At 41.1% G+C, this 72089-nt stretch overlaps 4 protein-coding genes and 1 pseudogene across 7 annotated transcripts in view; 2 read left to right on the forward strand and 3 right to left on the reverse strand.

Annotated features, from left to right (window-relative positions):
- The first annotated feature begins 5063 nt into the window (after positions 1-5063).
- On the forward strand, positions 5064-10146 carry tsr2 (TSR2 ribosome maturation factor). Its single transcript, XM_080444447.1, has 6 exons — positions 5064-5075; positions 5453-5565; positions 6184-6274; positions 6525-6616; positions 7398-7556; positions 8040-10146. The coding sequence occupies exons 2-6, from the start codon at positions 5473-5475 to the stop codon at positions 8163-8165; spliced, it is 561 nt and encodes a 186-aa protein (XP_080300573.1). The 5' UTR covers positions 5064-5075; positions 5453-5472; the 3' UTR covers positions 8166-10146.
- On the forward strand, positions 9239-12686 carry LOC308096442 (lactosylceramide 1,3-N-acetyl-beta-D-glucosaminyltransferase A-like; annotated as a pseudogene). The gene is made up of 3 exons: positions 9239-9250; positions 11248-12141; positions 12649-12686. The product of its transcript is annotated as a lactosylceramide 1,3-N-acetyl-beta-D-glucosaminyltransferase A-like (transcript).
- Positions 12687-26008: 13322 nt separating this feature from the next.
- LOC308096733 (uncharacterized protein) lies at positions 26009-30379 on the reverse strand. The gene is made up of 6 exons (XM_080444164.1): positions 30238-30379; positions 29647-29760; positions 28634-28762; positions 28077-28159; positions 27338-27538; positions 26009-26214 (listed from the first exon to the last, which is right to left on the reverse strand). The coding sequence occupies exons 2-5, from the start codon at positions 29696-29698 to the stop codon at positions 27356-27358; spliced, it is 447 nt and encodes a 148-aa protein (XP_080300290.1). The 5' UTR covers positions 29699-29760; positions 30238-30379; the 3' UTR covers positions 26009-26214; positions 27338-27355.
- A 10709-nt stretch (positions 30380-41088) lies between these two features.
- srpk3 (SRSF protein kinase 3) lies at positions 41089-67866 on the reverse strand. 3 transcript variants are annotated; one of them, XM_080443460.1, is made up of 18 exons: positions 67810-67838; positions 67581-67652; positions 65879-65996; positions 56868-58024; positions 56028-56136; positions 55751-55838; positions 55409-55496; positions 54954-55060; positions 54625-54790; positions 50551-50576; positions 47785-47877; positions 47329-47386; positions 46903-47148; positions 46375-46472; positions 44773-44880; positions 44595-44664; positions 42908-43000; positions 41089-42777 (listed from the first exon to the last, which is right to left on the reverse strand). In XM_080443460.1, the coding sequence occupies exons 2-18, from the start codon at positions 67591-67593 to the stop codon at positions 42596-42598; spliced, it is 2820 nt and encodes a 939-aa protein (XP_080299586.1). In that variant the 5' UTR covers positions 67594-67652; positions 67810-67838; the 3' UTR covers positions 41089-42595. The 3 variants fall into 3 exon arrangements, with proteins under 3 accessions (XP_080299586.1, XP_080299584.1, XP_080299585.1); XM_080443458.1 differs by lacking the exon at positions 67581-67652 and having other exon boundaries at positions 67810-67866; XM_080443459.1 differs by lacking the exon at positions 67810-67838 and having other exon boundaries at positions 67581-67772.
- Positions 67867-69460: 1594 nt separating this feature from the next.
- The window catches only part of cxxc1a (CXXC finger protein 1a), a gene marked incomplete at its 5' end in the record, with an annotated part of 12552 nt that continues 9923 nt past the window's right edge, over positions 69461-72089 (reverse strand). Inside the window, 1 exon segment of the mRNA XM_080443865.1 lies at positions 69461-70994. Within this exon segment, the coding sequence (XP_080299991.1) occupies positions 70848-70994 (147 nt within the window). The 3' untranslated portion in view covers positions 69461-70847.

Below are 72089 nucleotides of genomic sequence, written 5' to 3' on the forward strand. Positions count from 1 at the left end.
ACAGAACTCTTTGTTCAGTAGGATCCAAGACAGTGATATCCTGATGAGTTTGACTGTTGATGTGTCACCCTGTCAGGAGAGACTGATGGAGACATGGATGGACTGAGGACTGGATGAGACAACCTATTACTGTCTCCATTCACGTGATGTTCTTCTTTACAGGAGCTTTACATACCATGATGTGATCTAGATTAAAAACTGCAATTTTTGTAATGGAGAAAATATGGTGTCAAGTGAGAGTTGAGTTCTGACAATATAACGTAGATCTCAACAACAGAAGTAGTCAAACCAGCCATGTAAATTATGTTATTGAATGAAGTCCTTGGTTTTTATTGAGAAGCACATACTATCGTACCACCTTGTTCTTTAACACTGGTCCCATACAGTCATTATGGTAACAATGTCAAGAGGACACGGGAACGTCCTCTGGAGTTTGTCTTGTGATTTTAGGATTTTGGCCACCTGATGTGGAATTCCTCCTATTTTGACTACACTTTCCATGAATCCCTAACTGTTGCTTTACAAGACATTTTAGTGTTTTGGAGAAAGTGTGAGCTAAACTAACGTGCCTGGCTAGAGACAAAAAGAAAACTACATGCTCAGCTGCAGATGTTTGCAACTATAAACAACATCTTCTTAAAGCTTGCATTCAATAGGTACAATTACAGTATAAACTACATCTTCATGTACTGCTTGCATTTAGTACAATTATAAACTACAGTACATGTTGTTCATACTGTATAAGACTGCATTAAGCAGCATCTTATCACTTATTCTTATACAGTTTCTCTCCGACGCACCTGCTTAAAAAGCAATTTTCTAAGCAAGTGTTGTTTATTACTGACTTCAAATCAAATCAAATTTATTTATAGCACATTTAAAAACAACTCACATTGTACCAAAGTGCTTCACAGGTCAGAAAAACATCAAAACAGAACAGTCAGTAATAAAACAATACACAGACAAAGTACTCAGACAGTAGAAAAACATTAAGAGCAGCAAACCCTTCTGAACATCATAATAGTGCAAGTTCATCAGGGTATCCACCTGATGAACTTCTCCTGCAGTTGCTGAAAGCAATTTCCCTTTGCTATAGGGTGCACTCCAACGTAGATGATAAGTAAGCAAATTAAGTAAATGCTAATTTCTGATGCTTTTGAGTATAATTGTTGGTCTTCATGAGTCTGTCCTCAGTTAAATTTGTTTTTATTTTGTAGTTCACAATTGCAGATTTTTTGCTACTGTGTATGTTTTCATCACCATACTGGTATAATATATAGTTTGACTTGTGTATTTAAACTACTTGGCTGAATACCAGATCTATGGTTGAAATAATGATATTGTTCTTCACTTCATTCAACAGTCAAGTCAAATGTTAGGGTTTAGACACACACACACACACACACACACACACACACACACACACACACACACAGTTGAACCCACATAAAAATATCATAGAAATAAACACACACACACACACACACCCCCCCACACACACACACACACACACACACACACACACACACACACACACACACAGAGTATTTCTTCATGATGTGGTGTTTATCTGTTATAGATCCAGAATGTTCAACTGTCATATCCTGCTCAGCTCAGAAGTAAGCCATCTGACAAACACTAAAGTGTTCTGCTGACTATTGTCTGTCTATCTGATGATACAAGTAGGGACCAGGAGATATTGAAGTGTTGTGGAGGGAGATCTTTTTTTAAAATATATTAATATATTAATATATTTTTTGGGGCTTTTTCTGCCTTTATTGATTGGAAAGTAGGCTGACAGGAAATGGGGAGGGTGACACACAGCCAAGGTTGTCAGGGTCGGGAGTCGTACTAGCGACACACTGTCAAACTGGATTACCAGCATATGTGGTATATGCCTGGACCGCTAGGCCAGCGGGTGCCCCTACTCGGATTCCATCTTGTGAAGGGCTCATTGCATGGAATATGATCTCGATTAGAAATTTAAAATCTTTTTTTTTATTTTTTATCATTTCATACATTTCTGGCGAGCCTATTTCATATGATGAAGTATAAATCAGGCTTCAGTGTCCTGAGATGCATCTTTAGAAATGAGATTTGAATCAGATTTCAAACCACCTAGGAATGTGTTTAAAAAAAATGTTTAATACATTTTTTTGGGCTTTTTCTGCCTTTATTGATAGGAAAGGAGGCTGACAGGAAATGGGGAGAGAGATGAGGGGTGACGCACAGCAAAGGTCATCGGGATTGGGTGTCGAACCCGTTACACGCTGTCAAACTGGATTATCAGCATACAGTATGTGGTATGCGCCTGGACCGTCGGCCAGCGGCCCCTATGTGTGTCAAATCTGATGAGAAAAAAATCTGTTTCCATGTGTTATTTCACTTCAGACCTGATTCCAATCTTGATAGATCACAAAATCTGATCTGGGGCTGCCGGCCTGATCATAGCCATAGTGTCATTTGTTTACATGCATACAGTACGTCGTTGCAGTTGTTAGTGCAGTCCTCTCTGATCCCTTCTCCTCAAACCACCTTGCCTGTAATTGATTCTTTCTCCCGTCTGATCCTTTTTACGCCTGTCAAAATGGATCAGGTGTCAACGCACCACACACATGATCAGCAAGACCTCTTTTGATGGAAGTGTTTACAGTGTACCGATTGTGTATGCTCACGTGCGTGCGTGCGTGTGTGCTGCTATTGTACTGACAGTACTGATATGGTACTGATATAGTGCTTATATAGTACTAACATTGATATACAGTAGTACTGTATGAATACTGACATAGCACTGACATAGTACTGTAATTGTACCTTGCCAAACTAGTCAGAATGATGTTATTGTATTGTTCTCGCTTTGCACGTGCCCAGAAGAAACCTTTGTATATTATTATTGTTACTGTAAATATTGAGGGTTGTGTTTAAAGGAGACACACTTGTTATCAGAACTGCATGTATTTTATTCCCATGAAGAATGAGCCATAACAGAAACGGAGCATGCTCAGTACGATCTGTGTGTGAATTTATACAGCTCTTATATTTTCATTCAACTGTACAATACTGTATGTGTGTTTTTGACTGAGACATAGAGAGTTAATGTGTTTAACTGTTTTAATTTAGTTGTTACATTAAAACGTTACTACTGTTACATTAAAACATCATATCTGTTACATAGTACCTGTATAGCCTGGATCCAGTCCACATGAATTGGATCCATGACCACTTATTCAAATGATCATCATCAGTAGTTTAACTGTTCACATCAGTTAAACTACTGTGACTGACCAATCCGTTGGGTCAAGCAGTGACATTAGTCAAACATCTCTGAGGGGATGAGCCATGAATTGCTGAACATAATTCTCGAAAGGTTCTGCCTGCAATTCATGGGATCTGGAAGACAGGTTAACTGCTACATTACAACACGTCTAGTGACTTTTGTAGTAAATATTTGGATTATTATATGATTATGATATGATATGCTGGTTTCTCTGTGGTCTAAGAGTTTATAAAACATTTGGGTGATTGAATAGTTTGAATGTCTCTGAGCTGTTCCATCTGTCCTGTTATGTCCTGCTGTCTGCCTGATTGTCTATCAGGGCTGTTCCATCTGTTTTCTTGTCTCCTGCTGTCTCATGGCAAATGAAAATATCCATTTTTATAACCTGGCTCTCAGTAAATCACAGTAGAGGCAGATTAGTAAATTAAATCCTTTGTGTTCTGAAGACAAAACTCAGCCACAGTCTTCTGTGTGTGTGTGTGTGTGTGTGTGTGTGTGTGTGTGTGTGTGTGTGTGTGTGTGCGTGCGTGCGTGCGTGCGTGCGTGCGTGCGTGCGTGCGTGCGTGCGTGCGTGTGTGTGTGTGTGTGTGTGTGTGTGTGTGTGTGTGTGTGTGTGTGTGTGTGCGCGCGCGCACACACGCGTGTAAGTGTGCGTGTGCACGTGTCAGTGTTTGACCTATCGACCCACAGGAGTGCAGTACCAAGGATGTCAGTCAGATCCGTAGTTCAAACAAATCCACATCTGTATATCTGTCTGTCTTTGTCCATCTGTCTGTCTGTCTCTGTCTGTCTCTGTCTGTCTGTCTGTCTGTCTGTCTGTCTGTCTGTCTGTCTGTCTGTCTGTCTGTCTGTCTGACTGTCCCTTTTATGCCCATATATGGAGATCCCTGATGTTATCAATATGCTGACTGGCCTCCAAGTACTATGATAATGGGATCTGCACTATTTTACAATCACTAGGCCTATATGCCCGTTGAGAAGGATGCCTTTTTGGACTGATACTGACTGTGATACTGACATGATACTATTGACCATGATGATACTGACATGATACTATATGATACACACACACCAAGTTTGAAGTCAATCAGTTGCCCCCCCCACACACACACCACACACACACACACACACACACACACACACACACACACACACACACACACACACACACACACACACACACACACACACACACACACACACACACACACACAGAGAGAGAGAGAGAGAGAGAGAGAGAGAGAGAGAGATTCCATGCATTTATAGAAGGATCCTTACAGTGAGCTATTTTGGTTGTATGAAAAGTTTAGATGCTGTGCATTAGATATTATTCTTATATAAATTCCTATTAGTAGTAGTAGTAGTAGTAGTAGTAGTAGTAGTAGTAGTAGTAGTAGTAGTAGTGGTAGTAGTAGTAGTAGTGTAATATTAACAGCTGGATGTAGGCTATTGATGACATATTTGAACGTAAGCCTTTATGTGATTGTCAGAAAATGCTATTTAACCAACAGCAGGATTATAGTGACATCTAGGGGTAGAATTTAAACACGGCAATCTAACTGATTTTCTTGTTTTTATTTCTTTTTCTCTTTACGATGTTTCTACGATTTGAAATGAACATGATTTCCTAATGGAAATCTTATCCGTAGTGATTATAGAATATATGATTAGTACTGTATACTATGAAATAATGTAATTATCTTCGAGTTCGAGCGGGCTCTGCTCTTCGTTCGATTGCTCAGGGCTGCGTGGATCTCAGTGATCGGGAGGATGCGATATAATATGATGTCTTTCTCAGGTATGTCTTTAAACCAGTGGTTCTTAAACATTTTCATGTCATGGACCCCCAAATTAATATTTATGTATCTATTTTAGACACCCCCCCTCCCCCATCTGAAAATATTTTGTGCCAGGGTACAAGATTTGCGTTGTTAAAATATTCCAAACATATTCCACATTTCCCCCTTATTCCCCCCAAGATTGTATTTGAAAATAGCAGATCCACAAGCTCACAACGCGTTGCGATGCGACGCGTCGTGAGCTTGTAGATCTGCTATTTTCAAATAGCCGATGTATGTTTAAAGCGTTCATGTGGCCCATATCGCTTCTTTTGGGCTTGTTTTCCTTGACCTGGTTGCTTGTTTCTCTCTCAAAACCTGGCAACACTGATCTCAGTGATCCTGCTTCTACTGGCCATGACTGGATCCAACATGGAGGCTCCCAGTAAAGCACGTGAACTGTTTACAGAGGCTGTCCGAGCTGTTGTGGACAACTGGCCCGTTCTGCAGGTTGTTAACAAACTAACTCTGTTTTATCTGCTCATTTTGTTTTGCCTGTTTGTCATTGAAATGCCGCCGTGGTTTGTTTTAAAGCCACATTTACTGTGCTTGTGTTTCACAGCCAAATTGAGCCAATGCTAGTTGGCTAAGCTGTGTGTGTGTGTGTGTGTGTGTGTGTGTGTGTGTGTGTGTGTGTGTGTGTGTGTGTGTGTGTGTGTGTGTGTGTGTGTGTGTGTGTGTGTGTGTGTGTGTGTGTGTGTGTGTGTGTGTGTGTGTGTGTGTGTGTGTGTGTGTGTGTGTGTGTGTGTGTGTGTGTCGACTTAATTGCCATTGGTCATGGTTGCCAAAGCATTGAAAGTAATGTGTGTGTGTGTGTGTCGTCTGCTCCATCTCTGCCCATCCATGTGTGAGGGTGTCTGCTAAAATGAACAACTTGAAATGCTTTTTCCAGAGCTGTACCCATGTGATGCCTAACATCACCATCTCCACTATAACCTACAAATATGAAATAACAAGATGTATCAGGAATAATCCTGATGTAATTTTAAAAAAATCCAGTGTGTTGGTGTGTGTCCCCTGTTGAGTGCTGACAGTTTGTTTTGTCATATTTTGGTGATGATGTTTCAGATTGCCGTTGATAATGGGTTTGGAGGAGTGTACGGTCAGCAGAAGGCTGATTGGTTGGTGGATGTCATCCAGAAGTATTTCCATGACAACGGTAGGTAACCTACTGTGCTGTTTCTCAGCGTCTGGTCCGGGGCCCCACCAGGGGTCCAAATGGACCCTTGATGGGTCTGTATCTTGTCTCTGAGAGTGTACAAATTACATATTTACAGATTGTCTTTGTGAAAAAACACATTGGAACTTAAGTTCTTTCGTGAACATAGAACCCAGGTTACAGTTTGTTGTCATGGTATGGTAGCTAGCCAAATTAATCTGTTTTTGTACTGTGTGTGTGGTACTCCCAGCTGATCTCCAGCAGGAGGAGGTAGAGGACTTCCTGTCTGCTATGATGGACCAGGAGTTTGATACTGTTGTGGATGATGGGAGTTTGCCTCAGGTACACATCGCTGCACACATACACATAACATACATACAGTACACACAACACCCACTCACATACATACAATCATACAAGCAATCAATCAACACACACGCACACATGCACACTTGCACAGCAGTACATAGATTAGAAATGCAGTCTGTAGAAGCACTGACTCATACTGTCTAGTCCAGGGGTCTTCAACCTTTTCAGGCCAGGGACCCCCAAACTGATGGGGAGATGGAGCAGGGACCCCCTACCTCGTAGGGTATAGGGGGGGCTACCACATATATTGTATATTTATGTATACAATTGTGTTTTATATTGCCTGCTCCTATACGCACCTGCCCCAGTAGTGTGCAAAATAAAAAATCTCTACAAAATATGTATAAACATACCATGTTATTGTGCATTTTGCCTCCATTTATCTGTTTGCTATGGATTCATGTTATGTTTAAAGACAATTTGACATTTTGGGATTTTTTTTTTTTTCAAACAAAAATATTGTTAAATCAAACAACAATTTCGCGGACCCCCTGCAGTACCTCCGCGGACCCCCTGTTGAATACCTCTGGTCTAGTCACATTCATATTGTCTGCTTACTTTTTTGCTCTGTGGTATACTGTACGTATAATCAAGTGCCTTGTAGCTTTGTGATTTGTGAATGGTTGTTTTAACCTCCAACAGTTTAAGTCATTGTTTTATTCTATGATATGTGTATCTGTCAAATTAGTTTGTATATAATTATTAAAAAATTATAGACGTTTGTAGATACAATCCATTACCTGTCTCTCTGTAGGTGTCTGTCTCTCTGTGTCAGTTGTTTGCGGACTACAAGCGGGGGGCCTTGGACGTTGTGAGACAGACGCTGGACAAACTGACAGCCAAAAAGAACATCTGTGGGAGGGCAAAGGTCACGGCCCAGAAAGAGGAGAGTAGTAGTGATGAAGAGCCCGAGGTCAGTCGGTCAACTTTATTATGGTAGTTCCAGAGTGAACAACCTTCTAATATTAATCCTGTAAAGTCTTCCACATGAAATAATACAGAAAACTCTAATTATTTGAAACTGAATATGATCCAGATGTATGTATATTCTGTCAGATTTTTCTGATTCTATTCCTATTGGCAACTATAGGCTTTCCAAATTTGCAGACCCTGGGTAGCAACCCTGGCGTTGTGAGCCAGTAGAGTGTAGATCGGCTATTTTCATAATGTTTGCCTATTCCTTATATTATTTGATAATTTAGCCAATGTTTGACTATTTCTTATTGTATACTTTGTTGATTACTTTTGACGCAGTAATGGTCTTTTTTATTCTGTATTGGTTTTTTTAAGGTATTAAAAGTCCTTAAATTGTCACTTCACTGTCATCTGGGGACCCCCCCTCCCCCACCCACAGGTTGAGAACCACTGCTATAATTGACATCCTCTTCTCTTCCAGCTGATGGAATGTGAGGCCCCGCCCACGTCCTCTGTTAGCTCCACCACCGAGACCAGGTCATGTCCGCCTCCACCCCCAACGCAGGAGGAAGATGATGGATGGACGGTGGTGACGAAGAAGAAATGAGGAAGAGAAGGACAAATGGAAGACAAGAGAGGGAGAAATTAAAAGAAGAAGAGGAGGAGAATGGACAGAGGAAGACAAATACGATGAGCTCCAACAGATAAAACGTCAATTTGCTTTTTAACAGCAAGGCGTAAAAAAATTACGACTCGGTTGGAAAATGTCAATGACTGTTGCACTGCGCCAAGCACTGCTTTGTGCCGCGGCGAAAGATGGTGCCCTTTAGAGTTAAATAAACTCTACAGTGTAGGGTTTAACTTTCATATGAACGGTAATGAATCTATTTCTGTGCCAACAACAGTATAAACTTTGAAGTTTCACTACTCAGACAGTTGAGGTTGTTTGCCTCTATATGACAGTACTGTACAGACAGTAATAAACTAGGGATGCAGCAATATGGAAATTATTGGCCGATACCGATGTTTAACCCATTAAATGCGGGAAAGCATTTTTGATTTTAGCGTTGGCTATTAAAAAATAGCAGATCTACAAGCTCACAGCGCGTCACTTTGTGCCGCACTGTGAGCTTGTACATCTACTATTTTTGAAAGCTTTGAAAAATCTTAAACATTTTGAATAATTTAGATTTTGTTATTTTTTTACACAAAAGCTTCTGCTGTGCGTCCCTGGCACAAAACATTTTCAGTGGGGGGTCCGTGGCCAAATATATATCAATTTGAGTCCTTGGCACAAAAAAGTTTGAGAACCACTGATTTAGAAGGCAGCTGCAGAATCGGCCTCAGGTCTTAATGGGTTAAAATAACAATTTAGCCAATACCGATTTCTTTATTTAGTTTTTTTTGTCATTATATCCCCCTTTTGTGCCAGGGAAATCTTCATTAAGAAAAAAATACTGTTGAGAATCTGCAGCTTGGTAGACTGCAGATAACCAACGCACCAACATAGACAGTGCAAAACTGGTGCTTCCCAACAAGAGATAAATATCGGCCACTGCCATCGGTGAATGTCATTTTTATTTGCCAATACTGATATTTACCGGTACCGGTATGTGGCCGATATATCTATGCATCCCTAAGCATCTGTAGTTTGACCATTGGTTCTGGATTTTGAAATACATGACCTACACAGTAAAATCCTTATTTTTTTATTTAAACACAATGTTATTTTTTTGTGGGTTTTTTTAGGGTCTATGTTCTGATAATAATCACTGCTATTTTGTGTTTGTTCATTAAAAGGGATCTCCCCATCTCTCCAGCTCTTAAATAAATAATGTTTTTTGTTTTTAATATTAAATCGATCAATCTATATAGGTAATGTAAACGGTGAGGTACTCGCATAAGCCCCCCTAGGGTTTCTTACCTCACCGGCACAACTAATAATGTAAACGTTCCCATGGAAAGAGCTATTATGTTATGCTTATGTTTATATATAACTTGTGCAGATCAAATCAAATAAACAGAAGAAAAAAAATATTCAGGTGGGTCACCATTCACCAATTTCATCCAATCAGTATAGAGAACTCATTTATCAGCATACATACAATATCATTTTTATAGTGTTACAACTTAGTCTGCTCATTTGTTTTGTTTAATCAATTTAAATTGTTTATCCTGTGAGTTCTCTCTCCTGCTGAATGAAATTGGTATCCTTACCTGAAAATATATTTTGAGCTGGAAAGATGGGGAGACAGGGCCTATTTCACGAAAGCAGAATTAGGGGTTAAGCCTGGATTTAACACCTATCCTGGCTAAATTACGCCAGGATTAGCGATTAATCGGTTTCATGAAAGCTGAATTATCTTGCGAGATTATCTTAACCAGAGCACCCTGGATAAGTTTATCCATGACTCGATTTCACAAAAGAAAATGTACGCAATCCTACCTTAGTTACCATGGAAATGTAGCGGTGAAGTTAGCCTGGTAGGGACCAGGCTAACAGCCAAGCTTACTTAGTCAAATGCCTTGTTCAAGTTTTTCCACAGTTAATTCAACACATGTGTTTCTATATGGACTCATTTTAATGACCCTGCATTCAAATAAAATGAAATAAATACAATAAGATATAATCAATTTAATTATATTACTGAAATAGAGTGTGACCATGAATCATAATTGTTTCACAATGACTCATGTGATATGTCATTGTCACTCTGTTAACACTATAGTTCATATTGTTGTTAGATGTTTGATAATATATTACAGATTTTTTTTATATATTATAAAAAAATTGCTTATTATACATTTTACTTCCTCGTATGATTCCGGGGAGACCAAATTTCTCTTTTGGGTCTTGAGTCAAGAACCAGGCTCCCAGGGAGACATCAAATTTCTCTTTTGGGTCTTGAGTCTTGGGACTCAAGACCCAAAAGAGAAATTTGATGTCTCCCCGGGAGCCTGGGTCTCGACTCAAGACTCTTTTGGGTCTTGAGTCTTGGGACTCAAGACCCAAAAGAGAAATTTGATGTCTCCCCGGGAGCCGGGACCCAAGACTCTTGAGCTAAAAAGTTTGTGAACCACTGCCATTTAGAACAGTGGTTTTCAACCTTTTTCATGCCAAGGACCCCTAAATTGATATACATTTGGCCGCGGACCCCCATCTGAAAATGTTTTGTGCCAGGGACCCCCAGAAGCCTTACTGTGGACATGCATCCTTGAGATTTTTTACTTTGAAAGGATTTGTAGTTTTTGAAATATGTAACTTTAAGCGCCCGATGCATTGTCAATGGCAATGGACATTTAGAGGGGGAAAAGTACAAACTTTGACATGCTACTAGTCCTACATACTTACACCTAGAACCCCCATTCAAACTTTAAAATGTTAAATCTTAATGTGGACATATTTTCCTGAAAAGGAATCTTTGAAATGTTTCATAGTTTTAGAATTGTCCTGCTTTAAAAGTTCAGAGATTTATAATGGAGGCAGATGGAAGATTTCTGGACCTCAAAAACACTTTCACCTAGAAACTCCATTCATAGTTAAAAAATGCTTACTGTGGACATGCACAGGGCCGGTGCTAGGCAATTTGGCACCCTAGGCAATATTTTTCCTGGTGCCCCATTTTTCCTTGGGTTTGATTGGGTTGGCTGTGGCTGATGATCCGGACGCCTTCTCCTTCCTCGAAAAGGCCTTCACCGTCACACGCCAGGAGGCTGAGCGGTTCACTAACTTCAAGTACCTGCTGGACAAGTGTTCTGGAGAAGACATTCATCTTCTCCTCTTCATCAAAAGCGCTCCAGCAAACGGAGACCGGCGGCAGGCCATCAGGTCCACATGGGGGAACGAGGCGTACATTCGGCACTCCAAGGGACTAACGGTCAAGGTTCTGTTCGCCTTGGGAGCGCCGGCAGCGTCCAGGAGTATCTGGAGCGCGAGGACCGCCTCCACGGTGACCTGATCCAGCAGGATTTCACAGACTCGTTCCGAAACCTGACCCTGAAAGTGATCATGCAATTCCGCTGGGCACGCCAACGGTGCGCCCATGCGAACTTAGTCATGACGGCCGACGACGACACTTTCGTCCACACTCCTAACCTGGTGGACCACCTGCAGGACGCGGCCCAGAGGAAGGTCACCGACCTGTGGCTCGGCTATGTGTGGCGCGGGGCGGCGCCCGACCGAGACAGGAACAGCAAGTACTACTTGCCCTACGAAATGTACCCGTGGTCGACCTTCCCCGACTACACGGCAGGGTCTGGGTACGTGGTTTCCAGGGACGTAGTGGAGAAGATCTACCAAGCCACTCTGAGCCTTAACGCCTCCATGCACATAGACGACGTGTTCATGGGGATCTGTGCCAACAGAGTGGGCGTCACACCACAGCATCACGTCTTCTTTGCAGGGAGTGGCAAGGCGCCCTACCACCCGTGCATTTACAGGCAGATGATGAACTCGCACAGTCATTACGGCCAGGACATGTATGACCTCTGGAAGGCGGCGACGGACCCGCAGGTCCAGCAGATCGCCTCTAAGACAGACTGCAAGTTGGTGAAAAAGGCTCTCCTGTGTAGACCCAACAGGGGTGAGGGTGACACCTACCCCTGTAGAGCGACCTTTGTTGCGAACGCAACTTGGTCCCGACCAAGTGGAGCTTACTATGTAACCGTGCTCAGGTTGTGTGTGTGTGTGTGTGTCTGCGTCTCTGTGTTCATGCACTGCCTGTGTGTAGCCGCCAGAGTGCGCCAGAGTGCAGGAATTTAGACAATGCTCTGATTAAAATGCACAACATCCTGCAAAACACACACACACACACACACACACACACACACACACACGATGTCAATGTTATCTCCCCATCACGGTGAAATAACACGGATTACAAGTCCGTAAATACACAACATTTTCGAGCTGCGGTCGCTTCCAGCGTTCGCGCGTCTTACTTGTGTAGGATAGATTGTGGTTAAATGAATGAAATCAGGGGCAGTCCGGGCACTAAGGCTCTAATGTAGCCTGGATTAGCACATCGCAGGTTCGAGTCCTGTGCTGCGTGTCCCTCTCCATCTCTTTTTTTCCCATTTTTTTTCTTCAGGAGGTCCATACCGACTTCCATCCAATGAGTTCCGGTAGTAGGAGACACAAAGGAGACTCTTTGTGTCTCCTACCTCCATCTTACTATTTTTTATTTTTGTCCATGTGCTGAAGTGAACAGGGACTAAAGACCCATGAGGGAGGGTATGGGGAGAGTTGAGTTTTGTTCAAAGCGAACTGAACCATCCTTGTCCCTATATGGAAATGATTATTTTGTCATTCAGTCATAAAGTGACGTTCAGTCTACACATTAGCAGCAGCTCTGTGTTGTCTGACAATTATTCTTGCACTCATTTTATTCTCCCATATAGAACGACACAATGTAACATAGCTCTGTTTACACAATGCTGTACCCCCCTCCAACTGTATATGTTCCCCTTCTTAAAAAAGTATGCAACTGGGGGAGCATGCTTACAATATTTACTCTTAAATATACTCAATCTTAATCACCACCGTCACCTTGTACTCTACTACCCTCTAGGGGTTACACCGTTTGTCTGTTTTCTGTTTTTATGTTTTGTGTGAGGACTGCGGATGAAAATTAGCATCTTTGCTAATCCCGGTGTATTTACGTTCATGTGACGTTCATTAATATGCTCTGTCCTGTCTAAATAAACAAATAAAGTAAAGTAAAGTAAAGATCATTCGACCCGGTAAAAACGGGTCGAACGGACTCGAATTTGCGGTTGGGCGAGTTGTCCTGGGTCGAAATCTCTGGTGACCGTTCCCAATGGGCATTGGGCCCAGGCCCCAGAGTTTTAAAAATGCAAAATAAATGTACTTTTGTTACATGTACAGAATATTACGACACTTTACCTTTGTAGATCTGCCATTTATGTTTTAAAATTGTACTTTTGTTAAATGTATGTCTGTTTCAAGATTTTGTAATGTGAAATGTGAATAAATATAAAAATGTGAAATGACCGTGTTATGCCTTCTTATTGACTACATAGTGTATATTGTTTTGGGGAGGGGAGGAGGGTCCTTGAGGAGATTGTTCTAAATATGCTAGTGGGTCCAGAGCTGAACAAAGGTTGAGAAGCTCTGATCTACAAGACCACAAGGGAATGTAATAATAATACTACTAATAATAATAATACAATCTTAATATACAAATCCTATCTTAAAATATAATTTAACATCAATAGCTTACATAACATGAAAAACAAAACAACGAATTTAATCTAATTAAACATTCCAACTATTTAGTCTAGTATAAAGTTAAAAGCAGAGATTCAATGTATTATTCATGTATTCAGTGCATTCATGAATCAGCACATTATCACATAGTCAACAAAACCAGTGGTGTAAAGTAACTAAGTACATGTACTCAAGTACAATTTTGAGGTATTTTTTTTTTACCTTACTGGAGTATTTCCAATTTCCAATACCTTTACTTCTCCACTACATCTCAGAGTCAAATATTGTACTTTTACTCCACTTTCCACTTTCCAATTTCCAATACCTTTACTTCTCCACTACATCTCAGAGTCAAATATTGTACTTTTACTCCACTACAATTATTTGAAAACTTAATTTACTAGTTACTTTGTAGATTTTGGTTATTATTACAAAACATACATTACCCACTTCAGCCCTATTTAAACTTTGGCCATTTGAAAATAGCCGATCTACAAGCTCACAATGCATCGCCATGTGCACATTGTGAGCTTGTAGATCTGCTATTTTCAAAGGATTTTCATACATTTTAAAAACTTGTGAAATGGGACATTCTGCATAAATACTTTTACTTTTGGTACTTTAAGTACATGTTATGCCAATACCTTTATACTTCTACTCAAGTACATTTTTAATACCGAACTCTGACTTGTAACAGAGTATTTTTACATTGTGGCATTGATACTCGTAAGAAATAAATGCGAGTATTTCTTCCACCAGCCCAAAACAACATCTGCACTGCACGTTCAAGCTAGCTAGCTCCAGGTTAGCATTGCTAACGGAAGTCTATGGGAAACGCCATTGTAACGTTAGCATTGTAGCGCTAGCAATGCTAACGGCGGCTAACGGGAGCAGTAATGAAGTTCCAATAGGGGCGGGGCTTATAATATCAGGTTTGACTCGCCTCATGAGTGTAAACTAAATTATCATCATTAAATGGGTCGCCTGGGTAACGCAACTTTAAACCTCGCGGCACACCGTAAGTAACCATGGCAACGTCCACACACAGATCCGGAGGTCTTGTATGCAACGTCAGGAGGTTGCCACGATTGACCATAAAGTCACTGTGACGTCAGAGCCAGGCTATGTATAAATGCTCAGAGACCTACACCTTGAACTCTGTCTAATCCTACTGTCTGTAGACAACAGTACAGTAGAGAGAGAGAGAGAGAGAGATAAAGAGTCATGTGTCAAGGGTACATGGACATGGTTAATATGATGCAGCAGCAGATGTCAGAGACAGAGCATGATCTCCACTCTCGCGTCCCAGAGACCCAGAAGAAGAAACCACGCCTGTCCCGCCTCCGCTCGCTGTTTGGGAGGCGCCACCGGCACAGCGGTGATGACATCATCACCATCAAGGAATGTCCTCACTGTGCAGCCATCATCTTCAAGGACAACGGCAACGGCCGTAACGGCGTGGTGACCTGCGCCGCCTGCAGCCGTGAGTTCCCCTGGACCATGCTCATTTTGTCGCTAGTGGCAATACCGCTTGCCATATTTTTGTCACCTACGGCGGCGCTCATCCTTTTTTGTGGTGGAATCGTGGCCTTGCTTATCGCTAAGAAGCTGAGGGAGGGAGTGAGTGATGGACAGACAGACACACTGTGACTCTGACAGCGGGTACTGTGGGTACGGGGAGGGGCACACATTTCTAATGGACATCGTTCCCAAGGTCACCAGAGATTTCGACCCAGGACGATTCGACCCGGACCATTCGACCCGCTCTCGACCCGCTTGGACCTGACTTTTCGACCCGGACCGCGAGAGAGAGAGACAGAGAGAGACATAGAGAGAGAGAGAGAGACAGAGACATAATAATAATAATATGTACATTGATTTACCAAACAATTATTGTGTTGGTGTTTTTATTTACCAAACAATTACAAAGCTAATGGAGGCTAATGGAGGCTAAAGGGAGCCACCCACAGAGACACAGAGACACAGGCCATCAACGATCACATTCCTAAGGCTAGCAGCCACCATCCTCATCCCCATAGCAGAGTATGACTTTTTTTGCTAGTGGGGTTTTGTGAATAATCACATGAAGTATAAAAGTATGATATATAAGAAAAGTTATAGCTATAATGGTAATGCCTTTATTGATTGTATGCTGTGATTTGAATACACTATATTATTTGTATGTGTTATGGAAATGATTATTTTGTCATTCAGTCATAAAGTGACGTTCAGTCTACACATTAGCAGCAGCTCTGTGTTGTCTGACAATTATTCTTGCACTCATTTTATTCTCCCATATAGAACGACACAATGTAACATAGCTAGCTGTTTACACAATGCTGTACCCCCCTCCAACTGTATATGTTCCCCTTCTTAAAAAAGTATGCAACTGGGGGAGCATGCTTACAATATTTACTCTTAAATATACTCAATCTTAATCACCACCGTCACCTTGTACTCTACTACCCTCTAGGGGTTACACCGTTTGTCTGTTTTCTGTTTTTATGTTTTGTGTGAGGACTGCGGATGAAAATTAGCATCTTTGCTAATCCCGGTGTATTTACGTTCATGTGACGTTCATTAATATGCTCTGTCCTGTCTAAATAAACAAATAAAGTAAAGTAAAGTAAAGATCATTCGACCCGGTAAAAACGGGTCGAACGGACTCGAATTTGCGGTTGGGCGAGTTGTCCTGGGTCGAAATCTCTGGTGACCGTTCCCAATGGGCATTGGGCCCAGGCCCCAGAGTTTTAAAAATGCAAAATAAATGTACTTTTGTTACATGTACAGAATATTACGACACTTTACCTTTGTAGATCTGCCATTTATGTTTTAAAATTGTACTTTTGTTAAATGTATGTCTGTTTCAAGATTTTGTAATGTGAAATGTGAATAAATATAAAAATGTGAAATGACCGTGTTATGCCTTCTTATTGACTACATAGTGTATATTGTTTTGGGGAGGGGAGGAGGGTCCTTGAGGAGATTGTTCTAAATATGCTAGTGGGTCCAGAGCTGAACAAAGGTTGAGAAGCTCTGATCTACAAGACCACAAGGGAATGTAATAATAATACTACTAATAATAATAATACAATCTTAATATACAAATCCTATCTTAAAATATAATTTAACATCAATAGCTTACATAACATGAAAAACAAAACAACGAATTTAATCTAATTAAACATTCCAACTATTTAGTCTAGTATAAAGTTAAAAGCAGAGATTCAATGTATTATTCATGTATTCAGTGCATTCATGAATCAGCACATTATCACATAGTCAACAAAACCAGTGGTGTAAAGTAACTAAGTACATGTACTCAAGTACAATTTTGAGGTATTTTTTTTTTACCTTACTGGAGTATTTCCAATTTCCAATACCTTTACTTCTACTCCACTACATCTCAGAGTCAAATATTGTACTTTTACTCCACTACAATTATTTGAAAACTTAATTTACTAGTTACTTTGTAGATTTTGGTTATTATTACAAAACATACATTACCCACTTCAGCCCTATTTAAACTTTGGCCATTTGAAAATAGCCGATCTACAAGCTCACAATGCATCGCCATGTGCACATTGTGAGCTTGTAGATCTGCTATTTTCAAAGGATTTTCATACATTTTAAAAACTTGTGAAATGGGACATTCTGCATAAATACTTTTACTTTTGGTACTTTAAGTACATGTTATGCCAATACCTTTATACTTCTACTCAAGTACATTTTTAATACCGAACTCTGACTTGTAACAGAGTATTTTTACATTGTGGCATTGATACTCGTAAGAAATAAATGCGAGTATTTCTTCCACCAGCCCAAAACAACATCTGCACTGCACGTTCAAGCTAGCTAGCTCCAGGTTAGCATTGCTAACGGAAGTCTATGGGAAACGCCATTGTAACGTTAGCATTGTAGCGCTAGCAATGCTAACGGCGGCTAACGGGAGCAGTAATGAAGTTCCAATAGGGGCGGGGCTTATAATATCAGGTTTGACTCGCCTCATGAGTGTAAACTAAATTATCATCATTAAATGGGTCGCCTGGGTAACGCAACTTTAAACCTCGCGGCACACCGTAAGTAACCATGGCAACGTCCACACACAGATCCGGAGGTCTTGTATGCAACGTCAGGAGGTTGCCACGATTGACCATAAAGTCACTGTGACGTCAGAGCCAGGCTATGTATAAATGCTCAGAGACCTACACCTTGAACTCTGTCTAATCCTACTGTCTGTAGACAACAGTACAGTAGAGAGAGAGAGAGAGAGAGATAAAGAGTCATGTGTCAAGGGTACATGGACATGGTTAATATGATGCAGCAGCAGATGTCAGAGACAGAGCATGATCTCCACTCTCGCGTCCCAGAGACCCAGAAGAAGAAACCACGCCTGTCCCGCCTCCGCTCGCTGTTTGGGAGGCGCCACCGGCACAGCGGTGATGACATCATCACCATCAAGGAATGTCCTCACTGTGCAGCCATCATCTTCAAGGACAACGGCAACGGCCGTAACGGCGTGGTGACCTGCGCCGCCTGCAGCCGTGAGTTCCCCTGGACCATGCTCATTTTGTCGCTAGTGACAATACCGCTTGCCATATTTTTGTCACCTACGGCGGCGCTCATCCTTTTTTGTGGTGGAATCGTGGCCTTGCTTATCGCTAAGAAGCTGAGGGAGGGAGTGAGTGATGGACAGACAGACACACTGTGACTCTGACAGCGGGTACTGTGGGTACGGGGAGGGGCACACATTTCTAATGGACATCGTTCCCAAGGTCACCAGAGATTTCGACCCAGGACGATTCGACCCGGACCATTCGACCCGCTCTCGACCCGCTTGGACCTGACTTTTCGACCCGGACCGCGAGAGAGAGAGACAGAGAGAGACATAGAGAGAGAGAGAGAGACAGAGACATAATAATAATAATATGTACATTGATTTACCAAACAATTATTGTGTTGGTGTTTTTATTTACCAAACAATTACAAAGCTAATGGAGGCTAATGGAGGCTAAAGGGAGCCACCCACAGAGACACAGAGACACAGGCCATCAACGATCACATTCCTAAGGCTAGCAGCCACCATCCTCATCCCCATAGCAGAGTATGACTTTTTTTGCTAGTGGGGTTTTGTGAATAATCACATGAAGTATAAAAGTATGATATATAAGAAAAGTTATAGCTATAATGGTAATGCCTTTATTGATTGTATGCTGTGATTTGAATACACTATATTATTTGTATGTGTTATGGAAATGATTATTTTGTCATTCAGTCATAAAGTGACGTTCAGTCTACACATTAGCAGCAGCTCTGTGTTGTCTGACAATTATTCTTGCACTCATTTTATTCTCCCATATAGAACGACACAATGTAACATAGCTCTGTTTACACAATGCTGTACCCCCCTCCAACTGTATATGTTCCCCTTCTTAAAAAAGTATGCAACTGGGGGAGCATGCTTACAATATTTACTCTTAAATATACTCAATCTTAATCACCACCGTCACCTTGTACTCTACTACCCTCTAGGGGTTACACCGTTTGTCTGTTTTCTGTTTTTATGTTTTGTGTGAGGACTGCGGATGAAAATTAGCATCTTTGCTAATCCCGGTGTATTTACGTTCATGTGACGTTCATTAATATGCTCTGTCCTGTCTAAATAAACAAATAAAGTAAAGTAAAGTAAAGATCATTCGACCCGGTAAAAACGGGTCGAACGGACTCGAATTTGCGGTTGGGCGAGTTGTCCTGGGTCGAAATCTCTGGTGACCGTTCCCAATGGGCATTGGGCCCAGGCCCCAGAGTTTTAAAAATGCAAAATAAATGTACTTTTGTTACATGTACAGAATATTACGACACTTTACCTTTGTAGATCTGCCATTTATGTTTTAAAATTGTACTTTTGTTAAATGTATGTCTGTTTCAAGATTTTGTAATGTGAAATGTGAATAAATATAAAAATGTGAAATGACCGTGTTATGCCTTCTTATTGACTACATAGTGTATATTGTTTTGGGGAGGGGAGGAGGGTCCTTGAGGAGATTGTTCTAAATATGCTAGTGGGTCCAGAGCTGAACAAAGGTTGAGAAGCTCTGATCTACAAGACCACAAGGGAATGTAATAATAATACTACTAATAATAATAATACAATCTTAATATACAAATCCTATCTTAAAATATAATTTAACATCAATAGCTTACATAACATGAAAAACAAAACAACGAATTTAATCTAATTAAACATTCCAACTATTTAGTCTAGTATAAAGTTAAAAGCAGAGATTCAATGTATTATTCATGTATTCAGTGCATTCATGAATCAGCACATTATCACATAGTCAACAAAACCAGTGGTGTAAAGTAACTAAGTACATGTACTCAAGTACAATTTTGAGGTATTTTTTTTTTACCTTACTGGAGTATTTCCAATTTCCAATACCTTTACTTCTACTCCACTACATCTCAGAGTCAAATATTGTACTTTTACTCCACTACAATTATTTGAAAACTTAATTTACTAGTTACTTTGTAGATTTTGGTTATTATTACAAAACATACATTACCCACTTCAGCCCTATTTAAACTTTGGCCATTTGAAAATAGCCGATCTACAAGCTCACAATGCATCGCCATGTGCACATTGTGAGCTTGTAGATCTGCTATTTTCAAAGGATTTTCATACATTTTAAAAACTTGTGAAATGGGACATTCTGCATAAATACTTTTACTTTTGGTACTTTAAGTACATGTTATGCCAATACCTTTATACTTCTACTCAAGTACATTTTTAATACCGAACTCTGACTTGTAACAGAGTATTTTTACATTGTGGCATTGATACTCGTAAGAAATAAATGCGAGTATTTCTTCCACCAGCCCAAAACAACATCTGCACTGCACGTTCAAGCTAGCTAGCTCCAGGTTAGCATTGCTAACGGAAGTCTATGGGAAACGCCATTGTAACGTTAGCATTGTAGCGCTAGCAATGCTAACGGCGGCTAACGGGAGCAGTAATGAAGTTCCAATAGGGGCGGGGCTTATAATATCAGGTTTGACTCGCCTCATGAGTGTAAACTAAATTATCATCATTAAATGGGTCGCCTGGGTAACGCAACTTTAAACCTCGCGGCACACCGTAAGTAACCATGGCAACGTCCACACACAGATCCGGAGGTCTTGTATGCAACGTCAGGAGGTTGCCACGATTGACCATAAAGTCACTGTGACGTCAGAGCCAGGCTATGTATAAATGCTCAGAGACCTACACCTTGAACTCTGTCTAATCCTACTGTCTGTAGACAACAGTACAGTAGAGAGAGAGAGAGAGAGAGAGATAAAGAGTCATGTGTCAAGGGTACATGGACATGGTTAATATGATGCAGCAGCAGATGTCAGAGACAGAGCATGATCTCCACTCTCGCGTCCCAGAGACCCAGAAGAAGAAACCACGCCTGTCCCGCCTCCGCTCGCTGTTTGGGAGGCGCCACCGGCACAGCGGTGATGACATCATCACCATCAAGGAATGTCCTCACTGTGCAGCCATCATCTTCAAGGACAACGGCAACGGCCGTAACGGCGTGGTGACCTGCGCCGCCTGCAGCCGTGAGTTCCCCTGGACCATGCTCATTTTGTCGCTAGTGACAATACCGCTTGCCATATTTTTGTCACCTACGGCGGCGCTCATCCTTTTTTGTGGTGGAATCGTGGCCTTGCTTATCGCTAAGAAGCTGAGGGAGGGAGTGAGTGATGGACAGACAGACACACTGTGACTCTGACAGCGGGTACTGTGGGTACGGGGAGGGGCACACATTTCTAATGGACATCGTTCCCAAGGTCACCAGAGATTTCGACCCAGGACGATTCGACCCGGACCATTCGACCCGCTCTCGACCCGCTTGGACCTGACTTTTCGACCCGGACCGCGAGAGAGAGAGACAGAGAGAGACATAGAGAGAGAGAGAGAGACAGAGACATAATAATAATAATATGTACATTGATTTACCAAACAATTATTGTGTTGGTGTTTTTATTTACCAAACAATTACAAAGCTAATGGAGGCTAATGGAGGCTAAAGGGAGCCACCCACAGAGACACAGAGACACAGGCCATCAACGATCACATTCCTAAGGCTAGCAGCCACCATCCTCATCCCCATAGCAGAGTATGACTTTTTTTGCTAGTGGGGTTTTGTGAATAATCACATGAAGTATAAAAGTATGATATATAAGAAAAGTTATAGCTATAATGGTAATGCCTTTATTGATTGTATGCTGTGATTTGAATACACTATATTATTTGTATGTGTTATGGAAATGATTATTTTGTCATTCAGTCATAAAGTGACGTTCAGTCTACACATTAGCAGCAGCTCTGTGTTGTCTGACAATTATTCTTGCACTCATTTTATTCTCCCATATAGAACGACACAATGTAACATAGCTAGCTGTTTACACAATGCTGTACCCCCCTCCAACTGTATATGTTCCCCTTCTTAAAAAAGTATGCAACTGGGGGAGCATGCTTACAATATTTACTCTTAAATATACTCAATCTTAATCACCACCGTCACCTTGTACTCTACTACCCTCTAGGGGTTACACCGTTTGTCTGTTTTCTGTTTTTATGTTTTGTGTGAGGACTGCGGATGAAAATTAGCATCTTTGCTAATCCCGGTGTATTTACGTTCATGTGACGTTCATTAATATGCTCTGTCCTGTCTAAATAAACAAATAAAGTAAAGTAAAGTAAAGATCATTCGACCCGGTAAAAACGGGTCGAACGGACTCGAATTTGCGGTTGGGCGAGTTGTCCTGGGTCGAAATCTCTGGTGACCGTTCCCAATGGGCATTGGGCCCAGGCCCCAGAGTTTTAAAAATGCAAAATAAATGTACTTTTGTTACATGTACAGAATATTACGACACTTTACCTTTGTAGATCTGCCATTTATGTTTTAAAATTGTACTTTTGTTAAATGTATGTCTGTTTCAAGATTTTGTAATGTGAAATGTGAATAAATATAAAAATGTGAAATGACCGTGTTATGCCTTCTTATTGACTACATAGTGTATATTGTTTTGGGGAGGGGAGGAGGGTCCTTGAGGAGATTGTTCTAAATATGCTAGTGGGTCCAGAGCTGAACAAAGGTTGAGAAGCTCTGATCTACAAGACCACAAGGGAATGTAATAATAATACTACTAATAATAATAATACAATCTTAATATACAAATCCTATCTTAAAATATAATTTAACATCAATAGCTTACATAACATGAAAAACAAAACAACGAATTTAATCTAATTAAACATTCCAACTATTTAGTCTAGTATAAAGTTAAAAGCAGAGATTCAATGTATTATTCATGTATTCAGTGCATTCATGAATCAGCACATTATCACATAGTCAACAAAACCAGTGGTGTAAAGTAACTAAGTACATGTACTCAAGTACAATTTTGAGGTATTTTTTTTTTACCTTACTGGAGTATTTCCAATTTCCAATACCTTTACTTCTACTCCACTACATCTCAGAGTCAAATATTGTACTTTTACTCCACTACAATTATTTGAAAACTTAATTTACTAGTTACTTTGTAGATTTTGGTTATTATTACAAAACATACATTACCCACTTCAGCCCTATTTAAACTTTGGCCATTTGAAAATAGCCGATCTACAAGCTCACAATGCATCGCCATGTGCACATTGTGAGCTTGTAGATCTGCTATTTTCAAAGGATTTTCATACATTTTAAAAACTTGTGAAATGGGACATTCTGCATAAATACTTTTACTTTTGGTACTTTAAGTACATGTTATGCCAATACCTTTATACTTCTACTCAAGTACATTTTTAATACCGAACTCTGACTTGTAACAGAGTATTTTTACATTGTGGCATTGATACTCGTAAGAAATAAATGCGAGTATTTCTTCCACCAGCCCAAAACAACATCTGCACTGCACGTTCAAGCTAGCTAGCTCCAGGTTAGCATTGCTAACGGAAGTCTATGGGAAACGCCATTGTAACGTTAGCATTGTAGCGCTAGCAATGCTAACGGCGGCTAACGGGAGCAGTAATGAAGTTCCAATAGGGGCGGGGCTTATAATATCAGGTTTGACTCGCCTCATGAGTGTAAACTAAATTATCATCATTAAATGGGTCGCCTGGGTAACGCAACTTTAAACCTCGCGGCACACCGTAAGTAACCATGGCAACGTCCACACACAGATCCGGAGGTCTTGTATGCAACGTCAGGAGGTTGCCACGATTGACCATAAAGTCACTGTGACGTCAGAGCCAGGCTATGTATAAATGCTCAGAGACCTACACCTTGAACTCTGTCTAATCCTACTGTCTGTAGACAACAGTACAGTAGAGAGAGAGAGAGAGAGAGATAAAGAGTCATGTGTCAAGGGTACATGGACATGGTTAATATGATGCAGCAGCAGATGTCAGAGACAGAGCATGATCTCCACTCTCGCGTCCCAGAGACCCAGAAGAAGAAACCACGCCTGTCCCGCCTCCGCTCGCTGTTTGGGAGGCGCCACCGGCACAGCGGTGATGACATCATCACCATCAAGGAATGTCCTCACTGTGCAGCCATCATCTTCAAGGACAACGGCAACGGCCGTAACGGCGTGGTGACCTGCGCCGCCTGCAGCCGTGAGTTCCCCTGGACCATGCTCATTTTGTCGCTAGTGACAATACCGCTTGCCATATTTTTGTCACCTACGGCGGCGCTCATCCTTTTTTGTGGTGGAATCGTGGCCTTGCTTATCGCTAAGAAGCTGAGGGAGGGAGTGAGTGATGGACAGACAGACACACTGTGACTCTGACAGCGGGTACTGTGGGTACGGGGAGGGGCACACATTTCTAATGGACATCGTTCCCAAGGTCACCAGAGATTTCGACCCAGGACGATTCGACCCGGACCATTCGACCCGCTCTCGACCCGCTTGGACCTGACTTTTCGACCCGGACCGCGAGAGAGAGAGACAGAGAGAGACATAGAGAGAGAGAGAGAGACAGAGACATAATAATAATAATATGTACATTGATTTACCAAACAATTATTGTGTTGGTGTTTTTATTTACCAAACAATTACAAAGCTAATGGAGGCTAATGGAGGCTAAAGGGAGCCACCCACAGAGACACAGAGACACAGGCCATCAACGATCACATTCCTAAGGCTAGCAGCCACCATCCTCATCCCCATAGCAGAGTATGACTTTTTTTGCTAGTGGGGTTTTGTGAATAATCACATGAAGTATAAAAGTATGATATATAAGAAAAGTTATAGCTATAATGGTAATGCCTTTATTGATTGTATGCTGTGATTTGAATACACTATATTATTTGTATGTGTTATCCCTGCTGAAAAAAACAGCTTAGACCAGCCTAAGCTGGACCAGCTGGTTTTAGCTGGTCTTGGTGGTTGACCACCTTAAGGTGTGTTTTGGACGTCCAAAACACACCTTAAGCTGGTCTTGGTGGTTGACCAGCTTAAGGTGGTAGGTTTTGCTGGTTTAAACTGGTAGCTGGTTTAAGCTGGTAGCTGGTATTTTTGATGGTTTAGCTGGTTTAAGCTGGTAGCTGGTATTTATGATGGTTTAGCTGGTTTAAGCTGTTAGCTGGTATTTTTGATGGTTTAGCTGGTTTAAGCTGGTAGCTGGTATTTTTGATGGTTTAGCTGGTTTAAGCTGGTAGCTGGTATTTATGATGGTTTAGCTGGTTTAAGCTGGTAGCTGGTATTTATGATGGTTTAGCTGGTAGCTGGTTTAAGCTGGTTTAAGCTGCTATCTGGTATTTATGTGTATTCAGGTGTATTCTGGATATGCAGTGACCAACTTTGCTGGAGAGGATGCATGATCATGGTGAATTTCAGCCAGGTGCCCACAGCACGTGGTATATTTAAAAAACAGTAGCCTACAGTAGCCTATATAAAAGTGAGCAAAATCCACAAAGTCATAAATAATCATGTATCAATTTCATACATAACAATAATTTATTAAACACTTATAAAAAACCCTCAAAAACAACATTTAAATAACAAATAAATGTATAAATAAACACATAAATACATGAACTTCAACCTGAGGAACACACTAACACAACACAGTGTTCAAATGACTGGAAAAGAGTGAGAGAATATGAAAAATCGGACAGATCCGCCTTGATTACATGACTATGGAGATACTGTATACCGATGTGTGTGATGTTTGGAAAACATCTGTAAAGTTGCAGCCAAAAATGTGTCTTGCAAAAATCGGCCTGCTGGTGGCGCTATAAAGCATTACCCCCATATCAACCCCCCCCTACACAGACACACAATTTCTTGTCCTTTCTATTGATGTCCTGGCCATGGTCCATGGCCTTCCTCTTTGTGAGAATGTTCTGCCCCTGCAGCCACCAATGGAAACAGTCTGAAAGAAAACAAACAAGAACCCCCAACAATAAAACAAATATAATTAGCAATATACTGCATGGGGTGAGTTAAATGAATTGTGATGTTTTGAGAAAAACTTAAAGTAACTTAAACTTCACCCATTTTCAACCTTATCTTCATATAACTAACTGATCCTCGCTAATGTTCATTATACAATGGCACCATTTCTGTCTACTCGTTCTGCCACTCATTGGTGGAATGTGGACAGTTCAGAAACCTGCCTACCAGTGACATCACCAATGGAGATTCCAAGCTAATAGAAACTACAGTGTGTCTCTACCTGGAAAGTTTGCATGCAGAAGTAGAAGCCATTGTTCTTGCATTAATAATGAACAAATAAAGTTGTTCTAAATGACCAAACCTGCCTACCGATGATGTCAAAGGTAGGCAGGTTTCTAAACTGTCCACGACCTATCAACGAAACACAGAGTGAGTAGACATAAATGGTGCCATCTTAAAATGTGTATTAGTGAGGACCAATTATATGAAGATGAGTTGAAAATGGGGTGAAGTGTTTTTTTAACCCCGTGTTTCAGTTCAGTTAGAAAACATGCATTTGAATGAAAAAGGTGGGTGGACAGTGGGCAGGCAATAAGTCAGATGGCTACAATGGACAACAACAATTTGGGGGAAAAAGCTACCCCTGCCAAACATGCATGTAGGGCTGCCACTACCAATTATTCTACTTGCGATTATTCTATTGATTACTTTTTTGATCTACAAGCTCACAACACGTCCAACGAGTTGCAAGCTTGTAGATCGGCATTTCTTTCAGCCATAAAATCGATTTTATTACAATAGAGTATTTTCTTTTATGATTGATTAATAAGCTTAATATAATCTCTTTTCCAGAAGGTGACATTCCCGTTTCCCGATCAGTTTTTCATAGCTTCATTTGATTGGCTACAACCAACATCTCCATATGTGTTTCTGGTTGAAACAGTATGCTGCTGAGACAACCAAATGAAGGTATGAAAAACTGAACAGGTAACGCTAACGGGAATTCCACCTTCTGGAAAAGAGAACTACAGTCATGCACAGAGCAGATTGAATTATGAGATCAAGTCATAATGAACCCCCCCACCCCTCAGTAAACATACCTCTTCTGAGTCCTGCGGTCAGGGGGGTTTGGCCTCCCCCTTGCTAGTGGGGCATTCTTTGTAAGGCTCCTGCATGGTCTTCAGGGTTGTTGTCCCCCAAATGGCAACAGCAAGCTCCTTCATGAACAGGGAGTCCTTGGTGTTTGCTGCCACCATCTTCCAGATCTCCTTTTCGAGCCACACACCAGAGCCAATGTGGACCTGAAACAGAAGAAAACAACACATGTTTTAGAAATTAAAAAACATTTTACCATGACATTTCAGACTCATTTTTGACAAAAGCAGGCCCACTTCAAACAGAATTTACTGTAAAGAAATTACATTTTCAAGGACCCCCAAATGTGGACCCATTTAGAAAAGAGTTGGTGCCATGGACCTCCAATAGAGAAGATGTTAATTGTTGGATTACATTTAGTACAGAATTCTACAACTGTCTATACTGTAGGTGGGGAGAGTTGAAGTAATTCTTATACAGTACATTGTCATTGGATTACATTCTAGCTGGTAAAATAGTAGTGAAATTAACCTTTTCCACCCGGCATCCCTATTTTGTTCATGCCATAGGCAAAACTGTTCAAAAATAGTTCAAAAATAGCAAAACATAGCTGATCTACAAGCTCACGATGCATCATGACACGTTGCCTATTTTTGAAATGATAACTGTTTCTTATTTAGCTGGGGACACTGTGGAACCCCACTTTTAAGAACCACTGTCCTACACAGTATGTTTCTTCAATACCTTGTCACCGTTGCCGTCAAACATCCCAGGTGTCGATGCCAAATCGTCTGACTCGGGGGAAGAGGAAACGGAGGAAGTTGCAACTGAAAATGTAGAGAATCATATTTAAGCTCCTTTTGGCAGTATCACAGTACTTATATTGTACACATTGTCACCATTTTCCGTAGAACAGTATCACTGTCTAAACACACCTATGCTGTCACTGGTTTGCTTATCTGCAGCAGGGATGTCAGGCTTTGCTGCAGAGCTATATTGGGGCCCTTCCTCCAGTTTCTGTTTTGCAATCTCTAATTTGTTGCATCTTAAAGCATGAACAGGGTACGGAAAAATAAAAAATAAAAACTGAATTGATGTATGCCTTAGTAGGATACCAGTTTAATAATGAGCCTAGCATCTGTCCACTCCATTTAACATGCTTTCTATATAATGTTTTTTAACATTTGTGGTCAATATCTAAGTAAAAAAGAACATGAGAACAAATAACCAACATATCGATATATACAAAAAGAGAAGAGCAAACTCATGCAACTGTTTCGTTAACATTAGTCATTGCTTACTTAGTTTTAAGATGCTGTAGGTCCAGCTCCAACTCTTTGGCCTTCTTCTGGGTATGACTGTACTTGACATTTCGTCGTGGATAGCTTGGGGAACAACAGCATCTCCACCGTATTCAGACGAGTCAGAGTCTAAAGGTAGTGCAAGTAATATATTTTGGATAAAACAAGATGTTTTTTGTTAGAAAGTTAAAGTGGAATAAAATGTAATTTTATGCAACCTGTATCGTAGAGTATATTAATACAATATAACTTATACAATCTGTATGTTAGAGTATGTTAATACAAATAATACAATATAACTTATATAATTGGGGTGGTTGTATTTAGTCTCCCTGCTCTTCTATTGAGACATTTAGATAGTGTCAAAGGTCATGTCTCACCTAGACACAGGATCTGACATGAATTTTGATCTGATGGTCAAGATTCAATGTATCACCTGAGCAAGCAGGCAGGCTCTATTAGCTCAATGGTAAAAGGTTACAGCACTTGCTCAGGAAACCGGGTTCAAATCCGGGGTAGAAGAGGAAAGTTACATAGTGCAGCTTTAACCCATTAAGACCTGGGGCCGATTCTAAAAATGCTCTCTAAATCCTAAAAGTTTTTTGAACATAAAAGGAAAAAGATTTGAGGTACAAATGTTCACTTTAAAACATATATATTCAAAGATTTTCAAAAATAGCAGATCTACATGCTCATAGCGCGCCACTCGGTGTCGCGCTATGAGCTTGTAGATCTGCTATTTTTGAAGCCAAAGGTCTAGCCAAAGAAATCAAAACAATTACACAGATGCGTTCCTGGTCTAAATGGGTTCAAATTTTGTATGCCCACTTCTTTGTGTCATCACTTCCAATTGTAACTTATTTATCCTGTATCCTGTATGAGTTCTGATTGGTTAAATTTGGTATTCCTGGAAATGCATTTTCGGCTTACTAAAGAGGTGGAGAGTCTGGGAGACCCCTGTTACTGAACAAGCAATGATTACTTTAACATTTAACAAAACAATATCACTTTACCTTCAAACTGTTTTCTTCTCTTTGTGGGAGGGGGGGGGGGGGCATAACACATAATGGTTCTCTCTGGGTTCCTTTTTCTCTTTTAGTAGGGCTGCAAACCATTCATTTTGGCCACTGCAGCCAAAGAAATGTGTAATAATAACACACACACACACACACACACACACACACACAGACAGACAGACAGACAGACAGACAGACAAGGGAATCATTAATGTTCAGAGTTCACGGGATATTAAAACACTCTCATCACTGAAAGCGTGTGTCCACACACACACACACACACACACACACACACACACACACACACACACACACACACTCACAGACGTCATATTCTGAATTTAGTTTTGAGCGGCACACAGGCAAGCAGTAGTGGCCTATATTATAAATCATATTGTATATTCCCACTATAATTTATTGTAATTATTGTCATAATCCCTGTATGAAGACAAATTAAATAACTAAACAATGTGTAGAGTTGGGTCATGACATGAGTCACTTGTGAGCAGCCTACGCACTTAATTATCAATACAGTAATAGTAGGCTAAAACGCCTACATAAATAGTATTTCTGTGTGTCAACACTCACCTAAAATGTCCGCCGCTTCTTCTTCTTTCTTTTATCTTCTCTGAAGCCGGTTTATAATTATTTTTGATGAATCCAAAGCAACGCAATTTATCTAACTTTCTATTGAAGTGAGAGCTGCAATTGTGTGAGAGCTGCAGCCTGCAGGCAGCTCGACTCAGACATTCATTCTCCCCGCGCATCGCGAGCGGTCGTGAGCATAGAGTTCAAGGGTCGCGAGCCTGCTGAGACAGTGTTGCCAGATTTTGTGAGAGAAATAAGCAGCCAGGTCTGTGAAAACAATTAAGCCCAAAAGAAGCGACATTTGCACTTTAAACCTATTTGAAAATAGCCGATCTACAAGCTCACAGTGCGTCGCATTTGCAATACATTGTGAGCTTGTAGATCTGCTATTTTCAAAAATAATAAGTGAAATATTTCACTATTATATTTACAAGCAACTTTACAGAAAAACAAGCCCAATGTCACTTATAATAAGCAGATATGGCAACACTGCTCATCTGTAAAAACAGATGTACAAGCTCACAACACGTCAAATTGCGACAAGATGTAGATCTGTAGATCTGTTCATTTTGGTAACCATTGCAAAAAAAAGTGTTATTTAGAATCAAACTAGCATATTATTTGCCAATTGCAAAATTAAGTAAATAAGTTTGGATGAATGTTGTTATTGTTATTATTATTATTGTTATTGTTATTGTTATTGTTATTGTTATTGTTATTGTTATTGTTATTGTTATTATTATTATTATTAAATATATTATTTATGTCACATCACAAGAAAAGGACAAGAAATGTAAAGTAAAATACAATTCAATACAATACAATACAATACAATACAATACAATACAATAAAATATACTGTATATACTGGGGGGGGGGGCAATTGTAACAGAAGAAAATCTTCACAGTCTAATGGCAGGCATGATGTCTCCCCGGGATCCAAACTAGTTAAAATAGCAGATCTGCAAGCTCACAACGCTTGTAGATCTGCTATTTTCACTGCATGCTTTGTTTTATTAATTGATGGAATTTCTTAGATTTTGTATTTATTCGTTTTTTTATTGATGAAGATTTTAGATTTTTGGGTGGGAAATGTTTTGAAATAATATAGTAATATATTTTTGTAGGAAACAAAAAAAGGGATCTTTCCTCGTGATCTGTACATGACCCACAAATGGGCCCCGATCCACTGTTTTGGGAAACACACACGTGATCTAACCCAGTGGTCCTCAACCCTTTCAGGCCGCGACGTCCCAAAATAATCATATTTGAACTGGGGACCCCCCACCCTTAAAGCACTTAGAATGTAGGAGTTGATGCATTACATTTAGTTTGACTCTATTGTGAAAATAGCAGATCTTCAAGCTCACAACGCCTCGCAAGGAAGGTGTTGTGAGCTTGTAGATCTGCTATTTTCAAAATGTTTTCTTATATTATTATTATTGTTAGACAATTTGGCCAATGTTTGACATTTTTTATAGTATAGTTTGTTGATTACTTTTGATGCAGTAATGGTGGGTTTTTTTTAGGTACTAAAAAGGTCTTAAAGGTCCTTAAATTGTCACTTCACTGTCTTCTGGGGACCACCCCCAAATCACGTGGGGACCCCCCTGGGAGTCCCGATCCACATGTTGAGAACCACTGATCTAACCAAACTTGACCAGCTGCTAAACTGGTCTTTGCTGGTCTGTCCAGTGTCCAGCCATCTGACCAGCTAAGTCTAGCTGGTAAGCTGGTCTTTGCTGGGCAGTCCACCCATTTGACCAGCAAAGACCAGCTACCAGCTTGGCTTTGCTGGTCAGTCCAGCCAGCCAGCTGGCTGACCAGCAAAGACCAGCAGAATCCAGCTTAGTGACCAGCTAACCAACTACACTGGCAAACCAGCCTGACCAGCCTGACCAGCTTGTCCAGCCTGGTATGCCATCTAAACCAGCTTAAGACCAGCCAAGACCAGCTAATACCAGCTAAAACCATCTAAAACCAGCAACCATCATAAGCTGGTTTGTGCTGGTTTTTTCAGCAGGGATATGGAAATGATTATTTTGTCATTCAGTCATAAAGTGACGTTCAGTCTACACATTAGCAGCAGCTCTGTGTTGTCTGACAATTATTCTTGCACTCATTTTATTCTCCCATATAGAACGACACAATGTAACATAGCTCTGTTTACACAATGCTGTACCCCCCTCCAACTGTATATGTTCCCCTTCTTAAAAAAGTATGCAACTGGGGGAGCATGCTTACAATATTTACTCTTAAATATACTCAATCTTAATCACCACCGTCACCTTGTACTCTACTACCCTCTAGGGGTTACACCGTTTGTCTGTTTTCTGTTTTTATGTTTTGTGTGAGGACTGCGGATGAAAATTAGCATCTTTGCTAATCCCGGTGTATTTACGTTCATGTGACGTTCATTAATATGCTCTGTCCTGTCTAAATAAACAAATAAAGTAAAGTAAAGTAAAGATCATTCGACCCGGTAAAAACGGGTCGAACGGACTCGAATTTGCGGTTGGGCGAGTTGTCCTGGGTCGAAATCTCTGGTGACCGTTCCCAATGGGCATTGGGCCCAGGCCCCAGAGTTTTAAAAATGCAAAATAAATGTACTTTTGTTACATGTACAGAATATTACGACACTTTACCTTTGTAGATCTGCCATTTATGTTTTAAAATTGTACTTTTGTTAAATGTATGTCTGTTTCAAGATTTTGTAATGTGAAATGTGAATAAATATAAAAATGTGAAATGACCGTGTTATGCCTTCTTATTGACTACATAGTGTATATTGTTTTGGGGAGGGGAGGAGGGTCCTTGAGGAGATTGTTCTAAATATGCTAGTGGGTCCAGAGCTGAACAAAGGTTGAGAAGCTCTGATCTACAAGACCACAAGGGAATGTAATAATAATACTACTAATAATAATAATACAATCTTAATATACAAATCCTATCTTAAAATATAATTTAACATCAATAGCTTACATAACATGAAAAACAAAACAACGAATTTAATCTAATTAAACATTCCAACTATTTAGTCTAGTATAAAGTTAAAAGCAGAGATTCAATGTATTATTCATGTATTCAGTGCATTCATGAATCAGCACATTATCACATAGTCAACAAAACCAGTGGTGTAAAGTAACTAAGTACATGTACTCAAGTACAATTTTGAGGTATTTTTTTTTTACCTTACTGGAGTATTTCCAATTTCCAATACCTTTACTTCTCCACTACATCTCAGAGTCAAATATTGTACTTTTACTCCACTTTCCACTTTCCAATTTCCAATACCTTTACTTCTCCACTACATCTCAGAGTCAAATATTGTACTTTTACTCCACTACAATTATTTGAAAACTTAATTTACTAGTTACTTTGTAGATTTTGGTTATTATTACAAAACATACATTACCCACTTCAGCCCTATTTAAACTTTGGCCATTTGAAAATAGCCGATCTACAAGCTCACAATGCATCGCCATGTGCACATTGTGAGCTTGTAGATCTGCTATTTTCAAAGGATTTTCATACATTTTAAAAACTTGTGAAATGGGACATTCTGCATAAATACTTTTACTTTTGGTACTTTAAGTACATGTTATGCCAATACCTTTATACTTCTACTCAAGTACATTTTTAATACCGAACTCTGACTTGTAACAGAGTATTTTTACATTGTGGCATTGATACTCGTAAGAAATAAATGCGAGTATTTCTTCCACCAGCCCAAAACAACATCTGCACTGCACGTTCAAGCTAGCTAGCTCCAGGTTAGCATTGCTAACGGAAGTCTATGGGAAACGCCATTGTAACGTTAGCATTGTAGCGCTAGCAATGCTAACGGCGGCTAACGGGAGCAGTAATGAAGTTCCAATAGGGGCGGGGCTTATAATATCAGGTTTGACTCGCCTCATGAGTGTAAACTAAATTATCATCATTAAATGGGTCGCCTGGGTAACGCAACTTTAAACCTCGCGGCACACCGTAAGTAACCATGGCAACGTCCACACACAGATCCGGAGGTCTTGTATGCAACGTCAGGAGGTTGCCACGATTGACCATAAAGTCACTGTGACGTCAGAGCCAGGCTATGTATAAATGCTCAGAGACCTACACCTTGAACTCTGTCTAATCCTACTGTCTGTAGACAACAGTACAGTAGAGAGAGAGAGAGAGAGAGATAAAGAGTCATGTGTCAAGGGTACATGGACATGGTTAATATGATGCAGCAGCAGATGTCAGAGACAGAGCATGATCTCCACTCTCGCGTCCCAGAGACCCAGAAGAAGAAACCACGCCTGTCCCGCCTCCGCTCGCTGTTTGGGAGGCGCCACCGGCACAGCGGTGATGACATCATCACCATCAAGGAATGTCCTCACTGTGCAGCCATCATCTTCAAGGACAACGGCAACGGCCGTAACGGCGTGGTGACCTGCGCCGCCTGCAGCCGTGAGTTCCCCTGGACCATGCTCATTTTGTCGCTAGTGGCAATACCGCTTGCCATATTTTTGTCACCTACGGCGGCGCTCATCCTTTTTTGTGGTGGAATCGTGGCCTTGCTTATCGCTAAGAAGCTGAGGGAGGGAGTGAGTGATGGACAGACAGACACACTGTGACTCTGACAGCGGGTACTGTGGGTACGGGGAGGGGCACACATTTCTAATGGACATCGTTCCCAAGGTCACCAGAGATTTCGACCCAGGACGATTCGACCCGGACCATTCGACCCGCTCTCGACCCGCTTGGACCTGACTTTTCGACCCGGACCGCGAGAGAGAGAGACAGAGAGAGACATAGAGAGAGAGAGAGAGAGACAGAGACATAATAATAATAATATGTACATTGATTTACCAAACAATTATTGTGTTGGTGTTTTTATTTACCAAACAATTACAAAGCTAATGGAGGCTAATGGAGGCTAAAGGGAGCCACCCACAGAGACACAGAGACACAGGCCATCAACGATCACATTCCTAAGGCTAGCAGCCACCATCCTCATCCCCATAGCAGAGTATGACTTTTTTTGCTAGTGGGGTTTTGTGAATAATCACATGAAGTATAAAAGTATGATATATAAGAAAAGTTATAGCTATAATGGTAATGCCTTTATTGATTGTATGCTGTGATTTGAATACACTATATTATTTGTATGTGTTATGGAAATGATTATTTTGTCATTCAGTCATAAAGTGACGTTCAGTCTACACATTAGCAGCAGCTCTGTGTTGTCTGACAATTATTCTTGCACTCATTTTATTCTCCCATATAGAACGACACAATGTAACATAGCTAGCTGTTTACACAATGCTGTACCCCCCTCCAACTGTATATGTTCCCCTTCTTAAAAAAGTATGCAACTGGGGGAGCATGCTTACAATATTTACTCTTAAATATACTCAATCTTAATCACCACCGTCACCTTGTACTCTACTACCCTCTAGGGGTTACACCGTTTGTCTGTTTTCTGTTTTTATGTTTTGTGTGAGGACTGCGGATGAAAATTAGCATCTTTGCTAATCCCGGTGTATTTACGTTCATGTGACGTTCATTAATATGCTCTGTCCTGTCTAAATAAACAAATAAAGTAAAGTAAAGTAAAGATCATTCGACCCGGTAAAAACGGGTCGAACGGACTCGAATTTGCGGTTGGGCGAGTTGTCCTGGGTCGAAATCTCTGGTGACCGTTCCCAATGGGCATTGGGCCCAGGCCCCAGAGTTTTAAAAATGCAAAATAAATGTACTTTTGTTACATGTACAGAATATTACGACACTTTACCTTTGTAGATCTGCCATTTATGTTTTAAAATTGTACTTTTGTTAAATGTATGTCTGTTTCAAGATTTTGTAATGTGAAATGTGAATAAATATAAAAATGTGAAATGACCGTGTTATGCCTTCTTATTGACTACATAGTGTATATTGTTTTGGGGAGGGGAGGAGGGTCCTTGAGGAGATTGTTCTAAATATGCTAGTGGGTCCAGAGCTGAACAAAGGTTGAGAAGCTCTGATCTACAAGACCACAAGGGAATGTAATAATAATACTACTAATAATAATAATACAATCTTAATATACAAATCCTATCTTAAAATATAATTTAACATCAATAGCTTACATAACATGAAAAACAAAACAACGAATTTAATCTAATTAAACATTCCAACTATTTAGTCTAGTATAAAGTTAAAAGCAGAGATTCAATGTATTATTCATGTATTCAGTGCATTCATGAATCAGCACATTATCACATAGTCAACAAAACCAGTGGTGTAAAGTAACTAAGTACATGTACTCAAGTACAATTTTGAGGTATTTTTTTTTTACCTTACTGGAGTATTTCCAATTTCCAATACCTTTACTTCTACTCCACTACATCTCAGAGTCAAATATTGTACTTTTACTCCACTACAATTATTTGAAAACTTAATTTACTAGTTACTTTGTAGATTTTGGTTATTATTACAAAACATACATTACCCACTTCAGCCCTATTTAAACTTTGGCCATTTGAAAATAGCCGATCTACAAGCTCACAATGCATCGCCATGTGCACATTGTGAGCTTGTAGATCTGCTATTTTCAAAGGATTTTCATACATTTTAAAAACTTGTGAAATGGGACATTCTGCATAAATACTTTTACTTTTGGTACTTTAAGTACATGTTATGCCAATACCTTTATACTTCTACTCAAGTACATTTTTAATACCGAACTCTGACTTGTAACAGAGTATTTTTACATTGTGGCATTGATACTCGTAAGAAATAAATGCGAGTATTTCTTCCACCAGCCCAAAACAACATCTGCACTGCACGTTCAAGCTAGCTAGCTCCAGGTTAGCATTGCTAACGGAAGTCTATGGGAAACGCCATTGTAACGTTAGCATTGTAGCGCTAGCAATGCTAACGGCGGCTAACGGGAGCAGTAATGAAGTTCCAATAGGGGCGGGGCTTATAATATCAGGTTTGACTCGCCTCATGAGTGTAAACTAAATTATCATCATTAAATGGGTCGCCTGGGTAACGCAACTTTAAACCTCGCGGCACACCGTAAGTAACCATGGCAACGTCCACACACAGATCCGGAGGTCTTGTATGCAACGTCAGGAGGTTGCCACGATTGACCATAAAGTCACTGTGACGTCAGAGCCAGGCTATGTATAAATGCTCAGAGACCTACACCTTGAACTCTGTCTAATCCTACTGTCTGTAGACAACAGTACAGTAGAGAGAGAGAGAGAGAGAGATAAAGAGTCATGTGTCAAGGGTACATGGACATGGTTAATATGATGCAGCAGCAGATGTCAGAGACAGAGCATGATCTCCACTCTCGCGTCCCAGAGACCCAGAAGAAGAAACCACGCCTGTCCCGCCTCCGCTCGCTGTTTGGGAGGCGCCACCGGCACAGCGGTGATGACATCATCACCATCAAGGAATGTCCTCACTGTGCAGCCATCATCTTCAAGGACAACGGCAACGGCCGTAACGGCGTGGTGACCTGCGCCGCCTGCAGCCGTGAGTTCCCCTGGACCATGCTCATTTTGTCGCTAGTGACAATACCGCTTGCCATATTTTTGTCACCTACGGCGGCGCTCATCCTTTTTTGTGGTGGAATCGTGGCCTTGCTTATCGCTAAGAAGCTGAGGGAGGGAGTGAGTGATGGACAGACAGACACACTGTGACTCTGACAGCGGGTACTGTGGGTACGGGGAGGGGCACACATTTCTAATGGACATCGTTCCCAAGGTCACCAGAGATTTCGACCCAGGACGATTCGACCCGGACCATTCGACCCGCTCTCGACCCGCTTGGACCTGACTTTTCGACCCGGACCGCGAGAGAGAGAGACAGAGAGAGACATAGAGAGAGAGAGAGAGACAGAGACATAATAATAATAATATGTACATTGATTTACCAAACAATTATTGTGTTGGTGTTTTTATTTACCAAACAATTACAAAGCTAATGGAGGCTAATGGAGGCTAAAGGGAGCCACCCACAGAGACACAGAGACACAGGCCATCAACGATCACATTCCTAAGGCTAGCAGCCACCATCCTCATCCCCATAGCAGAGTATGACTTTTTTTGCTAGTGGGGTTTTGTGAATAATCACATGAAGTATAAAAGTATGATATATAAGAAAAGTTATAGCTATAATGGTAATGCCTTTATTGATTGTATGCTGTGATTTGAATACACTATATTATTTGTATGTGTTTTAAATGTTATGTAGGGTGTGAATCGTTTTGTATTGTATTGTTTGTTTCTGTATGTAGGAAAAAGAAAAAGGCATGAGTACTGTATATGTTTTTGCTATAACTGCCCAACTACTACTACTACTGCTGAATAAAAAATCATAAATTAAAAAAAGGAGTGACAGGCTGTGACTTTGTCACTTTTGGTGTCCAGTATCCAGTAAGAAAGGGGGCTGTAAACTATGGGTCAAGGTCAAGTCTATTAATATGTTCCAAACTGGGAAATTTATGTTACAGCAGATAATAATACAAAACTCTAAAACACAGTAAACATACATAAACAAGACATGGACAGGGACAGTTTCAGCAAAAAGGAAAAAGGAAAAAAAAAGAGGAAAAAAGCCCAGTGTTCTGAGAAAGGAAAGAAAAAGGTCCCTGGAAATATCAGGTGCCCACTGTTCCGGTCACCAAGTGTGGGCGACCAAGGGGACAGGGAATGTCACATATTCTGGGGAATTAAATGCTTTAAAAGACAACCAGTCAGTAAAGACAAACAAAAAAGACATTTTAACCCATTAAGACCTGGCACGCATCTGTGTCACTTTTTGATTTGAGCTAAAAAAAGCTTTATTATTTTACACTTCGGCTATTCAAAAATAGCAGATATACAAGCTCATAGCGCGGCACCGAGTGCTATGAGCTTGTAGATTTGCTATTTTTGAAAAATCGTGAAAATGTGCGCAAATCTTTGAATATCTATCATTTTAAAGCGAACATTTTTTAACTCAAATCTTGTTGCTCAATATTCTGCTGTAGAGAGTTCATTCAACTACAGCCGAGGCTGATGTAGTCGCTTCAAATTCAGAAATTGCTTTGCCTAGAAGAGCATTGACTTTCCTAACCCATTAAGAGGAGGCTGATTACAAAAAAAATATTCAAAATCTTAACAGTTTTCTGAAAAAAACGTATGTTGGTACAGTGGTTGCATCCTTGAGATGTTTTACTTTGAAATCATTTGTAGTTTTGGAAATATTTAACTTTAAGCGCCCAATGCATTGTCAATGCGGCAATGGACATGGGGGACGTGGGAATGACCCATCACGTTCATGTAATGTCAATGTACAAAGCTTAGTGTGCTTGTCTAATGTCATTACCATTAGTTGTGGTATAGACTCTATAGCCATAGAACCATTTACAGTTATCGTTCTTGGTGTGGAGGGACAGCCCTCTACACTTATTTACATTTCACATCACATTTGTCATTGTGTAAAATGATCTAAAACACAGGATGAGCACTTGTTAGTGTCAGGTTACTTTTGGTCAAAGCGGGGATCGAACTAGCGACCTTGGGATCCATACTTCCCCTTCTTAGAAACGCTAGTTTTAACATTTCAGTGCTTTTTGAAAATATTCGGATACATAATTGCTTGCAGCAGGATTTTACATGAAGCTGAGTTAGAATTGCATCCATTCCCTTCCTTTTTCTCAAAATGTCTCTCCTTTTCCCTTCTTTCTTCTCTTTTTCTTCTTCCCCCCCTTCTTCTTTTTCTTCTCCACCCCCCCCCTCCCCCTTACAGCAATGTTCCCCAGCTTTAGCTCAGTCGGTAGAGCTCTTGACTTCAGACCACAAGATCATGGAATCAAATCCTACCACAGGAACCTTGGCATCTGAGCAATTTGGCTCCCACAGGTCTACTATCTTTTTTCGCCTTTATCATAAAGGTTGCTGGACAATATATAGAGGATGAAATGCATAATTTATTAAACAACAAAGGTAATGGTAATATAAAATATATTGTAAAAAAAATAGAGACATGACGGTCTTGACCACGCTGGGGGTCAAGAGAAGGTGTGCAAGACACACCTTCACCGGTTCACTTCCCGTATCTGCAGTCTCGCGTAGCTATCTGCGTGAAGTGGGCGGACGCCTTTTTAGGAGACCGGAAGCAGCTTGGCGTCCGCCCACTTCACGCAGATAGCTACTCGAGACTATGCAGATAGGGGAAGTAACCGGGTTTCCGTGAATTAGCTGTCATATTGGATAACTCAGGGTCACTGCATGGACGGGTCGGGTATAGTCTACCGTTCTGTGCCAGTAATTGTCCACAACCAGCAATCATCTGTTGTCTGTATTAATTTGGAGCAACAATTGTACTCACCTGATTGAAAGTGCATCAATAAAGTCTGTTGAACTGAGAATCCTTGTGCCCATCTATACTCATACCTACCTCACAACAGCTAGTGTAACACTCAGGATTCCAAACCAGGCAAGTCATCAAAGGGAAACTCCGCCTTGGCCAGGGGAGATATTAGGCTTATAAACCGGCAGGGCTACTCTGTTACATCCATCCCTCTTTGACCTTGGGCAGGGCTACTCTATTACATTCATCGCCCTTTGACCTCCCCCCACTGGGGAACCTGATCCGACACCAATGTAACACCTAGGATTCAAATTGGTTAACAGTTCTCTGTGAGCTCTGAGATCAGATTACAGATCCCATTAGACCTTCCCCTTATTTATACCAGTAAACAATACAGTAGTAGTAATTTAAGCAACAGAACATGAGGGAGCGTGATATGGGGAGTCTGTAGATCTGATTATCATCTACCATCACAATATAAAACAGTCCTACCGGTTCCATTTTCGTTCCATTTGTCATTTTATTGAGATTTGAAATGGGAAGAAAACTTGTTTTATTTTTTTTCTACACAAATAGATGCATTCCACACGGAAACACGTAGAAAAATGACAATATTCTTTCTTATCTTCTGTTTATCCCTTTTTTGTGTGAGGAAAATGGTGTGGGGTTATGTTCGTATGTTGTATGGGATCTGTTGGTACGCTATGGGGGTACGTTGGTATGTTGTAGGGGGTATTGTTGTATGGGGTGGGTAGGTTGGTACGGTAAGAGTGGTATGTTGGAGGAGGCATGTTGTCATAGAGCAGTGGTTCTCAAACAACTTCACATCAAGGGCCCCTAAATTAATATTCATTTTGTGCAAGGGACCCCCATAAGAGAGGATTTGTTTTAACATTTTCCAGAATTATTCACACATTTTCAGAAGTATAAAATAGGGTTAAAGGGCTCAAATTGATCCTCATTTTGTTGGGGACCCCCTGGAACCCCTTAAAGGACCCCTGGGGGACCACGGACCCCACTTTGAGAACCACTGTTATGGGGGGTATGTTGGTACATCAAGAGAGTTATGGTGGCATGTTGTAGGGTGTCATCGGCTTCCTAAGTCCCATAGGACCATTGGATGTTGATACATTATAGGGGTTATGTTGGCATTTGGGGGGGGGGGGGTATGTTGGTGTATTGGGGGGAGGGAGGTTATCAAGGCACTAAAGTTGAACAGAAGTTTGTGACATTAACAGTGTGTGACGTACAGTAACAGTGTAAACTGGTAATATGGCAGAAAAACAAGCACAATAAATAAATGTCACATTAATAATTATAATAATCATTTTCAGTACGTTAAACTTTAGATTTAAATAGTAGTAGTAATAATAAATACAAATCCAAGGAGCTTCTACAGCTGTGCTAATCATTATCATCATTCAGTTGCAAACAGCGACCAGACTCTGGACTTTTAGAAGCCAACTCTATCGATCAGTAACCAGTTGTTTTCATCCTGAGACACTGGTGGTTAACTGGTAGCTAGTTGTCGTGGAGCTTCCTGTTTAAAGTTAGCGATGCTAGTGGAAGCCATTGTTAATGTGACCTCCAAAGGTAACAGAATGAACAGCATTTTCTACAACACTACGAATACATCAACAATTATCTCAATAGTCATTCAGACTGGCTTCTAAAAGTCCTTCAGATCTCCTTTAATAGTCTGTCTGAGAGCCAGTCAAGTCGTTTGTGTGCATGTGTTGTGTGCCGCTGTGGTGTGTTGCTAGGAGGTGCTGGGTGTGTGTATAGCAGTGATTCTCAAAGTGGGGGTCCAGGGACCATCTGGGTTCCTCGTGGGCGTTCCAAATTGACCCTTACAGCTCTGTCACTCTGAGAGTGTACATATTGTGCGGGTTCCAAATGGACTCTTTCGGGTGGGGGGGTCCTTGAAATTGAAAGGTTTGAGAACCACTGGCGTAATGTATGTATAGTGTATAGTACATGTAGTGTGTGTGTGTGTGTGCAATGTGTGTAGCACAGTGTATTATTGTAACCATGGGTGTTCCAGACACTGTGCAGCAGTGTGCCTTTTCTGAGGGTCCAGCTCCAACATCACCATCAGGAAGTCTGTGAACTGAGCAGCTTGTTCTAATGGCCACTCATATTTCTCCAATAGGACTTCAAATAGACCCCATGGCTTCAGATTGGATATATGACGCAACTCTCCTACAGACAGACAGCATGAGAGAGAAAACAGTTAATGAGCTTTTTTGGAGGAGGAGATGGCAATCAAGATCATTGAATGTAATCTCTCTCTCTCTCACACACACACACACACACACACACACAATCTCACCTCTCCTGTTGAAGTATTCTCTGGAATATCGTCCAGATAAAGCAAAAGGCAAAGGGAGAGGTCCCAACAGCTCAATGATATGAGCTAAATGATCTGTGAAAATAAAATATTGTGTTAATATTCAACCTTAATATTTAACATTAATATGACTTGCTGACTGTATAATATACTGTAAATATTTGTATTTGCATGCACAGTATATTATACATAGACGACCCCTCACCCCCTCATTTGTATATTCATCTTATACAGTATATTAAAGGGAATCCTACAATGCTTTTCTTTTTCTTCTGCACAGTACTTTATACGTCATAATGTCGGATGTTTAAATTTGGCCAAAGTTTTTAAATAAAAGCAAAAGGCTCAAAAATACATACCGTTCCAAAAGCTATGTTTCCAAGGGTTTTTTCTACTGTCAAAACGAGCTGACCTCAACTTGTGACCAATTTCTTTATGTGGTCATTTGCTATGCCCACATTGCCTTGATCCAGCCCACACTTCCAAAAAAATTTGTTGGCCAAACAGAAGAAATGAGGGTCTGCATAAGAGCCAGATGGGAACTGGGAATCATGCAAAGTTACTCTAACTAGTCCATACTCTGGGATGTGTTCACTCAAAGTATTTACTTTGGGGTTATGCACTGTACAGCAGGAATCAACACAAACCTTTTTGGCCCCCTTCCAATATTTCCAATAGCATATTCATTACCAACCACCCAAAATGCATGTCAAATGTAGTGTTAAATGTTGAAGTAACGAAACATTTATTCATTATTGACCAACAATACATAATAACATTTTACTGTTTAGTTGCATAATGGAGATATTTGATATTAGTATGAGTAATGTGACAGCACCTTGTCGTCAATCTGCGTGCGAGTGCTATGGAAAATGATATCCAAAGCGTCCATCTGCTCATAAATCGGTGTGTGTGTGTGTGTGTGTGTGTAGACACGGCTCCTAAATGAAAGGCCTTTATAGGTTTGTAGCTGTGAGCCATGCACATGAGCCTGTGCTCTCTGTGCTGCTGTTGTCCCAGCGGCTACTGATCCCAATCCCATAGCCTGAGGGTACACCATAACCATGACAACACAGGCCATGACCATAACCGTGAAAACAGATGCCATAAGCCGAACCTGGAAAGTCTGTTTACACAAAAACGCGAATAAACAGCTTACATTTTGGGAAAGTGTAAAAACGGGCTTCCTCACGGTCTGCACATGCTAACGGTCAATGCCTGTATGCAAGTTCAGATCAATTGCTCAAGCCACTGAGGATAACCATGCGAGACAGAGAGTGCGACTGACTTTCCTTACTTATATGTAGGATAACAGTGCCAGAATAAAAATATAAAAGTTGGAAAATGTTATACAGTAGGCCCCGCTCCCTTTAATAAACAGAAATATATGATAATCTTCACTTTTACTTTTCATCTGGATAGTTTTGTGTTGTGCTGTAATTCCATGAGAGCGAATACATTGCTTTCTATCTTTGACTTAGTACATGTGTTATACGTTTGTACTCTAGTATAATACTGTAGTAGTGGTGGAATGTCTAACCTCATGTGTCGTCATGGCATCAGGTGCAAACAAATCAGTCGGCTCCATATATGGGGCTCGGCAACATAATTTAGATGTGAGGGCCGCACAGCGGCCCAAACCTCTAGTATGTAGTACTATATCTAGTACCTTCATCTCTGGTGTAGTCTTCTCCTGAGTGAGGTTCAAACATGTAATCTCCTGTTGCCAGCTCAAATGCCTAAAATACATGACACAATCAATACAACATAATTAATAAAAAATGCATTCAGTCATCCTGTCAGTTAGTCAGCATTGTGTTGTAAAAATATGACTTGAGGTGTCGTACCATACAGGCAGTACTCCACATGTCAGCAGGAGTTCCGTATTCAGATCCAATCAGAACCTCCACAGCCCGGTATTGCCTGGTCTGAATGTCTTCTGTGAAATGTTTATACTGAAAATATACAAATTAAATTAGGCTCATCATTACAGTATACTGAAAATATACAAATTAAATTAGGCTCATCATTATTATTTTCATCATCATCAATTTTATTATTATTATGTTAGTGGGCATATTAAATCAACCTCAGGCCGATACACCAGAGCCCATTTGGATAACCTTGGGCAATGCTATATTACCCGGGTGTTGCATTACGACTATTCACCTTATTCGCTCCCCGTGGGAGTAGGGAGCCCCATTGGTAAACAGGTTTTATGTTGCCATGTCTGCTTACAATAAGTGCATGAAGCTTGAGTGTTTTAGTTTGTTATTCGTTTGTTTATTGTTCTTGAATTATGTCGGTTCATTGTTTATGTCAAATGAAATGCAAGTGTCCTGTAAGTCCATATGGGCTGGGCTTCCTTGGAAGCATGACACTTTAATAAAGAAAAATCAATCAATCATAAGTGATTTTGGGCTTGTTTTTAAAGTGTAGTTGCTTATTTGGGCTTGCTTCATAATGTTTTTTAAACCAGTGGTTGCCACATTTTTTCATGTCAAGGACCCCTAGATTAATATGTATTTGCCCACGGAACCCCATCTGAAAATATTTTGTGCCAGGGACCCCCACACAAGATTTTGTTGTTAACATGTTTCAATATTGTTTAAAAATAGCAGATCTACATGACAAGTTGTGAGCTTGTAGATCTGTCAATTTCAAATAGCTGATGTTAAGTGGTAAAATTTAGCCTTCTTTTAGGCTTGTTTTCATTTCATTGTTTCTTAATGCAAAATCTGGCAACACTGCTGATTACCTGCATTACACCTGCAGTAGCCTACTTGGGAGGAAGTGGACAGATATTGAATGCAGCAGTACTAGGGATGCAAATTATCGATTCATTCATTAATTGGTAGTTGATAACCTTATCGATCGATTAATTGATAAGCGGCGTTTTTTAGGACCAAAAGGAAAATTCTTGTCCAAAACCGAAAATGAGAGCAGAAACATAATTGCCTTGATGTATATAACATTAACACATTGCCTGCCAAGGACGTATATATACGTCCTTTCAAATCCAACACTTGCCTGCCAAGGACGTATGTCCTTTAATTTTATTTATTTATTTAGTTTAATTACGCAAGAGGGCGCTCTTCCCTAATCTATGACTGATCCCTTGACTGAGAGAATCATAGAAGCAGAGATGACATCATCCCAAAAACGGTCAGTCCATCCACTCCCATGTTATGAGATTTAGAATCTATCTCGGATTTCTCGAGCCACCGCGATCGTCCAACAGAATGGACGATCGCGGTAAAAATGTTTTTGGTGGATTTGTCTAAAAATGGAAAAGAAACAGTAAAAAGAAAACAAAGAAAATCCAGAAACACACTGTAGAGTTAAAGCTCTGCAGCGATGTTCAGCTAAAGTAGTTATAAAATCCTGGAGGTGCAGAACTGCTGAAATGAACTTGAGCTGCTGCTGTAGCCTGGCTTAACAGTACTCACCACCCAGCAAGCATTTCCCAGGTCAGCTATCTTGATCTGTAGTTTGTCTGCATTTGTGGGATCCAGAGGGTTCAACAGGAAATCTCCCGCACTAAACACTGAAAAGACACAAACGCACACACAGGGGTTATGTGTGAAGTATTTCCATTGATATAACACACTCTCATGTAATACATGCTGTTGTTTCAACCGGCAGTCTCATAGTTCACAGGGAAAGCCAGACCTAGTGATCTTGCTGGTTTTAGTCTCTCTCTGACATTAGTGCGACACGCCACACGTCATGAAGGCTGCTACTATAAGTGGATTGCAGAGCCACTGAGACGGCTCTCTTTCAACAGGTCTGGTTGAGTGCAAATTTGATTAAAAAATTAAATAAAATGGAACGTCAGGTTCGGTGTTTGGTTTGTGGTGCGTACCAACACGAATGCCTCATACCGAACAATTCAATATGAATATATGTACCATTACACCTCTAATATGTATATATTTATAACAAGACAAGTAAAAACTAAAAGAAGGAAAACCTACTTCCTGGTGACAGGGGTGAACGCGAGCTGTCCTGACCAGTAGAATAACCTGATAGGGTAGATAGTGCTGACTCAGAGGTTGCTGACATCACAGAGCTTGACATCCCTGATAAGCCAGAGGCTGGACTAGAGTACCGCCCAGGGGTGTGGCCATTACAACTTTCCTCCAACCAAGAGGAAGCCGACTCAGGGCTGGCCTTGCTATTGGCTGCAAAGCAGGAAGTGTTGCCATTGACAACAGAGGAACCTATAGGTGACAGAAGAAGTTAGAGTTAAGTTAGTCTAAACTCAATGAATAAATCTAAACCAATTATATATTACATAATACTAAGATATATTACACAATAATATACTATAAATGTATACTATGGTTGTTTATATATGTGCATCGAAATTGTGTATTCATGTAGTGTAGGCATGTACTAACAGTTGTTTGTGCAGTTGTCTGTAGGGGGTGGGGTCAGGCTGTCCATGTCCTCCATTCTCTGGAACATAATTATATAGAATACCAGTTTATGTATTATGACTGGTTGAGAAGCATTCTAAAGAGCATTCGGTATGACTGCATTTCTAACATCTTTGGGATTGATAGATTAGATTGCATATTCAAAACAGTGATTGAATCTGCAGCCTTCATCATCACAAAATGCTTTTTCAGTTTCACATTCAAACAAATATTTAAAAAATATCGGCAAAACCAATATAATTTTGATATCGGTTCAATACCAATATTGCAATTTTAAGGCCCATATTGGCAATGTCAGATTAATCGTGCCATCCTTAATAGTATATTATGTTCGTATAGGGGCTGGTAGGCAGTAGTATACAGTAGTATAGTGGTAGTACTGTAGTTCTAGTAGCAGTAAAGTATACTGTATATTACCTGTATCTCTACCAGTCGTTGGTCTAACAGTCTCTGCTGTCTTTTGGCTTTTCTCTTCAATTTCTTCTTCTTGTTTTTAGTCACTTTACCATCCTACAGTACACACACAGACAGACGTCCAGTTAAAATGAGCAAATCTTTAAGAAACTATAAACGCACTATGTTGTGCACACACATATCTGTGCGCAAACACACACATAAACACAAGGTTTTAAGAGCTCTAGTTCTCAGCGGTTGGTTTTACCTGACAGCATTTGAAACCCCCTTCAACTAATCCTCAAGATTCAAGCGGGTTCGTTTGGCTACAAGCAGCAAAATCCTCAAGTGTATTTCTCCATCCCTAACACACAGGCTGAATGATGCCTCTGTATGCCTGACTGACATCTCTCAGTGGATCTCATTGTTATCCCACCAGTTTAAGCTCAATCATGAGCATCAATGCTCTGCACATACCAGAGAGAGAGAAGAGAGTGAATGGAACGACAGAGCACAGTGCGGGCTCACAGTGTGCGTTCGTTCGTGTGTGTGTGTTGCTACGTACTTCGTTTAATTTGGGTCGATGGAACGACAGAGCACAGTGCGGACTCCCAGCGTGCGTTCGTTTGTGTGTGTGTGTGTTGGTACGTACTTTGTTTAATTTTGGTCGGTGCGATTAAAATCCTGCAATATATGTATATGATACACAGACGAGAGATGGGTGCTACAGTGGACTGTTTATTTTCCGACTGCTGTTCTGGTGTGTGGAAGACAACCAGCGGGAGCTTTTTTGAGGGACATTACATACTGGACATGCAGAGAGGCTCAATGCAAAATGCAAAGCAACAATAGCACATACTATAACACAGCCAACACCGGCCAACAGCCAGCACTGTGTAACAAGCACCACTGTGAAGCAGTTTGTTTAAGTTTAATGATGAATCTAAGAAAGATCACGGCAAACCTGAACTATCGCTACTTCCGGTTTTGTTTCAAAGGCCAAGAAAAAAGTGCCTTCATTGTAAATTCCCTTAACAGCACCCTCTGCAGTCAGAACAGGTCATTCATGATTGCAGCTAAAAACCACACAGAAACAATTTATCAAAATGACTACTAAACGTTCTCTGCTGAGCTGTAACCCCCCCTGAGTTGAGCACTAATTACCGAGAAGCTTAAGGTTCCGCAATCAACAATTCTATTACTAATATACCATTCACCATAAACTGACGGTTCTACACTGGCTGTTAAATTTGACTAGTCGACTTTTCATGCCCATCCCTACCACTCACTATGTTTGACAAATGCTCATGCCAATTCTCACTCTATATAAGAGCTTCTGCTAATTGCTTCAATGGTAAACACGACCACAACACTTCCTTGTAATACCACGCAGTGACCTTGGTAAAGGTGAAATGGCATGATGTTCACAATAAACCATGAACTAAACAAAAACCTTGCAATACCGCCCCCCTTCTGGCCGTCGCTGATCTCTGAACAGCTAGGTCCGATATTAAACACAGACCTGGAGAAGGACCCAGATAAATCTAGAACATAGAACATGATGAAGGGGCAGGGTGTTGACCATGCTTCTATTGCACACATGCCTTCTACACTTGTTGCAACAATACTGTGTCTCCATACAGGTACAGGAAGTCTTTGCCTGCCAACACAAAGCCTTGAGAAAGGCTTCCTTCTGACACCTTTTAGAAAACATTTGAGGAGAACATGGCTGAACAATAGGCATTGACCTGGTCCAGGACCAGGGGACAAAGTGAATTGTTTGCCTCAGTGTAGTTGGTCTCAACTATGTCACCATCTTGGCAGGAGAGAGTGCCCACCTTCTTGGCTGTGTTGATGCTAGCGACTGACCTGGCTGGCTACCATGCAGACATACCTTGGTCATTCGTTCTCATGTTTTTGTTAGGCTCGTTTTCCGTGACCACAATGTTTAGAATGTAATTTAGATAGCATGTTAACAGATTTTTTGCCTGGTATCCTATAGTTTCAATGTACAGATTATATTTTGGTATGCGATTACCTTGCTTATTGTAAGTCTGGATAAGAGCGTCTGCTAAATGATTACATTGTCTATTGTTGAAAGGTCAAACCAGCATAAAAGGTAAAGTTTTTGAACCGATTTTGAACCTAAATCCCATTGTTTTGATGTGAGATCATATAGTGTGTATTCCGTATGCCTGATGACGTCAAATATGTCATCTCACATAATGAGTTATAAGCAATGTGCGCTGCTGCCGCTGATATTGCCACTGCATAAACATTATGCAGTGTGGTATGGAGAGGATGTGCAGAGGTAAGAGACAAGGCAGTCCTTCCTTGCAATCATCATACAACACAAAAGATGTGTGGTCAGCGCCAAGGCACATGAAGCAAAGCCAACAGTGGTTGCACAAAGTCATTCTGAGACAATAATAATCGAGCTTGTTGTGTGTCACTTAAGAAAAATAACTAGACTGACTCTAGGGTGAGTACACCGGCCTTACTGTAAAGGGGGCAGGTTCCCAGAGATGGTGCTCTAGTCTACAATATGTACATTTTGCATTTTCAGGACAAAATCTCAAAATCCACAAAACCTCTGTGGATAAAATCCACAGAGGTTAGAGAGCCAGTGAGAAATACATTAAAGCTCATCTCACTGCTTATGGCACTGAACATCAGAAGGCAGCTACAGTAGTACCACACTTTGGGAAAGAGTTAACCAAGCAGAAAACAGCTAGTATCACACCTGTCAAACAGCAAATTAATCAGAATGCAGCACATTAGGTGACTTACCTGAGTATCCCGAGGGGCGGCGCTAACTGCAGGCAGCAGGCAGGGGGATAAGAAGAATGGGAGATGAAGCAAAGACGAGAGATGAAGCATTGATTGAGAAAAGGGGGAGAAAGGGAGATGAAGAACAAGAAAAGAGAGAGACAGGCAGAGAAACAGACGGACAAACAGAGACAGGCAAGAGAAAACAGCAAGTTAGAAACCCTCAGAGAGAAAGAGACTGCAGACAAGAGCAAGACACGTCAGAAAGCAGCCAGTCTACAAAACAGGTTGTCTGACTGCCTAACACACTGGCAGTCAGTCAGACTGGGGGACTAGCAGTCAGTCAGTCAGAGAGCATATGTCTCCTTGTCTATTCCTCATCTCTAGATAGCTAGAGGTTACAGATTCAATCCTGCTCCACTTAATGTCACAGTTGCATCTGCAGATTTGGTCTGGCCCCGCTCGGTTGTGATTGGATCTCGCTGCCCCCTAAGTTGTGGGGCACCAATCAGGGCCCAGCATGCAAATGTGGGGCGGGTTTATCACCAGAGGCATTTAAATCAGCCCCTTGGAAATGCAGGTTCTTAACAGAGATTCCAGACTAATATCTACGCAGTGATATTAATATGGCCATGCCAGGCTAGTATTGGTTGTCCATTCCTAGTTAACATTTCATTTATATTTAACAATTGATTACCCCTCCCCAATTAAACTCACAGCCGGATAAATTAAAACATCATTAAGTAAGTTGAAGTGGGTTATTGTCGGTATCAGCCGAGCAATGAGGGTGTCTATCCGCTTACAAGGCGGGGTCTAGTCACCCAAGCCGTGCAACTCATATGCCGAGTTGGCGCCGGTGCCCGGGATCGACCCTACTAATGTTGTCAATATTGTACTAACCACTTGTACCTTAGCATTCCTATTCTGAGATCTACAAGCTCATAACGTGCTGTGAGCTTGTAGATCGGTTATTTTCACTGACACTCCACCGGTTTGACTACATGGACTCTTTACCATGGCAACACACTACGGTATGTGCCTCCTCAGTGCACTGTGGACAGAACTCTAACGACATGTTAAGGTCTCCTCATCCTGCCTTTCAGGAGCTCTACCATTCCCACAGAAACACACAGCATCATGTCTCAGTCAACTAAACTAAAGAGGTAATGGAATCAGCGTCCTGTAGCTTTGACCTCAGTGACCAGAGAGTTTCACCGCCAGGACAACCACAGCCTGCAAGGGCCACATTGCTGGTTCCAACAACACTGAAAAATATCCTTAATACTTGTGACTGTTCAACATAATTTTCCTCAGTTTGCACTAGTTAACAGGTTAGCCAATAATCCAACTTTGCTCCACAGCAATTTTATCTTGTAGGATTTATATCAGTTCTCATGTTATTCTATCATAAGACTGGTGTAGTCGGGCCCCACTTATAAACATCTAGAAAGGGGTGCTCCTGGCGTTTTTTTTTGTCCCCTCAATATGTGACTAAAATGTGGGGTCTGTCAGATGATGCATTGATGCTTTTTTGGCATGGTTTATAAAAATAGGCGCCGGCGCAAAGGTTGGAAGGAAATGTAGGCAATCAGATTGGACTTTGAAAAATTAGATTGATGCATGTTTATCACATGACTCCAGAGACAATGTGTAGCAATTTGTTTGACGTCTAGACAAATCTGTAGGAGCAGTAGTAGCAAAAGGCGTGTTATCTACGACAGGCCGTGAGCGTGAGGCGCAGATTCTGTCCTTGACCCCGTCTGTCCATGTGTCTGTGTGAAGCTAATGTTGCAAACTACTCGACCAACAATCGGTGCCAAACTGTTCTTGTACACTGTAGGAAGACATCCCCTGAATATTTTTACAAACCGTGCGTGTTTTGTTTTTACTCATATTTCTTCTGCACGCATTACCCCTGTCCACCTGCCCTTCATGGACGCATCTGTGATGTTGGTACAGAAGTGTTCCCTGCTGTATGTGGTCGCACAACCTTGTTCACTAGTAGTACTCTCTCGCATTCACCCAGTATGAACACAGCAGAGAAAAATAGAGCAAGTGTGTGTGTGAGTGAGTGAGTAAGTGAAACAGAGAGACGCTTGAATGTCAGTGTTGCAATTGAACAATACTCTTGTCAAACCCTGCCAAATGGGGGTGTTTAACAACTCAAATAGCCAATACATATTCTCAATTCCTATCCCAAACACATAGAGCCACACACAGGATTCAAAATAGCCTAAAAATGCTCTGACTTATTTCCTCTCACACAGACTCAAAACAGCGCAATCAGCTGACCGTCAGCTGTAGTCTGGCCGTGTGCATACCGCATGCACACAGCAACTTATTCACACCTTTAAGGCCTTAAACCGACCCAACGTCTTGTATTGATAAGTGTTGGAAAGCGTTTGTGGCCCAAAATCAAAGTTTTGCAATGGGTCATAAGTTGTAGAGGTGTATCTTTCCTCGGACGTGAGGAGATGAAACTCAGTATAACAACATAAGACTGTCCCACTGACAACCCAGCTAAATTAGAGTAGGCAAGGTCTGTACAGTATATTTGGTTTGTACACAGTCACTAATGATTTAGCAGTGTTAATTTATCCATTTGTAACTCAGAGAGTGTACAAATGTATCCATTTAGTTACATTTAGTAACCAAATGGGTGTATCTTAAACAATAGAGGTACATAACAGCTTGTTAACACCCAATGTGCACGACTCATTAACACCCATTCTGCCCAGGAGGACCTCAAGAAGGACGGCTTATTTCTATCATTTTCAATCTAGATGTGAATCTCATGGGAGTAATTACATGTAAAGGTACATGGAAAAATAACAAGGCTCAAAAGTGAGTTTAAAAATAGTTTATCTTTCGCTTGTTGTTTGCCGTCAGCGTAGTCCTGCATAATGAATATCGTCAGCTGATGATACACTTAGTTAGTTGAAACGTGTTTTTTTTTTTTTTTTTACTTCTAAATTTTTTATCCCGCGATTTTTGTAACCCATTTTTTTCACCCGGTGCCAATTTCCTAAGTGATCCTGGGCGCTACACCAGCCCTACACCAGCACTACACCAGTCCCCCACAGTAGGGAGGCCAGGGCCGAGCTCATGCTTCCTTCAGGCATGAGAGCCAACTGACCTTCTTGTCACCTGACAGGGGGGAGTTTCCCTGGTAGGACGTAGCGCGTGGAAGGAACACGTTATTCCAACCAGTTCCCTTCCCCTCCATCAGGCGCCCCGGCTGTCATGGGGGAGGCGGTATAGTGACCAGGATTACTACATGTTTTTGTGAGGGTATTAACTACCCTAGGAGACACGGGGAGAACATGCAATCTCCACACAGAGTAGGCCCTTTCGCCAACCCCACCTAGGGTATGGGCGCTGATGACGCGGAGAAGACACGCCCCCAGCGCCCACATTATTATTATTATTATTATTAACGTGTTTGTTTTTTACCACAATAAATAGAAGACGAAGGATCCATGAGTGCTGGTGGTCTGTTTACCTGTACTTGTCATACTTGTTGATGCACTGTATTGGTTGCTGTACATGCTTCAACACTTAATGACTGCATTTCAATCGGTTGTTAACATTAAGTGTGGCTCATTAAAAATGTGAGAACAGACATATGGATTTTAGAACGTAATTACAACGCATATGTCTGATTTTCAAACCGAAGGTTAAAGAGTTTAATATCATGGACCCCATACAGGTCCATCCATTTAAGATGCCCCGAACAGAGACCTGTGGCAGTTGTAATGGAGCCGACCCGTACCCGAGGGACAAGTCAATGTTGTGGATCGGGATGGGACGCTTACAATAATCGTATTGAGCTGCAAATTCAGAACAACTTCCAAAAATAACAGATCTACAAAACGCGTTGCAACCGTTCCCCCAGAATGTTGGAGGTTCAAGTGGTTTAACAAAAGTGGCATTTTAAGTTTTAAGCATATTTTGATTATCGCGGTAATATCGTTAATCGCAAAAAAAAAAATGCCTCAATAATCGTGACATGTAATTTCCACATCGTGGTTCTCGTCTAGTGTTTTTGGTTCCGGACAGTCTCTGTACTGGTCTATCAATCAATCAGTCAGTCACCTGAAGACCCTGAAGGGGGTGCAGCTCCAGCTCTCTGCCAGATGGTCGCCTCAGCTGCCAATCTTCTTATGTAAAGATCATCAACGTCCAATAGAATGTTCTCTGGTTTGATGTCAGTGTGGATGATCTTACATTTAGTATGTAGGTAGTCCAACCCCTGGAGAACCTACACACACACACGTGTCACACACACACACAGAGAAACACAGATGAACATTGCATGTCCCACAAATTCACATTCTGCAGACACTTGGTGTACTAGGCGTGTGTGTGGGATGTATTTGTATCATGCGTGTTTATTGTGTGTGTTGTGCTTAGTGTGTGCTTACCTGTCTTATCACAGTCTTAACACACACCAGCGGTAATCCCATGTAGTTTGACTTGATGATCCATTTTAACAGCTGGTGTCCCAAAACTTCCAACACCATACATACATCTGGTGCCGACAATCAGGAATTATAACTAGAAAACCTCCAACATACACACACATATGATACAGAGTCAGAAATAATACTAGAAAAACACACGATGGTTGCGGTGTTGATTCACAGCAAGGTTATTATTAGTAATAGTGAATTTTTTTATGTGTCGTTTAAATTTTTATTACAATTTGAATTTTTGTTTTCAATTTCAGTTTAGTTTTGATTGAACCTGCTAAGAAGGATAGATAAATCAACAGGAAGGCAGGAATAGGGATAGAGTCAGACAAAAATATGCACAGACAGACAGACAGACAAATGGACAGAAATAGAGGAGTGGTGAGTAGAGTGGCAATGAAGGATACGGACTCCGTTGACTCCTGATATTTTAAAATCATCTATGAGTTGAACGACGGTCTCTCTCTTTGGATCAGATGGGTCACTGTCTCTCACCTAATAAAACATCACATCCAGACATGCAACCACAGTCAGTTAACTGATGAACTGTACAGTTACATTCACACATTCGGATACTCCATTCATGAATTTGTTCATTGGATACGTTAGTAAATGTGTTGAGTGTGTGTGTGTGTGTGGTCACTGGATAGTAAGTACATTAGTGAGTTTGTGGAGTGTGTATGGATATGTGTTTATTGTGTGTGTGCAGTGTGTTTGTGCATGCATACAGTGTGTGTTTGTGTACGTACACATCTTAGCAGTCTGATCTCGTCCAGTGCGGTCTCTGTGTAATGCTGAGCACTCTTCACAACCTTCAACGCTACAAACCTCTTCCTCCTACACAGGAACACACACACAGATGAAGCTTATATCAAGGTTTAAAATCTGAACACAAATAACATATTTTTTATTCTAATACATTTTGTCTTGGACTGACAAATGACAACAACCAATATGATTAAAAAAAGGGGGGAACACATATATAAAAACATACATACATACACACACACAGAGTATATTACTTACTGTAAATCCCAGCAGAGCCAGACAGTAGAAAAATGTCCCCAGCCAAGTTTTCTGACCACATGGTAGCGACCATTAAACAGATCACCTATCTTCACTGGGTAGTATCCACCTATTGTGCACACACAAATGTTATTTAAAAAACATGCTCATCGTATCAGGAAATATACAACATAATCTTAATACTGCTGATAATCTTTGATAATAAAATGTTTCCCCTTGCATATTCTTATATTTGGCATGTGACGTCACAGTTGCGTGCCCTGCTCCAAACTTTGATTCAATGAGTGGTAGCCTGAAAACCATGTTTTAGTTGTAAGATACTGTGCAAATGCTTTGGAGATATGCAGAGCACAGGAAACTGCCAAATTTCATGGGAAAACTTAAAAAAGACATTCAAATACCATAAGATATTAGTTAAATGAATCCATTACCTTTACTGTAACCTAGAGTAATCGATTAGCTATACAGTGCACCTGCCTATTTGATGGATCTCATTAAAACTTCTTAATTTCCCTCCATGGCATTAATAAAAGGTATCTCTCTACCATGAGGGTAAAAAAGGTACCCATATGCTGCTAAGCATCCCAATAAACAAGCTCCATACTACGGCTGTTTAAGCTTTCGGCTCAGCTGCACCCAACCAATGGAATGCTATCCCCAACCACCTTTTAAAAATACCTTCTTGTTTACAATTGTCCCCTCCATGCAAAAGCGGGATTATTTTCTATTCTCATCTTCTATTCTATATATATTTTCATTGTTTCCTCATTTATTATTTCCACTTTAATGTAAAAGTGCATTCTTGTTAATGCACTACACCATGTTACAGTCATCCATTACCTTTACAGTAATCTGAAGGGTCTTCCTGTTCTTCGTCATCCGACCCCAGCAGCTCAGGAGGGGGTGGAGTAAAGTCTGGAGGGGGCGGGCTCAGAGCTGAAGGAGGCGTGGCCTGCAAAGGGGCAGCGGGAGCCCGACTAATAGAAGTTGAAATGGGCGTGGCCAAAGACTCGGAGGGGCAGGAGAGGAGACTGGGTGCAGATGGTGGAAGAGATGAACGGAGGGAGGGAGAGAGAGAAGCGGTGGCATGTAACGATGGAAAGAGAGGGGTTGAGGGATGGAGAGAGGAGCGGCTGTGGGTGAAAGTGACTGAGGGGATAGGTGGGTCGTCATCGAGGTAACCGGGGTCATCGTCGTCATCATCATCAGCAGGGTATCCAGGATCGTCATCAAGGTCAAGGTCAGGGAGGCACTGAGAAAGAGTCAGAAGGGGCGTATGGGAGGCATTGGTGGTGTTGCGGGTAATATTTTGGGATTGTACAGGACTGTGGGTTATGTTTGGAGGAGACTTGTCGCCATGGTAAATAGTCTTTGTGTCCGTTGATGTATGGGGCGAGGCAAGTTGACCATCTCGTCCTGATTGGTTCTCAGGTCCATTGAGAGAAGGAGGAGGGGTGCCGTTTGGAGATTCAGACTCGGAGGCTATGCTGGTGGCCGAGCGTGTGCTGTTTTTGTATGTTTTGGGAAGGTTTGGTATGTTGTTCTGGGGTTCGTTAGTAGTGGTGGCGTCGAGTTTGGGGACGCCTGGTGGGTTGCTTAGGGGTGTAGACGGAGGGGTGGAGTCTAGTTTGGTAGCTTCTGGTATGTAGTCGTGGGGTGTCGTTGGAGGGGTGGATTCTGGTTTGGAAGCATCTGGTATGCAGTTGTGGGGTGTAGTTGGCGGGGTGGAGTCTAGTTTTGAAGCATCGGGTATGCAGTTGTGGGGTGTAGTTGGCGGGGTGGAGTCTAGTTTTGAAGCATCTGGTATGTAGTTGTGGGGTGTAGTTGGAGGGGTGGAATCTGGTCTGGAAGCGTCTGGTATGGAATTGTGGGGTGTAGTTGGAGGCGTGGAGTCTGGTTTGGAAGCGCTTGGTATGCAGCTCTGGGGTGTAGTTTGAGGGGTGGAGTCTCTGTGCAGGGACAGCAGTTGACACAATTCAGCAGAAGGAAGCTCAGACCTGAAAGATTAGACACATAAGAAAACATTGATATGATTTGGTATTTCTATAAAACAGACTCCTTTAACAATAATTGAGGAAGGGCTGAGCATTTCAAAATCAGTCTTTTTGTAACCTATTATTCTCCAAATGATCAGATGCTGGATGTCAAATTACAAATACAAAAACACACAAACTGTACTTTCAAGTTGTGAAAATAATACTGTACGTCTTCAGTTATTTGAGCTGACGGTTTAAAAGTGGTGGTGGAATTTACTTAATGGTACTCAGCTCAGAGACATGTTTCATTCCAATAGGAAGATCAGACAAGGTCTCTGACATGTGACATTAGAAGTGAAAATGACAGCTTCTGTCTCTTTACAATAAAGACTGCTTCCTGATTTAATGTGCAGCTTTCAATGGCGAACCTACACTAGGTCTATTTCAGATCCATATCTTTGTTCCGTTTGGTTCTGTTGATCCTATCCAACTTTATCTATACAGGTCGCTACAGTGGTTGCATTCGCAGAAGATCTCAAACTAATACAGAGTGGCAAGAGAATGCTTTGTATACAACATATGGGCATAAAAGGAACACAGACAGAAAGACAGACGGGTACAATGGGTACTCTGACAACGCGTATTGCATAACCGGGTGTGGCATGCATTCCCAACTTGCATTGTTCCCGACTATTAATATTTAGATGCCTCTGAGATTCTATAAATATTCTGTACTACAAGTCTAAGCTGAAAAAACGTTTGCGTTTGGCTACAGATAGAAGTATGGCGAGAAACCTGCGTTGAAATTACCCATTTTTTGGTCAACAAGTTTGATAAATGTGGTCCAGTGAGTTGGTCTTTTCCTGCTCACCAGTACACGTTTTAAAACTCATTTTACTACATAGACATCTGTGACCAGTTTCAAAACCAGACCATGCAATTCAATGAAATGACATCCTTCTTTAAATAATGTAAACTGATGGATGACGACAGTGTAGAGAGGGGCAGGGAGCAGGCATGAGTCAATGTTCTTATCTGGTTAGGTGAAACACACAAAATATTTATTTATAGAATTCAGTCACTCAGGGCTGCGTTTCACTTCCATAACTGCTTAGCTGTCACCTGCACCCAGAGAGTATTGGGCAACTACTACTCACTGTAGTTTCAATTCCAGTCAGTTGTCTTTTAGGCCAGTCAACAGAAAAGAAAACAAGGACCACCAAATCCTTGGGAACAGATCAACTGTCCTTTATCCAAAACAATACCAGTTCAACAATCACCCAAGAACAGAATACAGAAGGAAAGATGAAAGAAAGGAGATGGAAAGAGTTGGGAGGAGAGGATATGTATGTTCATACATACATATTTTTGTATAACAGTTTCGGTTCGGGTTCAGTACAGTTATAAAATTAAAATAAACATGGACAGGAAGTCATGCAAAGAGCACACCACTATCTAAATTGATGGCGCTGCAGTGGAGCAGGTCAACAAATTCAAATTCCTTGGTGTCTGTCCACAACATTGAGAAACTTGGGACATGCACACACACCAAGACAGAAGCCATTTTAAATCGGACACCCCACACCAGGTCAAATCATCCCCAACAATAACCAGCATCTCCTTTTCCAAAAAACGTGTTCACGTCTTTGTCTCTTCAAGGCTTGACTACTGCAACACACTTCTCACCGGGATCCCTAGCAAGAGCATCCAGAAGCTCCAGTACATTCAAAACAGTGCTGCTAGGATCCTGATGAGAGTGCGGAAATATGAACATATCACACCCACAGCTTCCTTTAGGATAGAGTACTTGGGTCTCCCTCCTTATGTATCAGTGCATCCATAGCAATGCTCCCTCCTATCTAAAGGAACTCCTCGAAACCCTGAAAACCCCCATGACGAAACTCCGCACCATGGGGGACCGGGCCTTTTTTTTTTGGTTTAGTTTAGTTTATTTCAGTCAGTCAATTTGTGGTAATAAAATAGAAAATGTTATCATGAAAAGATACCCACATTTCTGACCAAAAAGGTATAGGCTGAAGCATTGCTTATTACGCCTACCCTTTTGAGCCTTCTGCTCAGCTACTCCTCGGCTGAGGAATGCCCTCCCTGACCATCTGAGAGAACCTGGTAAACCATCCCAGTCGTGGAATTCACATTTCATTTGAAAATGAAATGTCAATTCCGCGACCGGGGTGGTTTACCAGGCTAATCTGAGAGCACCACAGTCCGTTGACACTTTAAAAAAAAAACGTTATTTGCCTAGATTGACTTATTGATGCCTTGTGCGTTTTCAAACTTGAACTTTTTCTTAGCTGTGTATAGTTGGGAGGGGGGGGTCTCTGACCATTGATCTGAATTTATTCATTTCATTATTTTGTTTAGTTTTTTATCTTGACTTTTATGCAATGTAGCACTTTGAGATTTGTGTCAAATATAAAGTGCGTCACAAATAAATGTATTATTGTTATTACAAGTGGTGAGGAGGGCACAGCAACAACACTACTTCCTCAGGACGCCCAAAGACGTTTTGTATGGACCACAAGGTCCAGAAGGCCTTCTACAGAGGTACCTTCGAGAACATCCTGACTGGCTACATCACTGCCTGGTACGGTACGGGAACTATACTAACCTCAACCGCAAAGAAACACAGAGGGTTGTGCAGTCAGCCGAGCATTAATTTCCTTCCATCCATGACATATACGAGGCAAATTGTCACAGCAAAACCTGGAGGATCATGAGATCGTAGCCAACCCAAACCACAGACCGTTTCAGATGCTGCCACATGGCAAGTAGCTTGGCAGCCATAAGGCTAGTGACAGTTAGGGCTGTATCCAAACCCTGTTTTTAGGATTCGAACTTCGGGGAGGAATTTCGAACGGACGTTCGAACCATCGTATTTAATTATTTAATTAATGAAACGATGGTTCGAACGTCGAACCATCGTTTTTAATCAATTAATTAACAAAACGATAGTTCGAAAGTCGAACCATCGTTTTATTTATTAATTAATTAATAAAACGATGGTTCGAAAGTCGAACCATCGTTTTTTTTATTAATTAATTAATACAACGATGGTTCGAAAGTCGAACCATCGTTTTATTTATTAATTAATAAAACGATGGTTCGAAAGTCGAACCATCGTTTTATTTATTAATTAATTAATAAAACGATGGTTCGAAAGTCGAACCATCGTTTTATTTATTAATTAATTAATACATTATAGAGCCGACATTGCATAGTCTATTGGTTTTTAAAAAAGTGGTTTCATAATGCCCATAATGTATTGAAAGGATTTAAGGATCAAACAAGACAAGATATTTCCCAAAGTTTAGGATTTATTGCTGAAGAACTCCCAGCTCCCAGAACCAGACAGTATACAAGCAATGCAGAAAAATAAAAAATAAAACAGGCGCATTAATTTTCAGTGTCTTTTTTTTCTCCAGACAACTCGCTCTCTTTTTGGCCAATATCTATTATCTAACAATACGACAGACACTATTCTGCACAGGGCTGTTAGTTACATTAAACAACTATAAAACATAAGTATGGCAGGGCGTGGAAGCTTGAAACAGTTAACAAACAATGACTTTTAAAATAAAATGCGTCACTCTCGTCTCGTGACGAACCCAAAAAAAAAAGTCTTGCCGATTCGGCCCTCACCTCTCCTATACTCTCTTCATGTTGTGTGCCAAGAACACTAGTTTGTCCACATTGTCAGGGAGGAGGCAGCTCCTGGTCTTATTAACTATATATCCTGCCTTGGAAAAGATGCGTTCCGATGCTGTGGAAGTGGCTGGGATACAAAGGCAGTGTTTTGCTGCCAACGCAAGTTTCGGGTAGCGGTCAGAATTCGCCTTCCACCACAGTAGCGGGCCGGACTTTACTTTGGACCTGTCTTGAAGGTAACGCTCCATCTCTTTTTTAACAGAGTCTCCGTCGCCTTCCTCCCCCTCCTCCTCCTCACCCCCCGACTGAAGCAACATTTCGATCTCATGCTGTTTCTTTTTTTTGGGCAGTGGTCCCGCTGGGGCTTCAGTCTCCTCTCCCTCGCTCGCACCGTCTTCCTCCGGTGTGTCACGCTGGTGTATGTGGTCAGCCAGGAGAACCACCTGAAGTAATAATATCAAAACATATTTTATTGATAATTAAAATCGGAGAAAAGGTTGTGCATAGACAGGCTACAATGTGGCATATTAAGATAGTTGTATGAATATCTACGATAGTGTTTTTCATATTTAATATATTAGCCTAACCTGGATGTATACGTTGTCCTTCATCTCATCATCAACGAATTTGAGATGTTTGAACCGGGGGTCCAGGGCTGCAGAAAGGAGATAGATGCTGGTGGCCTCCAGGTTTAGTAGCTCCCATCTAGTGTCAATTTCGGTGATGAGGGACTTTTTAAGATCTCTTACAGCAGGGCTATCTTCCTCCACTGGTGACAAGTGGCTTTTCTTTAGGTTACTTAACATGGGCACGGTTGCTGACAATGACACATTGTCCTCTTTGGAAAAGAGTTCTGTGAGCGTCTCTAGAGGGTGAAGCACGTCCGCGACATCTGCTGCCAGGTTCCACTGATCCGAATTGAGGTCGAGTAAACGATCTGATTTCTTGGAGATGGTGGGGTCGGACAACACGGCTGTTATTGGCCAGCGTTGCTCCACCAAGCGATCCAGCATAGCTAGTGTGGAGTTCCAACGAGTGGCTACGTCTGGGATAAGCTTGTGCTTATCTTTGTGTGTGTCACTGTCATTGTCATTCGGCAACAATGCCTGCTCAGTTTGTTTAGTTTTCAAAGCAGCTGTAGCTTTTGCACTTTTTCTGAAATGCCCTACAAGATTCCTACCCGCTGCAACAGTGCGTTGTATTGTTGCGCTATGTTTTATAGATGCGTTTATACACAGCTGTAATGTGTGTCCCGAGCAGCGGACCCCCTGCACCTTGCCCCAATGTTCGGGGTCTGCTTTCAATGTGTCGGTACACAGCGTCATATTACTGGCGTTGTCATGTACAACAGCGACTCGCTTGTAGTTCGGTATGACGTAAGCGTCAGCCACTTCACTAAGTCGTTGTGCTATGTTAACTCCAGAGTGTTTGACTTCCAGCTCTTTTGTTTCCAAGACGTATCCGAGTAGTTTCCACTCGTCGGAAATAAAGTGACAGGTGACTGCCATATAAGCCTCCATCCCCATGGACGTCCAAATGTCTGTTGTGAATGCTACAGCCATGGCATTGTCTATACAAGATGAAACCTTGTCCCGCACGGCCTCATGCTTCAGGGTTATGGATTTGGAAACGGTGGTTCTTGTGGGCATGGTGTAACCTGGAGCCATCACTTTAACTAACTTTTTGAATCCAGCACCCTCTACTACATTTATGGGCCTCATGTCTAAAGCAATAAAATCAACAATGCCGTCCAATATCGCCTTCTTTCTCTTCTCAGTTAATGGCTGTTCAAACTGCAGTTGCGTCTGTGTTGTTGTAGAAGCGGGAGACGGGTCCAGATCCAGCTTGTGTACCTACAATAATGCATTTTAGTATTATTAGCCTATATTATTTAGCTCTCATTACATTTATTTGAGTCCAACAGCCGCAGCGGCCTGGCCTGCACAGCGATACTTATAATTAGCGCCGATACTTACATTTGTTACATGAGCAGCCAGATTTGTTGTGCCACCGTGGAATGCCATATGTTTGTCGCATATTTGACACACAGCCTTTCTTTTATCCTCTGTTAATGAGAAGTATTTCCACACTAGGGATTTCTTCCCACTTGTTGCGCTTGCAGCTGCCATTATTGATTTCCTGATTATGACCCCTCCTCACCTCGACTCAACTCGCTGACTGTGTGGAATCATTGGAGAGACACACTGTGCGTGCGATGCGATTGTGCGTGACTTTCGTGACTTTCAAATTATTGTCAACACAACATAGTAGACCTACTGTGATATTCTGATATATATTTTTCATTTTTTTAAATGAAACGATGGTTCGAACGTCGAACCATCGTTTTTAATCAATTAATTAACAAAACGATAGTTCGAAAGTCGAACCATCGTTTTATTTATTAATTAATTAATAAAACGATGGTTCGAAAGTCGAACATAAAAAGTCGATATATATATTTTTCATTTTTTTTTTTTTTTTTTAATATATATTTATATTAAAAAAAGCGGAGGTTCGAACTCATTAATTAAAATTCGAATCCCGACATAACGAACGAAGGTTCGAACCTTCGAACGTTTGGATACAGCCCTAGTGACAGTAGGCTGATAAATAGTTTGTTCTCCCGGAAAATCAGGCTTATGGACTATCTGACCAGGGAAAAACTACTGGAAACACTCACACCACCTCCCTCCCCCAACCACGTCTCTATCTGTACCCAAAGAGAGCCAGTGCCACACACACAACTGGGGGGCAGAAGCCAGGGGCAACCTGAAAATGCAAGACTCAGGCTCAAGTGCACATTTCAGAAAAATAAGCTGTATATGATAACTATGCTAGCAATGCCTAGCATAAACCCAAATGCAGGGCTAAGAGTTTACCTAAACATTTGGCTATATTTCTACCTGCTGACATTAGCAGGCAAGAAGAAAATGGATTATAAAATGGGTTAGGGTGTTGAGTTGGTGAGCTCGAGCTGCGCTGCTCACATGCCCTGTGTGGCAGCTCTAACCTGTTGCCATACAAAACAAAATATATAATGTACTTAACAAAATGAAAAGAACTAACTAAGCGCTGTGTACGAAGTGTCATCTGGATGAGGCAGCTATAGCATGAAGTGTAGGTCTGAGCCCATATTGGCCACTGAAATTAAATAACTGCGGCAGCCTCAGACTATAAAGCGAAAAGAAATTATGTAAAGACGTCGTCTATAATATGCATTATATGAGAACATAATTATGCATTTAATAGCTGTGTTACAACACTGCCATAAAGGAGTTTGGCTGTTATGTTTCACATCATCAGTGCATGTGCTGACATTTGATGACAGTCAGCAATAAAACTCTGTTTAATTATAAACCTTGTGTGGACATTAGAATCCTCTACAGATGTATTATGTATTTACTACTGCTGCAGCATCTGCTGCATGTACAGTATTTACAACTGCTGCAGCAGCTCGGTGCACAAGGTCATGTTAAATGTGTTGATGTGCACAACCGCAACTATTTTCTCCGTAGGTATAATTATTACAATAATTTAAAACACATGTCCCTGGTTCTGGTGACTTATATCGTCCTTCTAATGTATGAGGGGGTCTTGTCTCTTTTTATGGAAAAATGTAATAAATAAAAACATGGGCCTCTCATGGATTAGAAGGACAAAATCAATCACCAGAGTGTGTCAATGAGTCAGTCGAACATGGTTGAAATGGAGTTTGAAGTTCAATGGGCTATTGGGCTTATATACACTGTAGGAAGGGGGCGTGTCTGATAAAAACATTATATCAAATATCTAAATCTAAATATTGAATCAAGCAACTTAAAAACTGTCTGGGGTGCACACAAAAACCAGAGTAGATGTGAAAATGACCCCAGAAGTGCGAAATGCCACTTTAACTTAATATCAACCCCTGCATCACATAGTAAACTGTGAGATATAGCAACATTGTAATGGGTGTTTACTGGCAAATAGCTTAAAATAAAGCCCTTCATAAACAGGCATGCACGCGCACACGCACACACACACACACACACACACACACACACACACACACACACACACACACACACACACTTGATCAGCAAGGAGAGATTCAAGTGCATACTGTATAGTATGTTTCTGTATACAGTACATACAAGCACAACATAGCTGCAATTTAGCTGCATAAAGTAAAGTAAAATCTACAATTATTCAATCAACACAGTGGCTTACCGATTCTCCGGGGAAGGGGCTTGGTCCGTTGGCTGTTTCTTGTGTTTCTTGCCTTTCTTACGGTGTTTCTTGCCCTGGCTGGTTGTGGGGGGGTTGCTACTGGGACCGCTGGCCACAGCTGTCAAGTAGGACAATAGCACACATTTAACTACAGTCTCATCCAAACACACGTACTAATCCACAGCCGGCAATCAAATCAATAATTCCACTACACAAAATGACAAACATGGGGCTGTGAGGTTTAACATCTTTCTTGACTTATGTACCCGTTTGTGTGTAGTTTGTGTAGCCTGTATAGTTGTGCAGTTATGTGTAGTTTGAATAGATGTCGTGTTTTGTACTGTAGGGCTAGGTAATATGAAAAAAATAAAATGTCACAATATTGGGGCGGATGACAATTTGTGCTTTCACAAAATATTAATACAATTACATTTTGGATAAATAGATGTCAGTAATGCCTATATAATAACTAAGACCACGGAGGTTGTGGGTTCGAATCCACCGTGGTGCAACCGGCTTTGTCGGGCGTCTATGCGAACAAAATTGTGTGTTCAAGGGACTATTATCATTGCATGTACTCCTACGGGATGGGGCGGCACCTGTCAACGGGGAGTGTTGGGCGGGAGGAGTAGGGCGAAGGCTCTACGTCCTCCCGGTAGGGGCTCCTCACTGGCAGGTGAGTGAGTAGGATACAACAGCAGTGAGAACAACACAAATGTGTGTGGGGAGGAATACATTGGCATAACGACTAAATTGGGGAGAAAAGGGGGTAAAAAAAATATTGTCTACTAATAATATAACAGCTAGAACAGTCAGGTAAGTTCAGAAAATAACACCGCTTTACTGTAATGCAGCCTTTAAAAACCATGAAAAGACAGCATTTATGTCATATCATAATATTCCGATATTCAAAATCCTGTCTAGTCCAGTTGTCAAACTGAAACACAAAATGAGCAAGTCGAAATCTCAGGTCACACCTGAATTCATACAGTAGCAAAAATAGGGACACCAGGTTTAAAATGTTTGTTTTTGGGGGTATAATTTGCCTCTGTATTGGGAAATGAGTGAGGACAAAGTACTGATATAAATTGTATATATATATATATTGCAATAATACTGCTCACCTGCCACAATAAATTGTCTCATATCACGATATTGCCCAGCCGGTGTGTACAGTTACTTAGTTTGTATACGTATGTGGTTGTGTGTACTGTGTAGTTTATCCAGATGCATGTGTGTGCGTGTTGTTTGTGTTGTTAATGTTGTGTATTATGGGTGCATGTGTACTGTAGACTGGGTTGTGTGTGGTTATGTGAGTAATTTTAGTGACAGCTGCAGCTGTTCGCAGCATGCTAGTACTGTTAGCCTCGCCTACTTAGCTTTAGCCAGGCTAACCAGAGCCACAGTGTAATGATGATGAGGGAAGCAATACACACTGTAAAATCCTCAGTGAACATTTATCCCATTTATAACTCTCAAGAGTGTTCAAATGTAACCCAAACCCAGAGATGAATAAACACCAAGCATTTTACAGTGATACAAACCCCATATATCTCTCCCACAAACCACCGTCTACATGAGAATCGTCTGTCTGTTAAAAAGTATCACCGTCACATCCCACTTCTGACACCAACATTGTCACAAACACCAGCGCTAGAATAACATTAGGAATAAGAGTTGTTACCGTTGTGAAATACATTACCTATCAACATCATGCAGCCTCAGATTCACCGGCCGGGTTAACGTTACCGTTACAGCTAGCCTGTGTGTTAGCCTAAGCAGTGTAATAAACGACAGTTTCTTTACGTTGACACGAGACAAACAGCGTTTAAAGTCATGCCTCTGACAGCTCGTCATGCAACACATGTAGTGTACAACGCGATGCACTGTCTATGCTATTTATAGTTGAGTTTTATTTATATTTTACCCACCGTTCATGGAGATCATGAGGACAGCTGGCTCTACGCGCTGCTCTGCGCATGCGTCATCGAAAGTGACGTCCAGATTGTACAATGTTGGTTGGGTGCTCGTTGACCCTGGCAACCACCAACCATTACCATCACTGTCCTTCCAGTCTATGGGATTTGGGCTCTGGCTGATCAATGAGCCCCACGCACGCGTGCACACGCACATGCATGCACACGCACGCACGCACACACACACACACACACGCACACGCGCACACACACACACACACACACACACACACACACACACACACACACACACACACACACACACACTCCAACTAATGTTAAAGGTGGTGGTGTAATTATTAAAGTGATTACCGTAATATTATTAATTATTTTAGTCCTAGCACTATATTCCCATAGTCATCATATTAAGTATTTGTGATTTAATTTGACTCTTGTGTAGTAGGCCTACAGCACCTGTATCTGGGAGGCGGCCATGTCTCAGGAGATAGAGTGGCCTCTTGGGAATCTGAAGATTCCTGGTTCAATTCCCGTTAGTGTCGAAGTGTCCTTGGGCAAGACATTTAACATCTAAATGTCCCTGATGAGCAGCTGCTCACCAAGGTTGGTGCCTTGCATGGTTGCCTCCACCGCCACTGGTGTGTGAATGGATGAAAGTAATGCACATTGCAAAGCACTTTGGACAAAGGCGCTATATAAATTGTACATGGGATGTTGCAAATAAATTGTGGGCCCTGATCCAGAACAGGCTGAGAACAATAACCACTGGTCTACACTAGCCTACCTTTGTATTAGTTTCCATAAATGTTCAACAACAAGTTGTGAGCTGGTAGGTCGGCCTTTTTCGGCGAGCTACTCTGTCATACACAAAGTAGCTATAAATCAGCTCACAGGCCTGTCATTGAGCTTGCCTTCTCAAAGTCTCAATGTAGGCCTGAGGAAGGGATCAAAGACACATCAGTGAAGATGACCCATGTTACCTCTGTTTTGTAGTTTATTAATTAAGACTAGGGATACAAAATACAAATAAACGTACAGTATATGCCTAATTGTTTTATTGAGTGGTACGTGAAACTAACATATTCTCATTTTGTAGAAAGAGGTTAGGCACTGGACCCTGTGAACAACTAACCTTGTTGACAGTTTTATGTCCATCTCAGGAGGAGATAAAGCCTAGAAAATAACTACTGCTGAACTGTCTAATGGGAAGTATTGCACACAAGGCTACATGTTGTCCAGCCTACCGGAACAGGAGGAGGAACAGCTGTGTGAACATCTGGCCATGCCCCCTCAACACTGAGAATTGGTTGTGCTCATGAAGGATGCTAAAACAAATATATCTGTAAGTGAAACATTACACTCATGACCTGGATATTCCACAATAAAAATTTAATTAAATGAAAGTAATTGGACTGGATCTTTAAGATATTTCAGGACTCTCCATTGGCACCGTAATCTAAAATCTGAACTTGTTTCATTCATGGTGTCATACATACTTTTAATTTGCTTTCACTCTGAGTTTCTTCTCATCATCATGTGTTCTGTAATCAGACTGTTAAAGCTCCATTGTGCGATACACTTCTATTAATAAACAAAGCCAATTACAACAAGCCAGCTCTCCCACGCATGCAACAAACTGTATCAGCCATAGAGATAAAGATTAGATTTTAATAAATAGTAAAAGTACAGCACCATGTTCAATTACAACTACCACAAAACAACATTCCAGGGTACAAGAATATTATACAAAAAATTATCCATCATGATAAAAAAATAACCATATAAATAAAATGACACTGTAATAACCATTGGAACACATGAATAAAACTATAGACAAAAGTGGAGTTTGTGCACAGATTCATTTACAATCTTACACACAAGGAGGACATATTATACTTTTAAAATGATCTATCTACCAGTCTATCTATCTGTCTGCATGTCTGTCTCTCTAGCTGTCTATCTGGGTTCTTCTCAATAGTTTTTTTTGGGGGGCGGCCATAATTTTGAATGGCTAGAGAGGCCATCTGGGAAAACAGAAGGTCCCCGGGTGTGCACCCCCGGCCGAGATCTACTGTATGTGACGAAGTGTCCCTGAGCAAAACACTTAACCCCTAACCCCTCCCCGGGCACTTTACTAATGGCACCCACTGCTCCTAATAGTTAGGATGAGTAAATACAGAGGACAAATGTCATGTACGTATGTGCAAATGTGACCAAAAAATAGAAGTGGGGACCATATTATCATTATTATTATTATTATTCACACACATGTTTATAATGAGTGTGTAATTTACAGAGGGGGAGTAAGTTTTATTCATAAAGAAATTAAGACGTGTTAAAACCGTGTTGAAGTACAACAAACCTATATTCTACCATAGGATGTGAGACTTCTAACTAATAAAAACAGCTGAATGAATGAACTGCTTCAGCTGCTTTGGCCACTGTTTTCCAGAGATTTTTCAGTGTCTCTCTTCCAATTTAATGAAGTGGGACACTTTCATTCTACAGTATTGTATCTCTCCGCTGACAGTGATGTTCATCAGTTAGGGAGCATGTGGGCGGAGTGGATTCCTCTCTATAAATCGTGTAAAGCACAATCAGTCTTAGTTCTGGCCATTATCATTCGACTAAAAACACATGGTTACATGATTAAAATACAAGATTAATCATTTTGCACTCCGCAAGTGCTGTGACTTTTGCACTGTATCTCCTGGAGAGCTTAGAGTTTAGATCCCATAGCCTGAGGAGACGGTCAGCTGCAGTATCCAATAAAATAACACAACCGATTTTCAATTCATTCATTCACTTGTTCAGACAAAATACTTCCACAAAGGATCCACTCGATGTGGCCTCACTCCAAGAAGCTCCTTGGGGAGCCTCCTCTCTCCTCATCTCCTCAACAAGCCAATTACAAACTGAGAAGTCCTTCAAGATGGCAGAACTCGATCAATATTTGTATCGTGGCTGGAGGAAGGAGGAGTGAGGACACAAAAATGTAATATTGAGAAGAACCATCAGTATATCTGTCTGTCTTTCTATCGGTCTTTAGCAGCTCTCAGGTCAGTAGTAACAGGGTCATGTTGTATAGTTTGATGTAACATTAAAGCCAGCAGACCAGCTCTGTTAGTCATGGCTGTTCTCAGGTTCCTTTCCTGTTCAAACAACTCATCCAGCTTATACCACTGCAAGAGAGAGAAAGAGAGAGCGAGAGAGTGAGAGGCTGGCAGAACCTCATCAGACCCAAGTTGTCAACATATTTAACATGATAATTAAACGTTTGCTCATTAGTCATTTCTACAATCAATCTGAGTTTGATAGTCAATCATGTGCATGCACATCATTATAAACGTAATCTCTCAAGACAGATAGCCGATGGGTTCCCAGATTGTAATAAACTAGAAAAGTGTGCTCCAGGGCGGGTTGCCTACCCAGGGCCTGCAAACTTTGATCATAGCCACTTGGAATGGGATCTGAAAAATCTAACTCATACTTCTTGATCACATGACCCCAGAGATAATGTGTACTGATTTGAGAGTTTTGGACAAAATCTGTAGTAGTAGCAAAAAGTGTGTTTTGAAGAAAACGCACAATGACAGAAAATTTAATCTGGCACAAACAGGGCCTATAAGTTGCGTCATGATCCAAGGAATGAAGGGAAAAAGATATGTTGATTGTACGACCTACGGTTCAAGAGTTATAGGCCAAAATGTGAAGTGGGCTTCACATGAGGAGATTTGACAAATATGGGATGGAGGTTCTTCCTTGGCTTAGTCTGAATGTGCGTGCAAGGTTTCCCAGCAATCGGGCACTGCATTCATGATGTGTGGCATTTTGTGCAAAACAGCCACCCCTCCAAACTTTGGAAGCCAATCATAGGCAATCGGAATGGAATATCAGAAATGTGACAGATACGTCTTCATCACATGACTACAGAGATAATGTGTACTGATTTGTGTGATTTTTGGCCAAAATCGGCCATGCTGATATATCAGCATGGCCTGTGTATCAGCTCCGCCTCCTGCCACAGCGGGGAAGGCGTTAGACAATGCATGGAACCTCTGCGCTTACTCAGAACGCAGAAGCGGAATACCGCTGCTAGTGTGAATTTGGCATTAGAACAAGATTAATACAATGAGCAAAAAATATATTTTAAGTGCGAATAAAGTTGAACTGTTAATCAAGTTTTATTGTGTATTACTTTTCAGTTGTATTAATCAAGTTTTACTGAGTATTCATGTTTTGTAATGATTTTAATAAAGTTTCACTGTATATTAATG

Source organism: Gymnoscopelus braueri, assembly GCF_963280865.1.
Source record: "Gymnoscopelus braueri genome assembly, chromosome: 12".
NCBI classification, from domain to species: domain Eukaryota; kingdom Metazoa; phylum Chordata; class Actinopteri; order Myctophiformes; family Myctophidae; genus Gymnoscopelus; species Gymnoscopelus braueri.

What these genes read in the sequence shown, in the direction of transcription:
- tsr2 (XM_080444447.1), top strand. Translation starts at nt 5,473, where the DNA reads ATGACTGGATCCAACATGGAGGCTCCCAGTAAAGCACGTGAACTGTTT. An exon ending in ACAACTGGCCCGTTCTGCAG is followed by an intron (nt 5,566 to 6,183) that starts GTTGTTAACAAA and finishes ATGATGTTTCAG; the next exon opens with ATTGCCGTTGATAATGGGTT. An exon ending in GTAGTGATGAAGAGCCCGAG is followed by an intron (nt 7,557 to 8,039) that starts GTCAGTCGGTCA and finishes CTTCTCTTCCAG; the next exon opens with CTGATGGAATGTGAGGCCCC.
- LOC308096733 (XM_080444164.1), bottom strand. Translation starts at nt 29,698, where the DNA reads ATGTGTTATGCCCCCCCCCCCCCTCCCACAAAGAGAAGAAAACAGTTT. An exon ending in CTACAGCATCTTAAAACTAA is followed by an intron (nt 28,160 to 28,633) that starts GTAAGCAATGAC and finishes CTACATTTTCAG; the next exon opens with TTGCAACTTCCTCCGTTTCC. An exon ending in TTGACGGCAACGGTGACAAG is followed by an intron (nt 27,539 to 28,076) that starts GTATTGAAGAAA and finishes CTTCTGTTTCAG; the next exon opens with GTCCACATTGGCTCTGGTGT.
- srpk3 (XM_080443458.1), bottom strand. An exon ending in GCCCCTTCCCCGGAGAATCG is followed by an intron (nt 58,025 to 65,878) that starts GTAAGCCACTGT and finishes CTAATCTTTCAG; the next exon opens with GTCTGAGCTTCCTTCTGCTG. An exon ending in TGGCTCTGCTGGGATTTACA is followed by an intron (nt 55,839 to 56,027) that starts GTAAGTAATATA and finishes GTTCCTGTGTAG; the next exon opens with GAGGAAGAGGTTTGTAGCGT.